The sequence below is a fragment of the Nicotiana tabacum genome, chromosome 1 (assembly GCF_000715075.1).
Source record: "Nicotiana tabacum cultivar K326 chromosome 1, ASM71507v2, whole genome shotgun sequence".
Classification (NCBI taxonomy): domain Eukaryota; kingdom Viridiplantae; phylum Streptophyta; class Magnoliopsida; order Solanales; family Solanaceae; genus Nicotiana; species Nicotiana tabacum.
This window is the reverse complement of record NC_134080.1, coordinates 14,182,652-14,254,556: the sequence shown is the minus strand read 5'-3', so window position 1 is coordinate 14,254,556 and position 71,905 is coordinate 14,182,652. Positions and strand designations below refer to the sequence as shown.

The 71,905-nt window shown below is 38.5% G+C and overlaps 4 protein-coding genes across 4 annotated transcripts; 1 reads left to right on the top strand and 3 right to left on the bottom strand.

The window, feature by feature from the left end:
- Positions 1–27,317: 27,317 nt before the first annotated feature.
- LOC107777353 (uncharacterized) lies at positions 27,318–30,660 on the bottom strand. Its single transcript, XM_016597360.2, has 5 exons — positions 30,550–30,660; positions 29,566–30,041; positions 29,339–29,492; positions 28,290–28,469; positions 27,318–27,725 (listed from the first exon to the last, which is right to left on the bottom strand). The coding sequence occupies exons 1-5, from the start codon at positions 30,658–30,660 to the stop codon at positions 27,318–27,320; spliced, it is 1,329 nt and encodes a 442-aa protein (XP_016452846.2).
- A 319-nt stretch (positions 30,661–30,979) lies between these two features.
- On the bottom strand, positions 30,980–31,459 carry LOC142161950 (uncharacterized). The gene has a single exon (XM_075218203.1). It carries the CDS (start codon positions 31,457–31,459, stop codon positions 30,980–30,982), a length of 480 nt encoding a protein of 159 aa, XP_075074304.1.
- Positions 31,460–35,573: 4,114 nt separating this feature from the next.
- On the top strand, positions 35,574–37,439 carry LOC142161949 (uncharacterized). The gene is made up of 4 exons (XM_075218199.1): positions 35,574–35,610; positions 35,871–36,075; positions 36,299–36,849; positions 37,054–37,439. The coding sequence occupies exons 1-4, from the start codon at positions 35,574–35,576 to the stop codon at positions 37,437–37,439; spliced, it is 1,179 nt and encodes a 392-aa protein (XP_075074300.1).
- Positions 37,440–39,807: 2,368 nt separating this feature from the next.
- LOC107777352 (hydroxymethylglutaryl-CoA synthase) lies at positions 39,808–44,637 on the bottom strand. The gene is made up of 12 exons (XM_016597359.2): positions 44,091–44,637; positions 43,465–43,571; positions 42,859–42,991; positions 42,199–42,342; positions 41,912–42,070; positions 41,470–41,543; positions 41,304–41,379; positions 41,154–41,209; positions 40,978–41,065; positions 40,667–40,807; positions 40,420–40,569; positions 39,808–40,265 (listed from the first exon to the last, which is right to left on the bottom strand). The coding sequence occupies exons 1-12, from the start codon at positions 44,160–44,162 to the stop codon at positions 40,077–40,079; spliced, it is 1,389 nt and encodes a 462-aa protein (XP_016452845.1). The 5' UTR covers positions 44,163–44,637; the 3' UTR covers positions 39,808–40,076.
- Positions 44,638–71,905: the final 27,268 nt, after the last annotated feature.

The window sequence follows — 71,905 nt, the reverse complement described above, 5'->3', positions numbered from 1 at the left end:
CAGGATAGCAGCAGACAAAGCAATACAGCAAGAACAGGCTCGAGTGCAGAAAATGCAACTATGGCCGATAGAAAGCAGTAGCCAAATGACAGTAACACCCAGTGGAGTAGAATCAGAACTCCAGGCAGACCAAACCAGTAGTAAACCAATGAAAACACTCGACTAGTAGATGCAACTGGAACTTCAAAGAATCAGAATTGATTTAACAAGTTGAACAACTGAAAACCCAAATAACAATAGGAAGAAACAATTTCTGATTGTAGATTGTATACTTTCTATCTCTTAACCTCCCTCTATCTGTGTTTTCCTAAAATCAGTTCTATCCTTTTCAATCTTCTTAGTCTAAGTATCCCTCTATGTCTGTATCTCTTTGTATGTATTTCAAACTCTCTCTTTCAAAACTCCTCACAGTGTGTTCTTTTTTTTTCCCCCTCTTTTTCAGATCTCCCCCAGTCCAGTCTGTATGTCCTCCCTTTTATAAGCCTTCATATTACCCCTTTTACAGCCTGATAGATTATCACCAATACCCCTCCCATGTGCCTTCCATTTTCAGTCCCACTTTAGCTAATTAAGTATTAAACCCCATCAACATTCCCTGGCAGATTTAACTTTTAAAAGGTTTAATGTTTCTTTAAACTAAAGCAAAGTATGGGCAGTAGAATGTATCTGACAGCATATGCTGTCAAACCATTTTAAAATTAAAAGCCCTTTTGTGCAGGAAAACAGGCTGTGCACAAGGCACATGAGGTGCACCAATGCACATGCTGTGCACGAGTGCACATGCCCTCCAATTCCGCATTTAAACCAAACATCCTCAACAGCTATAAGTAAACAAAACTGGTTCTTAATTGATTCAACAAATGCTTAGCAGAAGTAAGTCGATTTGTTATTGTTCGGACAGTTGAAACTAATTGACGACACATGTCGACTCGACTATATTAGCATTAACATACACAATCGTAGCCAAAAATCAGACATTTAAACAGTATCGATACATGGTTCGAATTATACTGACTAAGCAGAAATGCACTCGAGGAGTCAACTAGTCAGTACAAATTTGGAATACAACCAATACACATGTCTTATCAGAATAGGAGGGGTTCAAACAAAACAAAGTGGTTCAGGCAAAGTGGACAAACAGAATTTGGTAAAAATTCAAAGACACAAATTGAAACAAAACATGAACAGACATTTAATCACTCACATGGACCAAACAGAAATGAAGAAAGCAAGCAAGACTCACCTCAAATCTTGAAAAATCAAAAACCTTGACTCGGACTTGGACAGACTTTCTTAAGGTTGAACGGACTTTAATCGAAGTGTTTCTCAGATGAGAAACACTTCGATTAAGGTCCCTTAGACCTTAATTTCTTTGGCTCGAACGGGTATGAACCAGTGACGAAGAACTACAACATTTCCAAAACTCAGATCCGGGATTCATGCTTCCCTGGTCAGATTCGGACCAAACCAAGTATGGTTTGGTCACGAGGGGGGTCTGGGGAGTGTCTGGTGTGAAGCTGGGGTTAAACGGTGTAGATCGAGTTTTGACTCGAATCTTCAAATGAAGATTCGAGGACCTAGAGGATGATTCGAACTAAACGGTTAACAGGTCTATGTTCAGGGTAGTGAGGGGGTTCTATGGTGTTCAAGGCGAGGTCACCGGCGTTCATGCCGCCAGTTTTTCATGGTGAAGAGTACAGGGGCGGCTCTAGGGTTTGTGGGTTTGGGTGAAGACGACGAGGCTGGGGTATTGGATAGGGGGGTAGGGTACGATTAGAGACTTATATAGTTAGTGGGTGGGCGGATCTCGACCGTTGGATCAACCGAAATCGATGGCTTGGATCTAAGGGTTTAGGGGAAACGGTGTCGTTTCAACTAATGGGGGTTTGGGTTAGTCCGGGTGGAAACGGGTCGGGTTATGTTCGTGGGTATGGGAAATGTGATCTTGGCCGTTGATCAATTTGAGATCAACGGCCCAGATCAGTTTGGACCAAAACGGTGTCGTTTGGATACCCTGGGTATCAGCTGGTGTTGGACCGGGCAGGCTTGGTTTTGGGCTGTTTGTTTGGGCCAGTTTTAACAAATTGGCCCAAATCCGGAAAGGAAGAAGGGACCTTTTTTTTTTTAATTATTTTTTATTTCTTTTCCTTATTTATTTTTAAAAACAAAACTAAACAAAAAATCAAAAATTAAATACACACTCAATACAATTATTCGCACACACACTAAAATATTTCAAAACAAGTAAAATCAAACAAAACAAAATCACGGATAAAGATACCTGTTTATGCCTTTCTATTTAAACCATGTTACGGTTCAGATTATGCATGACACGTACACATTTTTTGAATTTTTAATAAAGTAAATAAATAAAAATGGGCCAAAGTCACAAATAAATCAACAAAGTGCCGCACGAAAATCCAAAAATTGTACAGCAGGACCAATTTTTATTCTTTTGGAGCGACTGTCGCGCAAAACAAAAATCACGTGCTCACAGCTGCCCCTCTTTGTTCGGAAACACGAAGAGTTTCCGTGCAAAGATAAAGTGAGCGTGTATGAGCGATTTTTGCCTATGGGCCACTCCGTATGAAGCATGTTTTTGAAAGATCTGACCGAATCTTGCTTCAAAGATTTCCTACATATCCTGGGCTAAATAGGAATCAGGTCAATGTAGTTCGAGAAGTTTTGGTAGCTGGGACTACCATGGGATTGCAATGCTTGCTGCTACTGCTGTTGCCGTTGTCACTGCTGTGTCACTGACCGCCTTATTACAACCAAACGAAAATTAGAAACTGAACTAAATACTTATATGCATGTCAACTGCTAGTTACAAGATTCCTATCTATGATTCTTTTACGACTTGATCTTGGGTCTTAGCTGATTCTGCTTGTAGACTCCGATATGAATCTTGATGCTTGCGAGTTGCGGCGACTTGTTTAACCTCCGGGATACTGAGTGAGACGCGGTTGGCAGGGTTCAAGACCTTAATCAAATGTTGGAGTCAATCCGCCTTCCATTTACTTCGATATCTCGGGACAACTCTTTTTTTTCTTTGATTCCGAACTGGGACTCATCTCGTGGGTCATTTCGATCCACGTGGCTCGAGGTCAGACCTGCGGGAGAAAACAAATGAACGAAATTTTCTGCCCCAGTTTCACTAGGAAAATTTCGTTAATTATTTACCAGGAAGTTCATAAAATTGATGAAAAAGGATATTCATGCTCAGTTCAGGGTTGGAGCCCTAATACCGACTAGCTGGGGAAAGGTTCAGTTCAGGGTTTAAAACCCTAATGCCGAACAAAGGAAGAATTCAGTTTAGGGTTTAAAACCCTAATGCTGATTAAAGGAAAAGTTCAGTTTAGGGTTTAAAACCCTAATGCTGACTGAAAGGAAAAAGTTCAGTTTAGGGTTTAAAACCCTAACGCTGACTAAAAGGAAAATTCAGTTTAGGGTTTAAAACCCTAATGGTGATTGCATGGAAAAGCTCAGTTTAGGGTTTAAAACCCTAATGCTGGCTGAAAGGAAAAAGTTCAGTTTAGGGTTTAAAACCCTAACGCTGACTAAAAGGAAAATTCAGTTTAGGGTTTAAAACCCTAATGTTGATTGCATGGAAAAGCTCAGTTTAGGGTTTAAAACCCTAATGCTGGCTGAAAGGAAAAAGTTCAGTTTAGGGTTTAAAACCCTAACGCTGACTAAAAGGAAAATTCAGTTTAGGGTTTAAAACCCTAATGCCGATTGCATGGAAAAGCTCAGTTTAGGGTTTTAAAAACCCTAATGCTGGTCGAATGGAAAAAGTTCAGTTTAGGGTTTAAAACCCTAATGCTGACTAAAAGGAAAATTCAGCTTAGGGTTTAAAACCCTAATGCTGATTGGATGAAAAAGCTCAGTTTAGAGTTTAAAACTCTAATGCTGGCTGAAAGAAAAAAGTTCAGTTTAAGGTTTAAAACCCTAATGCTGACTGAAAGGAAAATTCAGTTTAGGGTTTAAAACCCTAATGCTGATTGCATGGAAAAGCTCAGTTTAGGGTTTAAAACCCCAATGCTGGCGGCATGGAAAAGCTCAGTTTAGGGTTTAAAACCTTAATGCTGGCTGAAAGGAAAAGTTCAGTTTAGGGTTTAAAACCCTAATGCTGACTAAAAGGAAAATTCAGTTTAGGGTTTAAAACCCTAATGCCGATTGCATGGAAAAGCTCAGTTTAGGGTTTTAAAAACCCTAATGCTGGTCGAATGGAAAAAGTTCAGTTTAGGGTTTAAAACCCTAATGCTGACTAAAAGGAAAATTCAGCTTAGGGTTTAAAACCCTAATGCTGATTGGATGAAAAAGCTCAGTTTAGAGTTTAAAACTCTAATGCTGGCTGAAAGAAAAAAGTTCAGTTTAGGGTTTAAAACCCTAATGCTGACTGAAAGGAAAATTCAGTTTAGGGTTTAAAACCCTAATACTGATTGCATGGAAAAGCTCAGTTTAGGGTTTAAAACCCCAATGCTGGCTGCATGAAAAAGCTCAGTTTAGGGTTTAAAACCCTAATGCTGGCTGAAAGGAAAAGTTCAGTTTAGGGTTTAAAACCCTAATGCTGACTAAAAGGAAAATTCAGTTTAGGGTTTAAAACCCTAATGCTGATTGCATGAAAAAGCTCAGTTTAGAGTTTAAAACTCTAATTCTGGCTGAAAGGAAAAAGTTCAGTTTAGGGTTTAAAACCCTAATGCTGACTGAAAGGAAAATTCAGTTTAGGGTTTAAAACCCTAATGCTGATTGCATGAAAAAGCTCAGTTTAGAGTTTAAAACTCTAATGTTGGCTGAAAGGAAAAAGTTCAGTTTAGGGTTTAAAACCCTAATGCTGACTGAAAGGAAAATTCAGTTTAGGGTTTAAAACCCTAATGTTGGCTGCATGGAAAAGCTCAGTTTAGGGTTTTAAAACCTTAATGCTGGCTGAAAGGAAAAGTTCAGTTTAGGGTTTAAAACCCTAATGCTGACTAAAAGGAAAATTCAGTTTAGGGTTTTAAAACCCTAATGCTGATTGCATGAAAAAGCTCAATTTAGAGTTTAAAACTCTAATGCTGGCTAAAAGGAAAATTCAGTTTAGGGTTTTAAAACCCTAATGTTGATTGCATGAAAAAGCTCAGTTTAGAGTTTAAAACTCTAATGCTGGCTGAAAGGAAAAGTTCAGTTTAGGGTTTAAAACCCTAATGCTGACTAAAAGGAAAATTCAGCTTAGGGTTTAAAACCCTAATGCTGATTGCATGAAAAAGCTCAGTTTAGAGTTTAAAACTCTAATGCTGGCTGAAAGGAAAAAGTTCAGTTTAGGGTTTAAAACCCTAATGCTGACTGAAAGGAAAATTCAGTTTAGGGTTTAAAACCCTAATGCTGACTAAAAAGGAAAATTCAGTTTAGGGTTTAAAACCCTAACACTGATTAAAACGGAAAATTTATTTTAGGGTTTAAAACCCTAACGCTGATTGCATGAAAAAGCTCAGTTTAGGGTTTAAAACCCTAATGCTGGCTGAAAGGAAAAAGTTCAGTTTAGGGTTTAAAACCCTAACGCTGACTAAAAGGAAAATTCAGTTTAGGGTTTAAAACCCTAATGTTGATTGCATGGAAAAGCTCAGTTTAGGGTTTAAAACCCTAATGCTGGCTGAAAGGAAAAAGTTCAGTTTAGGGTTTAAAACCCTAACGCTGACTAAAAGGAAAATTCAGTTTAGGGTTTAAAACCCTAATGCCGATTGCATGGAAAAGCTCAGTTTAGGGTTTTAAAAACCCTAATGCTGGTCGAATGGAAAAAGTTCAGTTTAGGGTTTAAAACCCTAATGCTGACTAAAAGGAAAATTCAGCTTAGGGTTTAAAACCCTAATGCTGATTGGATGAAAAAGCTCAGTTTAGAGTTTAAAACTCTAATGCTGGCTGAAAGAAAAAAGTTCAGTTTAAGGTTTAAAACCCTAATGCTGACTGAAAGGAAAATTCAGTTTAGGGTTTAAAACCCTAATGCTGATTGCATGGAAAAGCTCAGTTTAGGGTTTAAAACCCCAATGCTGGCGGCATGGAAAAGCTCAGTTTAGGGTTTAAAACCTTAATGCTGGCTGAAAGGAAAAGTTCAGTTTAGGGTTTAAAACCCTAATGCTGACTAAAAGGAAAATTCAGTTTAGGGTTTAAAACCCTAATGCCGATTGCATGGAAAAGCTCAGTTTAGGGTTTTAAAAACCCTAATGCTGGTCGGAAAAAGTTCAGTTTAGGGTTTAAAACCCTAATGCTGACTAAAAGGAAAATTCAGCTTAGGGTTTAAAACCCTAATGCTGATTGGATGAAAAAGCTCAGTTTAGAGTTTAAAACTCTAATGCTGGCTGAAAGAAAAAAGTTCAGTTTAGGGTTTAAAACCCTAATGCTGACTGAAAGGAAAATTCAGTTTAGGGTTTAAAACCCTAATACTGATTGCATGGAAAAGCTCAGTTTAGGGTTTAAAACCCCAATGCTGGCTGCATGGAAAAGCTCAGTTTAGGGTTTAAAACCCTAATGCTGGCTGAAAGGAAAAGTTCAGTTTAGGGTTTAAAACCCTAATGCTGACTAAAAGGAAAATTCAGTTTAGGGTTTAAAACCCTAATGCTGATTGCATGAAAAAGCTCAGTTTAGAGTTTAAAACTCTAATGCTGGCTGAAAGGAAAAAGTTCAGTTTAGGGTTTAAAACCCTAATGCTGACTAAAAGGAAAATTCAGTTTAGGATTTTAAAACCCTAATGCTGATTGCATGAAAAAGCTCAATTTAGAGTTTAAAACTCTAATGCTGGCTAAAAGGAAAATTCAGTTTAGGGTTTTAAAACCCTAATGCTGATTGCATGAAAAAGCTCAGTTTAGAGTTTAAAACTCTAATGCTGGCTGAAAGGAAAAGTTCAGTTTAGGGTTTAAAACCCTAATGCTGACTAAAAGGAAAATTCAGCTTAGGGTTTAAAACCCTAATGCTGATTGCATGAAAAAGCTCAGTTTAGAGTTTAAAACTCTAATGCTGGCTGAAAGGAAAAAGTTCAGTTTAGGGTTTAAAACCCTAATGCTGACTGAAAGGAAAATTCAGTTTAGGGTTTAAAACCCTAATGCTGACTAAAAAGGAAAATTCAGTTTAGGGTTTAAAACCCTAACACTGATTAAAACGGAAAATTTATTTTATGGTTTAAAACCCTAACGCTGATTGCATGAAAAAGCTCAGTTTAGGGTTTAAAACCCTAATGCTGGCTGAATGAAAAAAGTTCAGTTTAGGGTTAAAACCCTAATGCTGACTGGCTGGGGATAGAGCTCGAGAATACTACAGGATCTATTTTTGAGTTTTCTTGTTTTAATAGAAGATAAACGGGAGTTTCGTGGAAGCTTACCTTTCGAGTGAATTCATCATTGCCGAAGTACTTCCCGTACCCGTGTACCTTCTTCTATGGGCGACACCTGCTTCTTGCACGGTTGTCTTGGATTAGACTTGTTTCAACCTTTCAAACAAAGAACCGTTTGTTAGTTCGGAAATGACGGTCGGTTTGGTGACCTTGATCGTTCCCAGTTGCTTTTTTGCGTCTTTATTTCTGTTGTGAAGTTCCGCCATTGATTTGATTCGAATGGCGAAACCCTTCCAGACTGTTCAGGCTTGTGTTTCCAGATTCTGCGATGATTTGCCTCGTAAGGCCTTTTTCTTTTTGTCCCGTTTTGATTGAAGGTTCTCAACGGGGATTTTATTGGAGGTGTTCTGTGGGAATTTGTACAAAAGGAAGCTCTGTGGGGGGAATATTTACAAAGTGGATTCTTTGTGCGAATTCTGTACAATGGGGTATGCTGGGTTTTTGTTTCAAAACGGGTTTCCCAGGGTTTGTTGGGGTAAGCTTGTTGGGGAATATTTACAAAAGGACTCGCTGGGGATGTGCTGATGAAATTCCAACAGGGATTTTTCTTTTTTTTTTCTTTTTTTTTTTTCATATTGGGAAGACTTTGTGGGAGATTGTACAGAAGGAGAAACTCTGTGGGGTTTTGTACAGGGGGAGACTCTGTGGGGGTTTGTCCGTAGGCTGACTTGCTGGGGAAGATTTCAAGATTTCTCTCTTTCCTCTTTACTCTGAAACGCCATCAAACGTCATGATTCATCATGCTTGGGCAATCATACCAACGAGATGAGGCGCTTTCCTTCATGAGACGGGATTTCGTGCAAACAAACCATGCCACCTGTCCTTTCCGGTGTGTCCTGGACTTGGGATTAAAACACAAAAGGGATTGAAGGAAACAAAGAAAGGAGAAAACAAATCAGAAAACAGAGTGTCCTTTTCAGGACGAGAAAGACTCATCTGAGGAAGATAATGCTGGCTTTAAATGACATGACATGCTCTTTGGACTGGACGTCTGACCTTCTAAGAGCTTGCGTTTTCCTGAACCAGAACGGATCTTTGTGATTCCAAACCGGTGGCACTCTGCCGAAACTTTCTTGGGGTGGCGTCATTCTTTTCGGCCAACAGCGCCCTTTGCGGGTTTTCGCTGGCTGACCTCTCTCATTTCTCTTCCTGTCATCGCTTGATAGCACTCTTTGTGAGTTTTTACTAAACAAGCTCTCTCATTTTGGTTTCTCTACTCCCGTCGCCTCGTGGTGCCCGAAGGTTTTCACCGCCGAGACTCTCTCATTTTATCTCTCTCAATTCAGAGTGTGATGGTCTTCATTTGTGACGCTTATTGATTCCCCACCATATTTGGTAATTGATTTGAAGGCTTGTGCTTGGTAAAGAGAGGTAGTGATACTAACTTCTCAACTACTCGACGTGCCCCGGTTTTCAATTTCAGGGTGAATGGGATTTTATTGTTGGTGTGACTGAACCTCAGGGAGAGGCTGCCTACGTATCCTTCCGGAATCAAGTCAAACGTAGTTCAGGCCTCAATCAATTTTTGTTTTGTTTTTTTTTTCTTTTTTTTTGTTGTTTTTTTTGTTTTGTAAATGGCTCGAAAGTTGGCAGAGAGAATTGGGTAGTGTTTGGGAAGTAGTGGGGAATAAAACCTTCGCCATTTTCAAACGTGTCAGGACCACTGGAGTATGATTTAGACGTAGTACCTCTTGACTGCATCTGCATTTACTGCTGTGTCGGGGTCATTTCCTTCGATATCACCTAGATACAATGCTCCTCTTGGCAATATTTTCCTTACGATGTATGGGCCTTTCCAATTTGGGGCAAACTTTCCTTTTGCTTCTTCATGATGCGGCAGAATACGCCTCAGTACCAATTGTCCTACTTCGAAATTCCGAGGTCGGACTTTCTTGTTGTAAGCACGGGCCATCCTTCGTTGGTATAACTGTCCGTGACAGACCGCGACCATCCGTTTTTCATCAATCAACGTCAATTGCTCTAAAAGGGTCTTGACCCACTCGCTGTCCTCGATTTCTGCTTCGACAATGATTCGAAGCGAAGGAATTTCTACTTCTGCCGGTATTACCGCCTCGGTCCCATAAACCAAAAGATAAGGAGTCGCTCCCACCGAGGTGCGTACCGTAGTGCGGTACCCCAATAATGCAAAAGGTAACTGCTCATGCCACCGTCGGGAACTTTGGATCGTTTTCCTCAAAATCTTCTTGATGTTTTTGTTTGCCGCTTCCACGGCACCATTGGCTTTTGGCCGATAAGGAGTGGAATTCCTGTGCGTTATCTTGAATTGCTCGCACACATCTCCCATCAAGTGACTGTTCAAGTTTGCTGCGTTATCTGTAAGGATAGTCGCAGGAATACCGAAGCGACAGATAAGATTTGAGTGTACAAAATCCACCACAGCTTTCTTAGTGACCGACTTGAGAGTGACAGCCTCTACCCATTTCATAAAGTAGTCTATGGCAACTAGTATAAACCTGTGTCCGTTCGAGGCCTTTGGTTCAATTGGTCCAATGACGTCCATGCCCCAGGCGACAAATGGCCACGGTGCGGACATGGGATGCAGTTCCGTGGGAGGTGCATGAATCAAATCACCGTGCACCTGACACTGATGACACTTCCGAACGAAGCTAAAGCAATCCTTTTCCATGGTCATCCAGTAATAACCTGCTCGAAGGATTTTCTTCGCTAAGACATACCCGTTCATGTGAGGTCCACACACACCTGCGTGTACTTCGTGCATGATCTTTCTTGCCTCCTCGATATCGACGCATCTTAAGAGATTGAGGTCCGGGGTCCTCTTATATAACAATTCACCGCTCAAAAAGAAACCACTTGCATGTCGCCTAATGGTCCTCTTTTGATCTCCAGTAGCGTGCTCGGGGTATTCTTGCGTCTTCAGGAACCTCTTGATGTCGTGGTACCAAGGCTGCGTATTTGACCCCGCCTCGATTACACTGCAGTAACCGTGTCTTTCCTTGATTTGTATTTCCAAAGGATCGACGTGGGCGTTGCCCGGGTAGGGCAGCATTGAAGCCAAAGTAGCAAGTGCATCTGCCAGTTCATTGTGACACCTCGGAATGTACCTGAATTCTATTGATGTAAAGCGCTTACTGGGGTCCTCCACATGTTGTCGGTACGGGATAAGTTTGACATCCCGAGTTTCCCATTCGCCTTGAGCCTGCCGGATGATCAGGTCAGAATCTCCCATAATCAGTAAGTCTTCGACATCCTGATCGATTGCCATATGCATGCCCATAATGCAGGCTTCATAGTCAGCTGTATTGTTTGTGCAAAAGAAATGCAGTCTAGCTGTGGCGGGATAATGCTGACCGGAAGGCGAGATCAAAATTGCCCCAATCCCTACACCCTTGGCGTTCACGGCTCCGTCAAAAAACATCTTCCAAACATGAGCTTCCTCCGAGATCACTTCTACGGTGTTTACCTCTTCATCTGGAAAGTAAGTATCCAATGGCTGGTATTCCTCATCGACCGGATTTTCGGCCAAATGATCAGCTAACGCCTGGGCTTTCATGGCCGTGCGAGTGACATAAACTATGTCAAATTCCGTAAGCAAGATTTGCCATTTAGCCAGTCTCCCAGTAGGCATTGGTTTCTGAAATATATACTTCAAAGGATCCAACCTGCTTATGAGGAATGTAGTGTGGGCTTGGAGATAATGTCTCAGCTTTTGAGCAACCCATGTGAGAGCGCAGCATGTCCTTTCCAGCAGAGTGTATTTGGCCTCGTAGCCGGTGAATTTCTTGCTCAAGTAGTAGATTGCTTGCTCCTTCTTTCCGGTTACGTCGTGTTGCCCGAGGACGCAACCGAAAGAGTTCTCCAAGACTGTCAGATACAAGAAAAGTGGCCTCCCTGGTTCTGGAGGGACCAGGACTGGGGGATTCGAAAGGTATTCTTTGACTTTATCAAAGGCTTCTTGACACTCAGTTGTCCATTTGATCGCCGCATCTTTCCTTAAAAGCTTGAATATGGGCTCACACGTGCTTGTCAGCTGGGCAATGAATCGACTGATGTAATTCAACCTGCCCAACTGACTCATCACGTCTTTCTTTGTTCTCGGGGGAGGTAGATCTCTGATGGATTTTATCTTAGTTGGATCTAGCTCAATTCCTCTCCTACTTACGATGAAGCCCAAAAGTTTGCCCGACGGAACTCCGAAAGCGCATTTGGCTGGGTTTAGCTTCAAGTCATACTTCCTTAATCTCTCGAAGAATTTCCTCAAGTCTTGGATGTGATTATCCTGTGTCCTGGACTTGACTATCACGTCATCCACGTACACCTCTATTTCCTGATGCATCATGTCATGGAAAATGGCAGTCATGGCCCTCATGTAAGTAGCCCCAGCATTCTTCAGACCAAATGGCATGACCCGGTAACAGTAGGTGCCCCAAGGCGTGGTGAAGGCAGTTTTCTCGGCGTCCTCTTCATCCATCAGTACCTGATGATACCCAGCATAACAATCTACAAAAGACTGTATCTCGTGTTTGGCACAATTATCAACGAGGATGTGGATGTTGGGCAGCGGGAAATTATCTTTAGGACTTGCTCTGTTCAGATCTCGGTAATCTACACATACCCGAGTTTTCCCGTCCTTTTTGGGTACTGGAACCACATTCGCCAACCATGTTGTATATTAGACTACCCGGATCACTCCTGTTTTCAGTTGCTTGGTGATCTCCTCCTTAATCTTGTCACTGACCTCAGTTTTGAACTTTCGTTGCTTTTGTTGAACTGGAGGACAATCAGGATGAATCGGCAATTTATGAACCACTAGATCAACACCTAGTCCCGGCATGTCATCATATGACCAAGCAAACACGTCTTTGAATTCAAAAAGAAGTTGAATTATCGCCTCTCGCGTTTTCTTGTCCGTGTGAATGCTTATCTTGGTCTCCCGGATTTCTTCCGGGGTTCCTAAATTTACCGGTTCAGTGTCATTCAGATTTGGCTTAGGTTTTTTCTCGAAATATTCCAACTCTCGGTTTATCTCCCTAAAAGCCTCTTCCGCGTCATATTCTGGTTCTGGGTTCATTAATTCGCAGTTAAATAACTCATTGTGATCTGGGCGTGAAGTCCGCAAGCATGTCATATTTAAAGCCGCATTATTAGGACTGAAAAAGGAAGATAAAAGGAAAAATGATAAAAATCAGAACAAAAGAAAGAATAGGAAAGCAATGATGATTTTTTTTTTATTATTTTCTTTGTAAAGTTGGAAGACAACAATGTTTACAACTAGGAATTCAAAGCAACAATTGAGAAGAAGAAAACGTTCAAGTTATGTCCTGGAGATAACTTGTGACACAGGAAAGGTGGCAGGACAGGTCTACCCGGACTTCCGTCTAGTCGGGAATAGCGTGGCCTCCCAGTTTTGAAGTTGGGCGCCCAGCCCCATGTACAGCATCTCAGCAGTGCTTGTGCCTTCACCTGGTTGAACCATGTGGACCTCATAGAGCATCTCTCTCATTGCCCCACATATCTCCTCGATTTCCTCAGCGGTGAAGACCTCATCACCTTCTTCTTCAATGTACCTCGGCCTGATGAAAGTTGCATATAAATCCGGCAGTGGTTGAGGTAGCTTCCAACCCTCATTTCTCCTTTTCTTTGCCCATTCTTCGTCTGCTGGAGTGGGTTTGAAGCCTAATCCAAAAGGTTTCTTGATGATTGGCAAAGTAATAGGTTCTGTTATTCCCTGAAGGGTTCGTCCAAGCCCCTTCCCTGGCCTAAATCCGTGCCGGATCATCTCTTTGGCCACCATAAACGAGGCGTTAGACAAGAAGGGCTGAGGGCAGGGTATTCCCTCTTCGTGTTGCTCTGCCAGTACAACCTCGAAAGCTTGATAGACCGTATGTTCGCTTCCTTCTCTTGGTTCGAGGTACGGGATGGATGGGTCCCGATAAATGGCATGCTCGTCTTCCCCATGGACTATGATCTCTCGGTCTTCGAACTCGAACTTCACCATCTGTTGAAGAGTGGAAGGAACGGCTCCTGCCGCATGGATCCAAGGTCTGCCAAGGAGAAAATTGTAGGATGTGTCCATGTCGATCACTTGGAAGGTGACTCGAAATTCGACTGGTCCTATGACCAACAACAGGTCTATTTCTCCCATGGTATCTCTCTTGATGCCGTCGAAAGCTCTTACGCAGACATTGTTGGGTCGGATTCTTCCTGTCTCAATTTCCATTCTTTGTAGCGTGGAGAGCGGGCAAATGTCAACACCTGATCCCCCGTCCAACATTACCCGCTTGACATAGTAGTCCTCGCATTTAACTGTTAAATGCAAGGCCTTGTTGTGTGCTGCTCCATCCGGGGGTAAATCATTTTTGCTGAAAGAGATTTGGTTGACGGCGAAGAATCTTTCTGTCATCCGCTCTAGTTGCTCCACCGAGGTTTCAACTGGTACATATGCTTCATTCAGGGTTTTCAGCAGGATCTTTTGATGCTCGGTTGACTTCATCAATAATGACAGCATGGATACTTGCTCAGGGTACTTGCGCAGCTGATCTATCACTTCGTAATCCGGCATTTTCATTTGTTGGAAGAACACTTCCGCTTCCTCAACACTCACGGGCTTCTTTGGCGGGAAGCGCCTTTGTGTGGCGTTATTCAGTTCTTGGGTATTTGAATACCTTCCAATGAAAGTATTTTCTGGAAGTTCTCCCATGACCTCTTTACCTTTGTACATTACCAAAGTCTTTTGATAATTCCACGGCACTGTGGACGGGTTGGTCATTGGCTTTTGTGGCATGCGTCCGATAACCACTGGCTCATTCAGCCGAGGTGGTTGAATCGTCCCCCGGACCACATAGGCCTCTTTTGGCACATACATAGGTTTCGTCTTTTTGATCCCGGAGTTCTGTGCCTTCTCAGCTCGACCTCGTGGTATGTAAAGAACTTCATTTTTTACAGGTACCACTTTCTTCTCCACCTTCTTCTCAAGCACTTTCTTTATAGCTTTGGCCTCTTCCCCCTTTTCTGGTTTCTGGTCTATTTCAGGCCTCTTCCCTGTGTCGACAATGGCAATTATGGCTTTCAGAGCAGGGTCGAACTCTTTGTCTTCACAAATCATTCCGATCAGCGGCCCATTATTGTGAGCGGGCAATGGATTGTTAGTCACATTTGGGATCTCCTCGTCCCTTAGCACTATCTTCCCCTGCTCTATCAAATTTTCTACCACTCTTTTCAATGACTAGCAGTCGTTGGTATCATGTCCCTTAGCCCCTGAATGATAGGCGCATCTGACTCCGGCTTTGTAAGAAGGCGATGTTGGGTTTTGCCTTGTTTGGGGAATTGGTTGCAAGAAACCCAACTGGACTAGCTTAGGGAACAAAGTAGAGTATTGTTCACCGATGGGCGTGAAAGTTCGCCGTCGAGGTGGCTCCTGGGGGTGGTAGTTATTCTGCGGGGGTTGTGGGTTATAGTGGTTGCGGTAAAGAGGCTGATTTCTGGGAGGTGGAGCTGGGCCTCGGTTGGCTTGTTGTGGTGGGTGGTTATAAGGTTGGGCATTCATGACCATATAAGGTTGATGAGCATATGCCAAATTTGAGTGGGGGTAGTAGTGATGTGGGGCTCTTTCCGGAAAATGGGGCCTGGGATGACGATACTCCCTTGCTTCGGAGGCTACCATAGTCGTTTCTTCCTTCTTCTTCCCCCTTGTCGTTCCTCCAGATCCGCTTTGGACGGCCTGGGAAGTTGCCCTTATGGCTGTTTGACTCAGAATCCTACCCGTTTTCAAGCCATTTTCCACCATCTCTCCAATCTTGATCGCTTCCGCGAATGGCTTACCCATGGCTGACATCATGTTTTGGAAATAGTCAGACTCTTGAGCCTGGAGAAAGGTAGTGACCATTTCCACTTCATCCATGTGAGGCTTCACTCTCGACGCCTGCTCACGCCACTTAATAGCATACTCTCTAAAGCTTTCAGAAGGTTTCTTCTTTAAATTCGACAGAGAGTTTCGGTCTGGCGCAATGTCGATGTTATACTGGAATTATTTTACAAAATCTCTGGCGAGATCATCCCATATATGCCATCGGGACATTTCCTGATCCATATACCATTCCGATGCTATCCCTACTAGACTTTCCCCAAAATATGCCATTAGCAGTTCTTCTTTTCCGCCGGCTCCCCGCAATTGGTTGCAGTATTTCTTAAGGTGTGCAATGGGGTCACCGTGCCCATCGTATTTCTCAAACTTGGGGGTCTTGAAACCCGTTGGCAGGTGCACGTGAGGGAACATGCACAGGTCGGCGTAAGAGACGCTCTTTTGTCCGCTCAATCCTTGCATATTCTTCAAACTTTGTTCAAGGCTTCTCATTCTCTTGGCAATCTCATTTTGTTCTGCAATTCTGGGGTTCTGATCCTGCCCGGGTGCAAGCTCGCACTGAGGCGGTAGAGGATTAGTACTGGTAGCGAACCTAGTTGGTTCCATTGAGAACGATGGGGCTTGGAATGTAAAAGAGGACGAGTCAAAGCTTGGCTTGTACGTGGTAGGTTGTGCCGTAACTGGGCAAGGCGATGCAGTAAAGATGTTCATGCTTGCATCAGTGGTCGACATTCGGGGATGAGGTTCAGAAGGCGATCCAGCGGAGAAGGCTGAGGTGGTCGGGTACCCAAATGGGGTAGCAGGATAATTTATGGGGACATTAGACGTTCAACTTGACCTGGAGAATAATTCAGGGAATCCGGGGACGACACTTGGCGGCTCTTTCCCATTATTCCAGTCTTCCAGCATTTCCAACATGCGGAGCCGTAGGATTCTATTTTCCTCCGCAGTTGCGGATTCAGGTGTGAGGACGGCTGAGATCGAGCTTTCCTCGGAAACAGGGATTGTTTGCAATGGAATTTCTGAAGACATTTCCACACTTCCTTTTGACCTGGTGAAGTAAGTGTGAGTACTGCTTCTGGCCCTAACAACAGGTAGTTGAACACTTCTCCTTGACCTCGTGAAATATGAGTGCGAGGCCAGACTTTCACCAAACCAACCGTCTTTTCAAAAACCCTGGAATACTCAATAACAAACGCACGGTTAATTTGTAGCAAATAACATATAGTTAATCTCACGTTGGGCATGATGCACCTATACAGTTAAGTGGATTACTATATGTTTGCTACGAGAGCATGCGTCATTCCGGCATTTTATTAGTTTTCTTTTTTCTTTCTTTTCTTTTTCTTTTTCTCTTTTGTTTTTTCTTTTATTTTTTTATTTTTTTTATTTTGCAGTAAAGGAAATGCGATCGGATCCGATGAGGATTGCCTACGTATCACGATGCCTACGTGAATCAGATCATTACGTAGTTCGAAAAACACAAATGAGCGCAAAAGAAGCAAACTCTTTATTATTGAAGCGGTCTATTACAAACTACATTTTGCAAAAGAAAAAGCAAACTTCGAAAATAAACCTAGACTCGACATAGACTAAAAAAAATCACCCTGATGGGAAAAACAGGCAGAAAGTGCTAAGATACAGATTTGACTTATGAGTGCATTATGGTTTTAAAAATTGGTTTCCGCGGGGCATCGTTCGGCCTCGCCGCGGTCTTAGGCGTGAGATCCCTCTCAAGTTGCTCCAGCTCATGCATAGTCTGCTTAACATAACCCATCACTGCCGAGAGGACGGTAATGCTGGACATGCTCTCACATTGTAGACATCGTCTGGTGATGGCATGGGCAATGGCCTTGATCCTATCTCTGGTTTGCTTCTTCTCTACGAGTAGGCGTTTTATCTGATCGCTGCATATCTTGAATACTTGAGCATCTTGTATATGCTGATGCTTCAGTCGCCGTACTTCCAACTTCATCTGGGCTATTGAGTCGTACCAGTATCCGCTCTCTATTTGGAAATCCTTGGCCTGATTAACTGCTTTGATCTCAAGTGCAGCCATCTCTCTCTTTATTTTAGCAACAGTCTTCTCGTGGTCGCCTTCCAATTGATTCAGGTATCGACGATGCTTATCTGCTCTTGTATCCCACTGTGCCTTGAGCTCTGCTACGACGTTTTCAGATTTCTCCAAACCATCTTGCCATTCTCTGATCTCGCTTTTTAGCCTTTTTATCAGGTGCTCGTCTGATCGACGCCTTGGCTGTTTATCTGCATCCAACCTTATCTGTTTGATCTGGGCTCTGAGCATTTCATTTTCTTGAATTAACCTGTTCCGCTCTCCCAAATCGGTAGCAATTTGCATGTTGTGCTCGTATTTCATGCCTTCTACTTGTTGCCTTAACCTGCTGATTTCGGCACAATAGCCTCTTTCCTTTGCTAACCAATCCCAATGCCTTTGTGATGACTCGGCGAAATTCCTGATGTGGGGTCTCTTAGCTGGCCTTTCATGCTCAAGTTCCCTTCTGTACCATGCAAGGTAACCTGGCGCCGTTTCTTCTTTGGCTCGATCCCGTACGCAAGTATCTGATTTCAAATATTGACCCTCATTCCAGATTTGGCGAATCTTTGCTTCTGGGAACTGTCCGTTAGGACTTATCTCCACTGCTTGAGCGCTAAGATCTTCCTCATGAGGTACTGTCTGACATCTTCCGAACTGTCTCAAGACTTGGCAGGGTGCGTAAGGTTGAATGCTCTTAAGCCCCATCAATAAGAAATGAGTTTTAGCTGCAGACATATATAGGATCTCATCAACAGGCAACCATCCCAACGTCCATTGTATTTGGCTGGTGGTAAGAGCTTGAAAGAACGAGGTCCTTGCCAGGACTTCTTTGGGTAAACTGATCTCTTTGGTTCTCGAGTAAGATTCTTCTATGCGCGTCTTTTCTGGGAAGCCATGGCTCAAGATCTCGGAATGATGGCAGAGGTGCTCGGTCATCCATAGCTGTAGGAGCAAGTTACAACCTTCGAAGAAATTTCCCCCGGCTTTACAAACTGTAAGAGCTCGAAAGATGTCAGATACCACCATTGGCGCGAGAGTACTGTCACTTTACGTGAGTAAAGTGCTGACGACCCCAGATACCTTCAAATCAATGTTTCCATCTTTCCTTGGAAATACCAGAAGGCCCAGGAACATTATCATGAGCGCTACCCGTCTGTGCTCGTCCCACTTCTGACGAACTCCTTTGCTGCATAGTTTGTTGATTGGATTATTGAATCCCCCCTCATGACCGTACCTATCATATATGAAGCATGGAGTACAAAATCCGGCTGCCAGATCCGGGTTGTGGACTGTTCTAGGTTTCTTCAATGAATCTAGGAATCGATGTACCGTGACGACCCTTGGGGCGACCAAGTATTTTTCCCTTAAGGGAAGCTCAGTATTCCCGACGTATCCGGCCATTTCTTCCAAAGTCGGAGTGAGCTCAAAATCAGAGAAATGGAAAACATTGTGCGCCGGGTCCCAATAGGTAACCAAAGCTCTTATGATATCTCCCCGAGGCTGGATTTCCAACAGACCCACAAGACCTTTCAGATATTTCTTAACCTCATTTTGTCCTTCAACACCTAGATCATTCCACCATAGCCGTAACTTGACAGGAATTTTGGTCAATATTAAAAAATGTTCATTTTGCATCGTGCTCATCCTGCACATTTATTAAGGTGATTTTTAATCAAAAATGACTGACTCAAAAATATTTTTACAGAGGGGATCACATTTTGAACACGGCCTTTAAACAACTTCAGGGGCGAAGATTTTAAGGCTGTGTGGGTCTACTGGGTAAAATCCTAAATAAGACCCAAAGGTGGCTATTCATACAAAGTCAGCCTTCCTGCGTCCCTTTCGGGAACATTCGGCTATTTATGACAAAACAACGTCACCTGACTTATTCATGACTCTTTTAAAAAATTTGACACATTTTTTTTTATTTATTGATTTTTGACTATTTTAGCAAAATGGGGTTGAACCCGACGAGGGTTGCCTACGTATCTCACATCCGGTGAGAATCAAACCGGCGTAGTTCGGGCCTATCATGAATAGAGAAAATCAAATAAACCTAGAAATCAAGAATAAGTATTTTTTTTATTATTTTTGAAAAAAAGACTAAAGAAAAATATTTTCTTTTTTAGGCAATATTCGGACTATTAGTCTGAATTTATAAAAGGGGTACTACAAAAGAAACAACACATTTTTGAATTATAAATTTTTCATTTTTTTTTACTTTTAAAATAAATACCTTTCTTTTTTTTGATTTTTTTTATTATTATTTTTTCATTATTATTTTTTTTTAATTTTTTTTTTTTAATAATTCAAACTAAGAAGACAAATTTTGTTTTTATTCTTTTTTTTTAGAAAAAATTCCGGCGAGGTTTTGACACTACTTGGACATTGGTTTTATTTTCCAAAAATAAGTAATTATCTCCCCCACGCGGCTATTTTCCCCTTTTTTTTAGGAACCGGTCGACATGCGGAACCGAAGCAAATAAATGCACAACACAGATAGGAATGCAGCATGATGGTCTTTTTCATTTCAGGTTGCCTGTCCTAGACGGACCCAACCCCTGTGTTGAGTCCCCTAAGTCAAATGCAAGATGATGCAAATAAACGTTCCTACTAGGGATCCGACATGAAGTTTCGTTATACTAGGTTTAAACCTTGGTATTTGTTCTAGACTGTGTACCCGAGCGGACAACTCGAGTCGAGGAGGGGGCTACGTACCGGGGACCCGCGAGATCGTCCGGCTTTGTAACTTGTCCGACCTCTTTCTTATTTCAGGTATTGACACTAACAGAATAGGGAGTCTCGACCAGCGAGCTTCTCCCCGGAGGTAAGAAGAGAAGGGTTTCGGCATAGTTTATATACAGTTCAGATAATATCAAAGCGGTAAAAGACAGCATTTAGCACGTTATACAAAAACATGTAATAAAGATCAGATAATAAAGCCAAATATAACAATTATTCTAAGCTCGAATTCTTGAACCCTGAACCAGTGGTTCTGGGTTGAAAAATCCCCAGCAAAGTCGCCAGAGCTGTCACACCTCCTTTTTGCGCGCCCGGCCCCGAAGGGTTAAATGCGCGGGTGGAGTTTTTCCAATTTAAGTGACAATATTCGAAATGGGATTATTTATTTAATTCAGAGTCGCCACTTGGGAAAGGTTTGATTTTTGGTGTCCCAAGTCACCGGTTTATCTTGAATCCCAAATCGAGGAAATTTTCGACTTTTCCAGATGAAGTCTGCGAACCAGAAATTCTAAGTAAGGAATTCTGTTGACCCGAGGGAAGGTGTTAGGCACCCTCGAATCCCGTGGTTCTAGCACGGTCGCTTAAATTGTTATAATGGCTAAATATCTGATTTAAATACATGTCGTGACTTATGTGCTTTTATTATGTTTAAACCGCTTTTATTATTATCATTTATTTTTATAGAATTGCAACGTCGTGAAAATGCATCTCGAACCACGTCACAATCAATGCACCCGTAGTTGTTAACACACTTCGACTCCGTTGAGACTTGGATTTGGGTCACATCAATGTGCACCCGATTTTAAGAATATAATTTACTTAAAGTCGCGCCTAAAGAATCTAACGCGTTATTATCTTTGGGGAAGGCAGTGGAATTCACTAAACAGTCCGTCCCAAACTCTAAATATTTATCATGGTCAATTATTGAGGGCCCCGCAATTTGTATTTTTATTTGGCGAGGCTCGTCTCATTATTTTAGAAAGGTATCCTAAAGGGACTACATTTCTGTTACGTTTGTCCCTAAAACTAAAAGAAAAGGAACATGCTAATTTAACTATATGCTTTTGCCTAATCCGGATTCTTATCAACTTCTGATTAATTATTTACAGAGTAGAGAAGACACTACACTTCAATAGAAAATTGCTTTAGTTTGACAGAAGAAATCCGCTTATTCTAATGAAATACGACACTTAATCCGAACCAACATCTTTAGGTCAAAATTAGATTAACTTGCTTAAACAGGGTTAATAGAATTCCTTATTGAAGAATACTACCGATAACATTCAAAACTAATCCTATAAAGGCCTAAAGAAATCGAAAACCGGGCAGTTCAAAACCACATTATATTTGACTAGGTTTAATAGCCATTTGCCCTTACTTATTCAATACATGCTGAAAGAGTGAATTTAATTTTAACAATCACATTAAATAATTTCACATTCCAAGAGTTCTATTTACGTTCTGTATGCCACTAAACGAATCGAACACCACAGTTCAAATCAATATAGTACAAGCTTAATAATGTATTCTCTATCAGCTGTAAACTACAATTTACATAAACTTAACAACATTTATGAAAAGGCAGTCAGTAAACGGGTGATTATAACTCCTTCAAATCTTTCTATTCATGCTTTTTCAATGTTACATTCAGCTACACCAATGTGAGACTTGAGATGTGTACCTGGAAACAAACTGAAAATGCCAAAGAGAAGAGGAAGAAGATAGGGAAATCAGCAACAACAGGAAACAGAATAGCAGCAGCAGCAGGGCAGGATAGCAGCAGACAAAGCAATACAGCAAGAACAGGCTCGAGTGCAGAAAATGCAACTATGGCCGATAGAAAGCAGTAGCCAAATGACAGTAACACCCAGTGGAGTAGAATCAGAACTCCAGGCAGACCAAACCAGTAGTAAACCAATGAAAACACTCGACTAGTAGATGCAACTGGAACTTCAAAGAATCAGAATTGATTTAACAAGTTGAACAACTGAAAACCCAAATAACAATAGGAAGAAACAATTTCTGATTGTAGATTGTATACTTTCTATCTCTTAACCTCCCTCTATCTGTGTTTTCCTAAAATCAGTTCTAGCCTTTTCAATCCTCTCAGTCTAAGTATCCCTCTATGTCTGTATCTCTTTGTATGTATTTCAAACTCTCTCTTTCAAAACTCCTCACAGTGTGTTCTTTTTTTTCCCCCCTCTTTTTCAGATCTCCCCCAGTCCAGTCTGTATGTCCTCCCTTTTATAAGCCTTCATATTACCCCTTTTACAGCCTGATAATTATCACCAATACCCCTCCCATGTGCCTTCCATTTTCAGTCCCACTTTAGCTAATTAAGTATTAAACCCCATCAACATTCCCTGGCAGATTTAACTTTTAAAAGGCTTAATGCTTCTTTAAACTAAAGCAAAGTATGGGCAGTAGAATGTATCTGACAGCATATGCTGTCAAACCATTTTAAAATTAAAAGCCCTTTTGTGCAGGAAAACAGGCTGTGCACAAGGCACATGAGGTGCACCAATGCACATGCTGTGCACGAGTGCACATGCCCTCCAATTCCGCATTTAAACCAAACATCCTCAACAGATATAAGTAAACAAAACTGGTTCTTAATTGATTCAACAAATGCTTAGCAGAAGTAAGTCGATTTGTTATTGTTCGGACAGTTGAAACTAATTGACGACACATGTCGACTCGACTATATTAGCATTAACATACACAATCGTAGCCAAAAATCAGACATTTAAACAGTATCGATACATGGTTCGAATTATACTGACTAAGCAGAAATGCACTCGAGGAGTCAACTAGTCAGTACAAATTTGGAATACAACCAATACACATGTCTTATCAGAATAGGAGGGGTTCAAACAAAACAAAGTGGTTCAGGCAAAGTGGACAAACAGAATTTGGTAAAAATTCAAAGACACAAATTGAAACAAAACATGAACAGACATTTAATCACTCACATGGACCAAACAGAAATGAAGAAAGCAAGCAAGACTCACCTCAAATCTTGAAAAATCAAAAACCTTGACTCGGACTTGGACAGACTTTCTTAAGGCTGAACGGACTTTAATCGAAGTGTTTCTCAGATGAGAAACACTTCGATTAAGGTCCCTTAGACCTTAATTTCTTTGGCTCGAACGGGTATGAACCAGTGACGAAGAACTACAACATTTCCAAAACTCAGATCCGGGATTCATGCTTCCCTGGTCAGATTCGGACCAAACCAAGTATGGTTTGGTCACGAGGGGGGTCTGGGGAGTGTCTGGTGTGAAGCTGGGGTTAAACTGTGTAGATCGAGTTTTGACTCGAATCTTCAAATGAAGATTCGAGGACCTAGAGGATGATTCGAACTAAACTGTTAATAGGTCTATGTTCAGGGTGGTGAGGGGGTTCTATGGTGTTCAGGGCGAGGTCCCCGGCGTTCATGCCGCGGGTTTTTCATGGTGAAGAGTACAGGGGCGGCTCTAGGGTTTGTGGGTTTGGGTGAAGACGACGAGGCTGGGGTATTGGATAGGGGGTAGGGTACGATTAGAGACTTATATAGTTAGTGGGTGGGCGGATCTCGACCGTTGGATCAACCGAAATCGATGGTTTGGATCTAAGGGTTTAGGGGAAACGGTGTCTTTTCTACTAATGGGGGTTTGGGTTGGTCCGGGTGGAAACGGGTCGGGTTCTGTTCGTGGGTATGGGAAATGTGATCTTGGCCGTTGATCAATTTGAGATCAACGGCCCAGATCAGTTTGGACCAAAACGGTGTCGTTTGGATACCCTGGGTATCAGCTGGTGTTGGACCGGGCAGGCTTGGTTTTGGGCTGTTTGTTTGGGCCAGTTTTAACAAATTGGCCCAAATCCAGAAAGGAAGAAGGGACCTTTTCTTTTCTTTTTTTTTTATTATTTTTTTATTTCTTTTCCTTATTTATTTTTAAAAACAAAACTAAACAAAAAATCAAAAATTAAATACACACTCAATACAATTATTCGCACACACACTAAAATATTTCAAAACAAGTAAAATCAAACAAAACAAAATCACGAACAAAGATGCCTGTTTATGCCTTTCTATTTAAACCATGTTACGGTTCAGATTATGCATGACACGTACACATTTTTTGAATTTTTAATAAAGTAAATAAATAAAAATGGGCCAAAGTCACAAATAAATCAACAAAGTGCCGCACGAAAATCCAAAAATTGTACAGCAGGACCAATTTTTATTCTTTTGGAGCGACTGTCGCGCAAAACAAAAATCATGTGCTCACAGGTGTAAACACCAGTTGACTTCCCTGTGTTTTACTCCCCCTCAATGTATGCAGTTGACTAGTCCATGGTATTCCCCCTCAGTTCATGCAGTTGACTAGTCCATGGTAGAGTCGACTCCTGCCAATGAACTGTACCTGTACAGATACAACATATACTCTTCTCCCCCTTTTTGGCATCAGCAAATAGGGAGAACTAAATATAATATATAGCATTAAATAGGAGAGTTATAGGAATTATCCAATGCCTGAGAAAACAACCCACAAAAAATAGCACAGCAAAAAATAAATTATCCAGAGGCTGAAAAAAATAGCCCATAACCAGCACAGCAAAAAAAATATTGTCTTAAACAACCACACTAACGGCGCAGAAAATAAGTAAGGGTGTTGCAGATGGCCTCCTTCAATTGTTCAAAGCTAGCATTGGCTGAGATGCTCACTCCATCCAACCTATCATGAATTTCCCTAAAGGCTTTGACAGCATTTTCCCGAACTCTGAGAACAACAACTCTAATTTTGGACACATCAGACCTTGTTTCCTTGGAAATGGCATGAATGTCACCAACAGTAGACTGAGTGGCTGTGAGAAGATTTTTGATTTCAGAGAGTTGAGAGTCAATGGCACGAATCTTGTCACCAAGATCAGGACTACCAGGACTGGGATGAGGAACAGAGGGTGAAGGTTTGGGCTCTATAGGAGCATGCTTTGCTTCACTATCGTGCTTCTTAACTAGGAGGCCTTGACACTCACGTATCCCATACTAGCAAAGGCTATAGAATTGTAAGACTTTGAAACATTGATGAAGGGATAGTTGGACATGGTAATTTGATGAGCTTCCAGAATGTGAGTGATTGACATGCCATAGGGTAGACTTGTGGGATCTTCAGCACTCTCGATCATGAAATTGATAACCCAGGAGGAAAGCTTGATTTTGAGTTTGGTCACAAGAAGGTGTCTCTTTGAGAGAAAGTTGAAAAGGAACCAGTACGGGGAAGCAAAGTAGTTGCTACAATGTGGGCCAGAACCCAAGTTTCGAAACTAACATCACTGGGACCTAACTGGTTTGGAAGGGAGTCAGAGGGACACTCAGCAATACACTGGCTTGGTCAAAAGAAATTTCAAAGTCATCAGTCCAGGTGTTTTTAAAAAGCATAGGAAAACCAGAACAACGACACTGAAAGAGCGAATCAAACATGGCACAATCAAGAACAATGCGCTTATCTAACACTAAAGATTCTAACCTATCAGTCTTACTAGAATGGAGATTGGCATAGAACATTTTTACCAGGGGTCCATATACCTTAGGCGGAGGAATACAGAGGAACTTAACCCATCCTTGATGAATGAAGAGATCTTTCACCTTGCAATTGAGGGCTTCCATGTCATCAAGGTCGACGACCCTTCCATGAGCAATAGGCTTGTCCTTCAGAACAATGAAAAAATCCCTATCTGGAAAATCCTAGATGTTGAGGTCAGATTTGAGAGAGATAGAAATTGATAACCCAGGAGGAAATTGATAATGCCATAGGGTATACTGGTGGAATCTTCAGCACTGTCGATCATGAAATTGATAACCCATGAGGAAAGCTTGATTTTGAGTTTGGTCACAAGAAGGTGTCTCTTTGAGAGAAAGTTGAAAAGGAACCAGTATGGGGAAGTAAAGTAATTGCTACAATGTGGGCCAGAACCCAAGTTTCGAAACTAACATCACTGGACCTAACTGGTTTGGAAGGGAGTCAGAGGGACACTCAACAATACACTGTTTGGCTTGGTCAAAAGAAATTTCAAAGTCGTTAGTCCATGTATTTTTAAAAAGCATAGGAAAACCAGAACGACACTGAAATAGCGAATCAAATATGGCACAATCAAGAACAATGCGCTTATCTAACATTAAAGATTCCAACCTATCAGTCTTACTAGAACGGAGATTGGCATAGAACATTTTTACCAGGGGTCCATATACCTTAGGTGGAGGAATAGAAAGGAACTTAACCCATCCTTGATGAACGAAGAGGTCTTTGACCTTGCAATTGAGGGATTCTATGTCGTCAAGGTCGACGACCCTTCCATGAGCAACAGGCTTGTCCTTTAGAATAATGAAAAAATCCCTATCTGGAGAATACCAGAAGTTGAGGTCAGATTTGAGAGAGACGGAAAAATCAACCTTGGATTTCTTTGGGGTGGAGGAAATAGGGGGTTCTTCCATGGGTTGTTTACCTAGGGCTTTTTCTCGTAGGTGTTGAGAGAGTTCAGAGAAATCTCCCTGAGAAGAGGCGAAACCCTCAGAGTGATAGGACCCAAGGTCTACTTGTTCTGGGGCCATAGATGGGGGTTTTGCTTTGGAACGTGTGCTTTTTCTGGTAGAGGCAGAGGGATTTCTGGGATGTTTAGCCATTGAAGGGTGAGGGTTTGATCGGAGCTTTGGAGAGGGGATAACAATGAAAGTGACTGAAAAGGGTTCTCCGCCTTAAGAAGAAGGTTTCTAACGGTTGAGTACAGAAAAGGAAAAGATGTCAGTTGAAGGGACGCGATGATTGGCTTTCCAACTTTGAACGACAAACTGATGTGAAAGAATAGAAAAAAGAGGGAAAAACAGAGGCGTAATTAATGCATGAGTAAAGGACAATCATTACACTTGTAAGAAATCAACAGTATATATAGGTCCTAAGAGTTATTAGTAAAGCAAGTAATGCAAAGTAACTTTCTTAAATCACAAAATCTCTCCTCTAATAAAGGTTTAGTAAAAATATCAGCTAACTGATCAGTAGTTCCAACAAAAGATATTTCTATGTCTTCCTTAAGAACATGATCTCTAATAAAATGATGCTTGATATCTATATGCTTTGCTCTCAAATGATCCACATGATTTTTGGAAAGACAAATAGCACTTGAATTATCACAAAAAATTTATATTGGTTTAAATGAAAGTTCATAGTCACCTAGTTGATGAGACATCCACAGTAGTTGTGTGCAGCATTGTCCAATGGCAATGTATTCAGCTTCAGTAGTGGATAGTGCAACTGATGCTTGTTTTTTACTGTTCCAGGATATCAATGCCTTTCCCAGTAATTGACATGTACTGCTTGTGCTTTTCTATCGTCCTTATCACCTACAAAGTCAGCATCTGAAAAACCTTCTAATTTAAAAGAGTTAGAGCGAGGGTACCATAGTCCATGAGATACAGTCTCAATGAGATATCGAATGATTCTGTTTACTGCAGTCAAATGTGACCCCTTAGGAGCTGACTGAAACCTGGAACATTTACATACGCTGAACATAATATCCGGTCGACTTGCTGTTAGGTACAACAGTGATCCAATCATTCCACGATATTTAATTTTATCAACAAGAATTCCCTGTTCATCTTTGTCTAGATTTGTGGAAGGGCTCATTGGTGTACCAATGGATTTTGCATTGCTCATACCAAATTTTTGAATCAGTTCTTTTATGTATTTGGTCTGACATATAAAGGTTCCGTCTTCAGATTGTTGAATTTGTAGTCCAAGGAATAACGTTAGCTCTCCCATCATACTCATTTCAAATTCGCTTTGCATAAGATTTGAGAATTCCTTGCACATAAGAGGGTTAGCACTACCAAATATAATATCATCAATATAAATTTGAAAAATGAGGTTACCTTCCTATAATCTTTTAATAAAAAAGGTAGTGTCTATTTTACCTCTTGTGAAGCCATGATCAACAAGAAAGGAACTAAGTCTATCATACCAAGCACGTGGAGCTTGCTTTAGCCTATACAACGCCTTAGTGAGCTTGTATACATGATATGGGAACTTTGAATCTACAAACCCAAGTGGTTGTTTCATATATACTTCTTCCTCAATAAATCCGTTCAAAAAGGCACTTTTAACATCCATTTGAAACAGCCTAAATCCTTTAAATGATGCGTATGCTAGAAGAATTCGTATGGATTCCAAACGAGCTACTAGGACGAAGGTTTCATCATAGTCGACTCCTTCCTATTGTGAGTATCCCTGAACAACTAGTCTGGCTTTATTTCTTACGATATTTCCATCCTCGTTCAATTTATTTCTGAAAACCCACTTTGTTCCGATTACAGAAACATTTTCAGGTATGGGTATCAGATTCCAGACTTGATTCTTACTGAACTGATCTAACTCTTCCTGCATAGCTTGAACCCAACTTGAATCTTTTAGCGCTTCCTCTATCTTCTTTGGCTCAACCTAAGAGATTAATGCAATATTTGTTTTTTTAGAGCTCCCCTGGTTTTCATTCCTTCACTTGGATCCCCTATAATGAATTTTTAAGGATATTCAGGCTCGCTTCTCCATTCATTTGGACTCTCTACATTCGCAGTCGACTCGATTGGTTGATCTGGTACATTGCTGTTGATTTCACCATTTGACTCTGTCGCAACAGATATATCAGTCGACTCTCGAGATTTGCTTGTCTCCTAAATTTCTTGAGCTTGATCTTCATCACATGCAGTAATTCCTTTCTCGGCCAAGGGATTATTTTCATCGAATATAACATGTACTGATTCTTCCACACATAATGTGCGTTTATTATAGACTCTAAAAGATCTACTATTTAATGAGTAGCCCAGAAAAATACCTTCATCACTTCTTGGATCGAAATTTCCAATATTATCCATACCGTTATTGTGGATAAAATATTTACTTCCGAAGGGATGGAAGTAATTGATATTGGGACATTTACCTTTCCATAATTCATATGGAGTCTTCTTTAGAATAGGCCTTATGAGGCATCGGTTGAGAATGTGACATCATGTACTTACACCTTCTGCCTAGAAGTGATTTGGCAGTGAATGATCTAGTAACATGGTTCTTGCCATATCTTGGAGGGTTCTGTTATTTCTTTCTACAACCCCATTCTGTTGTGGTGAGTGTGGTGCAGAGAAATTATGTGTGTATCCCTGATCATTACAGAAATCTTCAAATGCTCTACTTTCAAACTCTCCTCCACGGTCACTCTAAATTGTTGAAATTAGATATCCCTTTTCTTTTTCAACCTTCTTGCAGAAAAATTCAAAATTTCTTAATGCTTCATCCTTATGAGATTAGAAAATTACCCAAGTGAAACGTGAATAATCATCTATAATAACAAAATCATACCTCTTTCCTCCTATACTAGCAGTTCTAGTAGGCCCAAATAAATCCATGTGAAGTAATTGCAAAGATTTTGAAGTAGATACTATATCTTTGTTTTTTGAAAGAGTTTCTGGTCTGCTTATCCATTTGACATGCATCATAGATATGAGTTCTAGAAAAATTCAGTTTGGGTAGACCAACAACTAACTCATGTTTGGACAATTTTTCTATCAAATGCATGCTAGCATGACCAAGTTTCTTATGCCACAACCATGGATCATCAGACATAGAAGTTAAGCAAATATGATCATCTATCTTTTCAAAACTATCAAGGATATAAACATTTCCATACCTTTTTTCAGGAAGGACTATTTTACTTGATTCGTCTTCAATAGCACATCCTGTTTTCTTAAAATTTACCTCATATCCTGAGTCGCAAAGTTGACTTATGATCAAGAGATTGTAGTTGAGGCCATTAACAAGATAAACTTCAGTGATGTCATAGTTGTTATTGAAGGGAAGTGTTCCAGTACCAATTATTTTGCCTTTTGAGTCATCCCCAAATTTAACACTTCCTCCATCAATTTTTGTAACTTCTTTGAACAGGTTTTTTTCACCTGTCATATGACTGGAACACGCACTGTCTAGATACCATTTTCCTTTGTGGCTTATTCTGCGGTGTTCCTGCAAAACAAGGTGATTACTTTCTTTTAGGTACCCAAGCTTGTCTGGGTCTTGGAGGGTTAGTGTTACTAGATTTAGAATTATTTTTTGGTTTTCAAACCCATCCTGAAATGTTTGCTTTACAAAAACGATAAAAGGAATATTTATGCCCACTTTTGTTACAGTAATGACACGTAACTTCTGACCCACTTTTAGGTCTTTCATTAGTGGTAGGACTAGTCAACTTAGTTCTGGCTAGTCCTTTTCCAGTTGACTTGTAAGTCATCTAGTTTGACCTAACAGAACTGTGACTGGTGGTCTTGCACATGCCATTAAGTTGCATTTGCAATTCCTCAAACTCTTCTTGAAGTACTTCTTTTTCGATTTCACATACTTTATGTTTGAGTTTCCAGTCTTTAACTTCTTTAGTGAGTCTCTTAAGCTCATTCATTATTTTTTGAGACTCTTTCAAAGTTAAATCAAGAATATCCTGCAATTCATTGTATCTATCACAGTTATAAGATCTTACCTCACTAGTTTCACCTCGTACCATGAAGCAGTTTTCATTTTTTTCATCTGAAGTGTCCTCATTTGTCCAGCATCCTGAGGATTTGTTCATTTCATTTTCCAGAATCGTCATGAAGCAGAGATTTGTTATCTTTTCGTGGTATGAATTGTCCTTATCACTCCAGCTTCCGAAGGATTTGTTCTTGTTAAAGCCTCTAGAGATCTTCCTTTTTAATTCTAGGCACTCATCTTGAATGTGCCCAAATCTTCCACACTCATAGCACTTTCCATCATTTTTGTCCTGTTCATTGTATTGCCTGGATCGTCTTGGTGGAATTCTTCCTTTCTTTGTATTCTAGAATCTTCTCATTAATCCATCCATGTTTCTTGATAGCATAGCAATCTCTTCTTGTAAAGCTTCAGGATCATCATCAATTTCGTTTTCAGCTATTTCAGTTGAAGTCTTGAATGTGACTATTTTCTTTTTTCTCTTCTTGACTAGTCTTCTTGAGATGCGTCTTTTCAAAAGCTATGACTTCTCGTAGCTCATCATAAGATAATTTGTTTAGATCCTGAGATTCCAGTGTGACTACTTTGGTCTGCCAGGTGGTTGGCAAACTCCTGAGAATTTTGCTAACTTGATCACCACTGGTATAAGGCTTGCCAAATGCCTTTTGATCGCTAATTATTTTGCTAAACCTGGCAAACATCTCTTCAAAAGATTCTCCTTCTTTCATTGAGAAGAGTTCACAATCATGAACCAACATGTTGATATGTGTTTCCTTTACTTTGCTGGTTCCTTCATATGTGACCTCAGGCTTGTCCCACATTTCTTTGGCTGTGTCACAGCTTGAGATGTTCTCATATTCTTCACCACTTATAGCATTATGAAGCAAATTTCTCGCTTTATTGTTAACTTGTACCACTTCCATTTGCTCTTTTGTGTATGAATCTATATATTTAGGATCAACAAGCGGTGGAGTAGCAGCAGGTAAGGGATAGTTTCCCTTTTTGATAACTTTCCAAATTTGACGTCATAGGCCTTGGCAAAGATTTCCATTCGCACTTTCCAATGGGAGAAATGTTGTCCATTGAAGTATGGTGGTCTAACTTGTGAAGTTCCTTCCTGAAAGAGAGCTCCTATGATAACTTGATTTGCTATGATCTATTCTCTCAAGCCATTAAGCAAAAGTAGAATGTGAGCCTTGCTCTGATACCAATTGAAAGTACAAGAGGGGAGGGGGGCTGAATTGTATATTTTTAAACTTAATCTCTTATTAGTTGACTAGTTTATCAAATAGTCGACTAGATGTAATAACTTAACAGTTGTAATGACAGAAAGTAAGATGCAAAAAGTATGTGCAGGAATTAAAGACACCAAAATTTTATACTGGTTCAGATTCAATGTGAATCCTAGTCCATTCCCCTTGGGTTGCAAGGGAGTTCTCTTTAGTAAATGCGTTTCTAATGACTTGATAACACAGTTCCTCTAACACTCGTTTCTTTTTGATACAATGCCTCACCAGTGTAATACTCTCCTATTTCTCTGACTTGTTACACAACAGATCTTAGTGAACTATAATGTTTGTTTGCAGTAGAACAAAGAGAGGGTTTTTTGGTTCGATTAAAGTATATATGTCTAAGGTTTAAGGCTGGGTATAATACTTTGGTGAAGGTCGAGGCTTAACAACCTAAGAGATTTGATCATTGGAAAGAAATTAATTCTTTCCAAGAATAAGATAGCTAGTTGTTGCTCTTCCTTGATATCCTTCCTTTAATAGTTATATATGATGAAGGCTTGCTCCTTGATTGTTGATCCTTCCGAAATTAGCCGCTTAGCAATCTTTACAGGATCTTCGATCTTTCGAATATGCTGGCCTTGATTCATGCCTTAAGTTTAGGCTTGCTTGATTCTTTCCATTGCAGCTGTTCGTTAATCTTTGCTGATTGATTTGCCGATTGATTTCTTTCCTTAGGCATCCAGATTTGCTGATTAGTTTCTTTCCTAAAGTATCAAGATTGACTTCAGCGATCTTGTAGTATCTTCTTGATTCCTTGTTCTTCTGTAATTGTTTTCCTGCATAGGTATATTATTTGCATCATTAAAACTAGATCTAAAAGCTACCGCCAGCCCTTCTAATACGTTAGGTAGGCTCATTCTTACCCTGTTGAATCGGGCTAGGAAATCCCGAAGTCCTTCGCCCGTCGTTTGCCTAACAGCGAAAATGCCATTTACCCTGACTTCTGCCTTTTTCGCCCCCACGTGAGCGGTGATGAATTTATCTGCTATTTCTTCGAACGTTGATATTTACCGTGCCGGTAGTTGGGAATACCATGTCAGTGCTCCCCCTATCAGGGTTTCGCCGAATTTTTTCAGCAGCACCGATGACACTTGTTGTTTTGACAAATCGTTGCCTTTTACTGTCGTGACGTAGTGGATTATGTGATCCTCTGGGTCAGTGGTTCCATCATATATTTTCGAGTATGGTGGCATTTTGAAGGTTTTTGGAATAGAGTGGGGAGTTTCCCCTTCACTGTATGGTTGTTCGACGAATCGGCCTACATCACGTTTTGGTAGCAGCTTTAGAGCACCCGATATTTTATTGACCCTTTCCTGATGCTCCTTCATCTGATCACGCAGCGTTTTGTTCTCATTTCCATTTCTTCCATTTTCTTTAAGATGGCTGCAAGTGCATCATTACCTGCATCAATGACAGTCTGAGTGTTACCTGTGCGCGGAATTTCTGGCTCATCGACGACAGTTGTGGTTTCTGCGTGCATTGTGCCTCCGATATCCTTTTGAACGCGTTTGTTGAGCATGTTGCTCAAGGTGTTTGTCAACCACTCTTCTAATAGCCTTTTCACAGCCGGTAGTGCTTCTCCTGCTGCGGATGTTGAGGTTTCCCTCTCGCGCGAGACAGTCACGCTTTCGTGCGAGGGGGGGGGAGGGTGAGGTATCTCCCTCAAGTGTAGCGCTTGGCGTTGCGTTTTCATTGTCTTCCCTGCCGGCTTCATTGATGGAATCCAGAAGGTTGTTCGTGACACCTACTTTTGCCTTTAATCTTGCTTCCCCCTTTCCTGCCATTTGTTGGTCTTTGCGAGGCTAAGAAGAGGTGATTATCCCTTTCAAGGATCTAGACGAAACTAAAATCTCAGCTATAGAAATCTCATAGACGGCGCAAATTGTTTGACTCAAAAGATATTGGAACCTTTTTGAATAAATCAATCAAAAAAAATGAAGGGGTAAATCTTAGCTAAGTATAATAAACTCTAAAACGAAAGGTATAAAAGATCAACACAATGGACAATATTTCCTGATCTTGCAAGAAGAGTGATCGAACTTTAAGAATGCCAATCTTTCTAGTAGGAAACTATTACAATCGGTGTTCTCTGCTAAAAACAGGCAAAAGGTCCCCCTTACAAGGTTGTTTTCCCGCTATATATAAGGGACAAACTCCTTCTGAATCCTAAAAGATATATATATTCCCCATGCTCCCTGTTGGGCCTGCACTACTGTAAAAGTCACAGTCTCTGTTCGCTTGTCTGTCGTCTTCCATAGGACGTCGAGCTACGAAGATCTCATCGTTTGTCATATTTGTCAATGGTTGAGGTCGTCCAAATTTGAACTCATACAACTGCGAGTCCATATAGCGTCCATCCCATAAAGAGCTCTCCACCCAATTAACGCAGTTGAACAATGCAGCAGTTCCCCCATTGCTGGAATTATTCGAGTCAACTCCTTCAATGTCAGCATTTCCATGCTCCTGCTTGTTTCACATAGTAAAGAACCACGATAAACTTTGATGATGAACATATGCAATAGCTAGAAGGTAAAGCTTATTAGTGGTGAAGAGGAGTTACTCATTTTGGAGGAGTTACTTTTTCACCTAGGTGAAAATTTTAGGCGTAACAAACAGCATTGGCAAAGCAAATTTGAGGCCCAAGATGCAAGGGACGAAAATTCATGCAGAATAAGTGACTTTGCGACATTTCATGTAATTTACAATATTTGGCTGCAACAAATATTCTATTTTGGGCTAATAACAGTATGTCACACAAAGGCTTAGCTGCTAAGTCTCACTTGGCCACATGTTGGAACACACAATAATAGACAATTTATTATTCAGCATTGTCTTGAAGAAACGGGCGTTACCTCAAATATTTTCATTAAGAATGTCTTGATAGATTTGCTCTTATCGATAACAGTTTCACTTCCAACCTCTAACCAGCCAATTTGCTTTGGATCAATAGGAGAAGAAAACTAGGGGTGACAATTTGAGCCCAAACCCATCTAACCCGACCAACCCGTCCAGAAATTAATAGGTTGGATTACAAACATTTTAGCTCATGGGTCAATTTGGGCTGAACTCAAGTTAACCCATTATATTTTAGGGAAATTTTTGTTCCTATACCATATAGGAAACTATATTATCAAATATGTTCATAATTTGCATATTACCCACCATGCTAATAGTATTTCTACAAAATATAGACAATTCATTAAATAAGGAATCATTTTAGTTGTAGGTTTCCTTATTTTGGCGCGCTAAAATTGGGGAATTAAATATTCTTTCAGATCTTCTACAACGCAAATCACGCAGATTCATAATTATCGTCGGTTTCGTTTCAAATTTTGCATACTCTGTTTTTGCGATACACTTTGTTTCAAACTTTTTTCCGATTTCACAAATCAAAAACGACTAAATCTTCTATAATTCATCTGCAACAAACGCAATTATGTTCAAAATCCCAATTATGCTACAACTGAATGAGAATTGGGATATCTATGAGAGATTTAGAGAATTTCAGGTCAATGACATTGTAGTCGATGAGGATGCGAGTTATAGTCTATTGATTTCTACAATAGCACATCAATTAATGATCGATACATCCGAAAAAATTATAGAAATCAAATACATTGTCAACGAGCATTGTCCTCCAATGGAAATTAGGAACGATATGGGTGTTCGCGTATACATGGAGACGAAAAAGGAAAATAAAAACTTAGGATTATATCCGCTATGTATAACTGTTCGCGATTTCAATATGGAATTGAGTATCACCAATGAGAACACAGCTGCAGGTGTATGATGTTAATTTTTCTATCAAATTCTGGTTGTATGTCAATGTACTACACTTTATCTACGTTTATCTACAAATAAACTACATGTCAGAGTAAATATACATCAGTATGGATTTTCATAATATCTACAAAATTTCTACATTTTTTATACAATAAAACTACATATCATTTGAAAAATTAATATGAAATACAGATTTTCAACCTTTATACAAATTATCTACAAACTGTTCATAACAACATTTATATTTATTTTCATGCAGATTCGTTTGGAATACTAAAGTTACTTGATGTGCCAACATCTCCCGTTATAGAGGAATATGAAATTATAATAATAACAGATAATATACCAAGTTCTATTGAAGTAGGACAAGTATACCAAGACAACGAAACAATTGTAACTACAATGAAGCACTATTCTGTCATGCACAAGTTCCAATTCATGGTTAAAAGATCTAGTGCTAGAAGGTATGAACATATGAATGATCAAAGATCATTATTTTTTTAATTTTGTAGTTTATTTGCAATTTTTTACTTCTTCAATTTTTTCTTGGGATAATGTTTATCAGAAGATGAATTGTAGTTATGTTGTATATAGATTGTATAATGTGATTGTTTAAGCTAAAACAGTTTTTCTTCTTCTTTTAAATCTACATTTTAAACCAGTGTTTAAATTGTATTTATTTTGTAGCTACTGGCTGATATGTGTTGGTGAAAACTGTACATGGCACTTTAAGGCAACTAGCATAAATGATTCTGCAATGTTCAAGGTTAGAAATTTCAACAACCAGCACACATGCTCTTTAATGGACAATACATTCATACAACGCAAACCTACAGCCATGGTAGTTGGTAGCATGGTTATTCCAAAATATTCTGATCCTAAGACAATCTATACATCAAAAGACATACAATTTGACATGTTGTCTGAACAAGGCGTGAATCTAACCTACATGCAAGCTTGGAGAGCAAAGGAAAAGGCTTTACAGTTTTTGAGAGGTCATCCTGCTGACTCCTACAACAAATTTCCTAGTTATTTGTATATTCTAGAGAAGACTTATCCGAGGTCTGTAGTTAAATTGAAGAAGACAGAAAATGACTGCTTCTTGTATGTATTTGTTGCGATTTGTACGTCAATCAGTGGTTGGGAATATTGTAGGCCAGTTGTAGTAGTTGATGTGACCTTCTTAAAGTCAGTATACAGGAGAATAATGCTAACAACTAGTACAATGGATGCAACAGGTATTGAAGTTTTATTGTAGAAATATTGTAGCTTGTATGTTTTTGTAGTACTTGCAGATTTATTGTAGATATAGATATATTGTAGAAAAGTTGTAGTTTGTATATATATATATATATATTGTTGAAAAGTTGTAGTTTGTATGTATATGTATTACTCTACATTTTTCCTGCAGCCAATTAATTGCTTTTTGCCACATAATGTAGGTACCATATTACCATTGGCATATGCTGTTGTTGATTCAGAAAATGACGCATCATGGAAGTGGTTTTTTGAGCAATTCAAACATGCATATGGTGAAAGACCAAATATGTGTGTTGTTTCGAATCGGAATGAGAGTATCTTGAAGGCAACATCTATTGTTTATCCTGGCATGCCACATTATTCTTGCATGTGGAATATTTGGAAAAATATACGGGCAAAGTTCAAGAAGGGACATCTAAAGTTAGGTGAATTATATTTTGCCACGGCACGCTCGTACACTCTTGATGAATTTAATGAAAGGATGTCAAAGATTGAAGAGATTGACCCCTGTCTTAAAGCATATACGATATTGGCTATCATAGATGGTCTCGAGTACATGCTACGGTGAATAGAACTTGGACTATGACATCAAATATTGCAGAGTCGTTGAATGTTGTAACAAAATATGCAAGAGAGCTGCCGATAGTAGAACTATTAGAGTATATGAGGACTCTTCTTGAACGTTGGACGAAGGAAAAGTTATTGAAAGCAAAGGGTACATTCACATACCTTGGGTTCAAATTTAACAAAGAGTTGGATGACAACAGAACATTGTCGCACAAGCTTAGAGTAAGATCTGATCATTTATTGAATCAAAAATCAACAGTAATTTGAGAAAGAGAAGGAACGAGTGTATCGGGGATTCCGGATGCCGCACTAATTTTGATATCAAAAATCAAACTTCAATTGATAGACCGAAACTTGATAGTTGATACTTGATAGTACTTGATACCACACTTCACTTGAATACTTGATATTTGATAATAATAATTTTGTAATGGCTAAACTAAATAATTGATGAAACTTGAAATAATAAGTAATTGAGAATTTGAGATTTGAGAATTTAAGAACAGTAATATCAAGAGAGAATTAGAGTAGTAAGAGAGTGAATTGTGAGAAAAATGAAGAAGAAGGGGGGCTATTTATAGTTTTTGAAAGGTTAAAAATGTAATTTTTCAATTATTAGGGGTGGGAGGGCTATATTTTTAATTGGGGGGGGGGGGGGTTTAGAGGAATATTCTACAGGATATTCCAAGAACTTAAGTACTCTGGTTAAGGACCATTGGGTAAAGAAATACTTTTGTATAAATATCATAGGAGGTAGTAACTAAGGGGGGCACGAACAAAAAACTCACACAGAGATATAGACACATCTTTAAAGATGAAGAGGGGGATCTTCATCTCAAGCTCCTCGCCAAGAAGAAAGGAGAAAAGAAGCTTAGATCCTCAGTACTCATCAGTAATTGAATTATATCAAATGTGTGGAGGTCAGTCTTATTCAAAAAGGGTGACCCTTTTTATCTATGTATTCATCGCTATCGTTTAATATTATTGAAATCATCATCCTTTTCTTACATTATGAGATTCAACCATTATTATAATCAAATTTTATGTTCAGTTATGCTTGTTTATTTTATCTTCTATCTCAGATCTAGGATAAATTATATTTGGTTAGGATTTGCTCAAATCTTCCTATTTAATTAGTTTAATAAAAAGGTTTAACACTTTTTAGTCAAACAATTTGGTCCGTAGTTTTAATAGTACATGCACTAAGTTATTGGGAACTTGAGTACTCCATTATCGTTATGTGGAAACTTATGTATAATAAGAATATAGATATTACCAATGCATGGATTAAACTACTTTAAAACAAAAATGTCATTTCACAATAAGTATTCATGTAGAACAATCACTTCATTATTAATCACAACATAAAGGCAAAATACATAATTTACCAATCAACCTTGCAGCGAAATCTCTGTTACACACCTCTCTTTCACGGAAAACCTTTTACACACTCAACCTTTTAAAAAGTGTGTCTAAGACACACTACTTTTGACCAGATAGCTCTTGTGTGTTTAAACACACAAAAAAAAAACGTGTGAAACCCATAAAAAAATCTATTTTTTGTCTCCCCTCCCCACAGGAGCCCCTCCCTCTCCCTCTGGTCTTCTTCCTCACCACCCCCTCATTTTCTTCCCCAAATAGAATTTTTGAAAGAACATATCAATTTTAGATTTAAAATTGAGCAATTTTGTTGGTTTATTGTCCAAATATTGTGAAAACTATTTATTTGTAATAGATTTAAAAGCAGTATTGAAGGTTTGGTGAAAAAATTTAGAATCCACCATTATTGGGGTATCGAAAAAAGCTTGAAAATTCTATTGGGTCTTGTTGATTATTGGGTTATTGAACTCAATTTATTGCTCGATTATTTTCGGCTAGTTATTTAGATAGTGTGATTGAATTTTGGTGTTGTTGGAAACTTTCTCACAAACAACCATGGTGGTAGAAATAATGGTACTTAAGATAGAAAATGGAAAGATGAAGAAGATGGATTTTAATTTTAATTTCTAATATTTTTTTCCCTTCTTAAAGTCAATGACACGTGTCACGATCCTATTAGGGGGTGACTTTCACGTTATCTCAAAAATTGGTCAAGCACAAATGTGGTGTGTCTTAAACACACTTTTGAAAGGTTGAATATGTAAAAAAATTCCCATGAAAGAAAAGTGTGTAACAAGGATTTCGCTGCAAGGTTGATGGGTAAACTATGTATTTTGCCCAGCATAAACCATTCTTACATTATAATCCCTGCATAAATAACATGTGAACCAAATGATCCCTTACTAAAATAGGTTGCCCTTGTGCAACCGCAATACTCCATTAAATTATATGATCTTTCTCATAAGCACATCAGTTTATCAAGGCACAGGTGAGAAAATTAATGAATTTCAATCAAGACTAGGTTTGATGACTTCTACAATCATCTAGAATAATTTTACAAACAGGTAGAGACAGGTTACACTGAACATTAGAATTCGTTGGGAACTGAAAAAGACAAAGGCATAGGATCTACTCCGGAAAAGAAACTATATTTAATAACAATCAACTCTGCGGACGCACTAGTTATTCTTCTATGCGCTGACAAGAACTAAAAGAGCACGAACCAACTACATGGCCTTACACCGTGCAAGAACGTTGTTCAGTGTCCATTGACCAGTCCATGTTCGGGAGCCTTCTGTGCATAAAATCTTCTGTACTTGGAATCAACCTCTGTTAGGTAGTAGGTTCCTGGTGCGAGAAGGCTGCAATCCTTGCTGGTCACAAAGTCCTTGGCACCATATCTGTGCTCCATTAGTTTCATTATTTCGACGAATTTTTCAGGAGTGAACTGCACAAGATGTTATTGTCAGTCATGGTTATGATGAAAAAAGAGATATAATACAACAAAAAATCACCAACAGCTGCTCGGGTATCTAAGCTTAAATAAAGTCAATGATGGAGCCCAAATCCACGATTGAGTTGTATATCAAAATTTAGCATACCTCGTGTCTCGATTTCAACTTCTCTGCAACATTCATCACACTTGCAATGTTTGACAAACTAAAAGGATGTTGGCCTTCGTTAAACTTTAGTGAAAACATTGTTGCAGTCAATCCACTCCCATAGGAGAACATGATTACCCTCTGACCAGCCTGAGGTAACAAAATGATTCAGAAACTGGAAGAAAAATGTAGATAATGGACATGAACAAGCAAATGGAACAAAAGAAGAAAAGCAACTTGTATTTACCAATGTGTTGTGCTTATTGTGAATGAGGGATGCAAAAGCAGCATAGAGAGACGCGGTGTACATGTTGCCAACTTGTTTTGGTATCAATGTGGTAGGTTGCACCTTCTCGTCATAAAATGGTTTAGCAACTTGCTGGGATGCCTGTAATATGCATAATAGAATTCCATTTTCAGTTCAGTCTTCAAGCTATTTATCCTACTTTAAGACTTCATTTCATCATTTTGAGTGAAGTACTGGATGACAATCGCAGGAGATCACTTGTAAAATAAAGACATATTTAAGGAAGAAAGAGTAGGAAATTGTTAGTGAACCTTCTCAAGATCACGGCTTTGGTAGCTTTCATCGCCGGTTAAGGATTCAAAGGGAGCCAGGATTTGTTTGGCAGACTCATCAACAGAGCTGCAAATGCAGAAATGGGAATGATTAGTCCAACGAATTCCTTTAAACAATAAGAAAATTCCTTTCTAACAGAAGATTTCTAACACACCTAGCATTCCTTAGAAAGTCGTTGAACAGCAATCGACCAAAGCTCTTCTGCACGAGCTGCAAGATTAAGAAAAGATTCAGATAACTGTTAAATCAATTTATTTAGAGAAGTAGGAAAAAATTATGAATCTGTATGGGGCTCATAAGCTACCTTGTTGTATGGTGAATGGAAGACAAAGTAGGCTGCATCAGCCATTGAGAATTGCTTGCCTTCCAATTTCTCATATCTAAAACATGGAAGGAAAAGGTCACTAAAAGATGATACTAGTTAAGAAGCCTCAACTCCAAATATATAGACACATCAATCGGCGGCTTACTTGTTGCATAAACTCTTGTAGCAAGAATCAAGTGCCATGAGATAACAGGTTTGTGAAAGCTTACCATCAACCACCTGCAACACAATTAACATCATACAGAGCAGATGAGAAATTCTGAAGCTTCAACAGTGATGATGCAGCGTGCACAACTTTGGTACAATAAGGAATTGATAAGAGATACTGAAAGTGTACAGATTGTCATGCAACACATTTTTTCCTGATAAAATATTCATCCAATTTCCGTAACAACCAAAAAATATTGTTTAAGGTACCAGCGAGTGGTACCTTTCAAAAAAATTCTATCAAGTTATATCACTTTCAACACACACTACCTCAAAAAATCAACAACAAATTTAACCCAACACTTAGAGCAAAATAGAACTTTGAAACATTCATGTGAAACTGATGATCAACAAGACAAACAGGGATAAAGGGGAATTACTGGATATTCACTGTCAAGGATCGGCTTGTAAAAATCATAGGCATGGGACATATGGCTAGCCCTGATCTTGCTTTCAAACACTAGAGGAGCATCAGGCCCCACAAGCATAGCAATGGCTGCAGCTCCTCCAGTGGGCCGAGCAGGTCCCTCTGCATAGACCTGTGAACAGAAGCTCTTGAACAAGTTAATAATGCTCATGCAAAGGCACAATATAATTCACACTATGAATTTAATAAGGAAAGCATTAGACAAAAAGCAAGTAGAATGCATTAAGATGATGATCATACCGCACTGTCTGTGCATACTACAAGTCCATAGCGTCCATCCCATGAGGAGCTTTCCACCCAATTTACGCAGTTGAACAATGCAGCAGTTCCCCCATAGCAGGCATTAGTTGAGTCAACTCCTTCAATGTCAGTATTCCCATGTTTCTGTTTGTTTGAAATGGTGCAGAACCAGGATAAGTTTTATGATCACCATATGTTATACGCATAAGGTAAAGCTTTAGCAGTGAAGAGGAAAGTCAATAAAGACAAACAAGCAACAATGGTGCAATGAACATTTTATTATCCAAGGATAAATGTGACAGCAAATAGTAATCTCATTTTGGAGGAGTTACTTATTTTTTCACTTAGGTGACAATATAGAAGGGTAACAAAGGATCAGCTAAATTTGAGGCCCAAGATGAAACTAGGACATACTTAATGCACAATAAGTGACCTAAAGTCTTAAACATTTCACATCTTTTATAATACTTGGCTGCAACAATTTTTTTTTAATTGGAAAAAAACTTCGGCTGCAACAAATATTATATTTTGAGCTAATCAGCAGTGATCAACAGTACGTGACTCACAGGCTTAGCAGCTAAGTCTCACTTGGCCACACATTTGAACAAACCATAATAGACTATTTTCTATTCAACATTGCCTAGAAGCAATAGCCAGTACCTCAAATATTTGCATTAAAAATGTCTTGATGGATTTGCTCTTGTCAATAACAGTTTCACTTCCAACCTCTAGCCGGCCAATTTGCTTTGGATCAATAGCATACTTCTCCAGAAGGGAAGTAACAGCTGTCAAGCTAAAGATGAAAAATTTAATGAGAACAGAAGCAAACATAGTATCACTTTTGCATGATTAACTAATAAAGTTAGTCCCAATTCCTAACATGTCCTAAAACACAAATATTTAAGTAATGAAATTAAATCGGACCAAATGAAGCAGAACAATTATATAGGATTCACTTATCTGATCCCCACTAGTTTGGAATTGGTAGGTATAGTAGTACTCCCTCTGTCCCAATTTATGTGATACTTTTTCCTTTTTAGTTTGTCTCCAAAAGAATGAAACTTTTTATATTTAAATATAATTTAACGTTAAATTTCCTATTTTACCTTTAATGAGATATTTCACACAAATGTTTATGACTTGTTTTAGACTAATAGTTTCAAAAGTCTTCCTCTTTTCTTGAACTCCACACTTGATCAAACAACATCACATAATTTGTGACGGAGGGAGTAGTCGTTTTTGCAGCTACTAAAGTTAGCTGTGTACCTCATCGATATAACATCTTCAACCTCAGTGCAAAAGCCCATGCAATCTTGTCCAAGACCAATTGTATACTTGCCTTTGCTTGCTCCATCATGAGCCTCCAATACTTCCTATACATCGCAATTTTACAGAAATTAAAATTTCAAAACAATCACAATCCAAATGTCGAGAAGTTCTATTAGCAGATCTATTTCTTCAAAACTAAAAGGTCAACATGAATGTCACATTATGTCACAATACATGTGACATGCAAGTACAATAAATTAAAATCTATGATCTTAGATTTATTAATCATTAGATCTAAAACAAAGTGGTTCCTAACGTCCGGAACAATTATTGACTTTCTCTTTATAACAACACTAAGGTAACAATACTCAATTTGAGGTAAAATAACAATTTCTTCAGAAAATTAAAATCGCAATAACAGAGGCATTTCGAGATTTTAAATGGTGATTATTACATAGCGAAAAGCTCTATCCAAAAAAATTCGAGTTTCGTCACTCTTTCTTCATTTTCTTCCCTCGTCCAAATTACAGCACCAAAATACAATCGTAGATATACATCTGAAAGTATTTATAATTATACGCATGTAGATGTACGTATTTACAATTTGATGTACAAACTTTTACCTGCTGAAGGCAAGTAGGAGGAAAGTAAATCTCCATGGCAAGAATTCCGACATTCTTCGGTTGAGAAGCCATTTCGATTGTTTCAACTGTAAATTTTGAGCACAAAAATTAACAAGATCAAAAAAATAAACCTTCAATCACCGGACGCCGGTGTTTCTTTCTCCGGCGAGGAGAATGTTCAAGACGAAATCCTAGAAGGTCGGAAAGAGAGAGAGAGACGTCCGAGTGATTCTCTAAGGAAGAAAGAAGATGAGTGGGGGTTGTTGTGTGTTGAGAAGCCTTCGCATGTTTCCGTTCAATTTATATACTACTATCGCACCCCTCAAATGCAGATTTCGCGACGACCCGTCATTTTCCAAAATAGGATAAATACTGGTGCACAAAGCTCGCTGAGTCTATTGAATGCAATATATGTCGGAATGGAAACACTCGAACCCGTAAGTTTCTCGTCACACAGCAACAATTTATTAATTACGCCAAAGCTACCCTCTAAATAATTGCTCCATAATTATATCAATTTTTTCCCGGATGATTAACTGGGATCTACAAAGAGGTCTCGGTCAAAATCTCGTCCTATTATCTGTTTTTGTGTCTTTTGTTCTTTCACATTTATGTAACATTATATTTTTTATTAATTTATTCAAAAAATAAATATTTTTTATATTGGAAAATAGAAATACTAATACTTTATTATTACTGAAAATTTTTTATAGTCATATAAATATTATAATATATTTAAGGCTATAAATTTTAGAATTTTTATCATCGCATAAATGTTGAGTATGACATATTTATGACCACAAATTTTAAAATTCTTTTGTTTTTTTAAACGTTATATCAAGTCAAAATTCGTCACATAAATGTAATGGATGAAATAATATTTTAAGCACCTACTGGTAAAAATGACACCGGATAGCCATTTTAAATAGTTGTTATTTGGGAATTAGTCAATATTTCTTAAATTTCAATTTTCATATTCGATTTTTTAGGACACAAACGTCCTGAACTATCCTGAATATAAGATTTTTAGTTCAAATATTTAGAATAAAATAACTGTTGGCTAATTCCTAAATAGCAGTCTAAGAATGACTGTTTGTGCACTATCCCCACGAATGTGTCAAACAAATGGTGTCAATTTGCACTAATTAGTCTATAATAAAAAATGTAAATCCATCTTTGGTCCATAAATAAAGAACTAAAAAACCAAATAAAATACAATTATTTTGCAAACATTAATTATGAATAAATACGTTTTTGAAAAATATCAGGTGGGCCGACAAATCTGCTTTTCCATAAAAGATGAGAACCCAGGATCTTTAATTTGCAACTGACAGCCAAGCCCTTATGCCCCAACTTCCCTCTGCCTATGTGTTTCACGTGTCTATGGCCGGGTCTGGAATTAGAATCTAATGGATTATCTGTTTTTAATTAGTTGAACCATTCATTTTACAAAATTATTTGAAGTTTCTGGTTAATCGGGAAATTTCAATGCTTACCTTATATTCACTGATCAAAATTTGACTCACACCGAAAGATAAATGAAAAATCATGTTTTGACATTGGTTCTTATAGTATGCTCTAGTGGTCATTAAAATGCGTGCAAAATATAAAAACTTAAAATAGAAAATATTACTCATTTTTAGTAGAATAATTAAAGTGCGTGCAAGCTTACAAGACACCTTATAAAGGGAAAAAATAGCAAAAAGCTTACCCAATTTTTGGTACTCTTAGGGTCGTTTGGTTGGGAAACAAGTTATTTCATGATTAATTATCCCGAAATTAATTATCTAAGGATTAGTTATCTCACCCGCCCATAGGGATAAAAAATACTACAATTCCGGGATAACTAATTTCGGGATCATTTATACCACGATTTATCACAACCAAACGTGAAATAAACTCATCTCAAATTTAATCTCGAAATTAATTATCTCTTACCTCTCGTATCAAACGAGCCCTCGTACACAAAATTCTAACACCAATAAATTATTGCATTTTCCTGCACCCCACTCATTTAATGTACAATTATCATAACAAGACGAAATAAACCTAATTCAAATAGTCATAATTAAAGGTCAACTAACAGTATTAGCTCTGTTTACTCTGTTTCAACATTCTTCTATCGTCTTTCTCATTATTTGCACTCATATGCTCTAATGTGTTTGAATTTGAAAACAGTTTTTTTTCCCTGAAATATTCGCGTTTAGAATAAGTAATTTGAAAGGTCGACAAAATATATGAGAGGAAGAATACCCAAAAAAAAATGTCTGTTTCGTACATGTTATCCTAACCTTCTTTTTACGACAAAATTATAAGAAAAAAAAGACAAAATTATCTTTCTTTTTAACTTTCTTTTTATTTCTATTTTCGCAACCCTTTTTTTAATGGAATTTCTCTAGTTTGGATGCCAATAGTGCTGACAGCCAAAACTGACCCCATTAAATACATACAGATACAGCTTCTAAATAAGGACCTGTTGGAGTATAAAATATCAGATTGGCGCCAAAACCAATACAAAATTGCAGATTAATTGAGTATGGACAACTAACTATGGCCAAAGCACATTCAAAGCTGACGAGGACAGAACAGGGGATTGTCGCTATTATATTTTGAATTTAGAGTTAATGAATTTTACCTGAAAAAGATTTATTGGACATTTATATTTTTAAATATTTTTCTGTATGTATATGTTGGCCGAGCAATAGTAAATGGATCAATTGAATCTGATATGAAATATTAGATCCGCCTTTGTGTCCGATTCTCCTTAAATATATTGACATGTTGGAGTATAATATAGTGTCTAGGGGCGTCTCCTTCCTAGATCATGTATTATAATGTAATATTTTTAAATATATATATATATGATGCCTTGATTATTAGATGCAGCTCTTTAAGTGAGGTTCAAATTTCAAATCCTATGTTTATCTTGCTGTTTTTTTATTTCTTTATCTAGAACTGCACGATCCACAGAAGATTGGCATGTTTAATTTGGTGTAACTTCTTGTGTATTAATTAATTTTTTTTTCTTTTTCTTTTGTTGTTCTTTCAAAATTTTCAATCCTAATATAATTAAGTAAAATTATTACTATAAAATTTTATATATATTAAAACTAGCAACGGTAGATGATGTAGCATAAAGTTAACATGTTCAATTAATTCTAATATTTTCAATTTGGAGTATAGATATACATGTAGCGAAATTACTATTTTTAAAAAAATTGAACATAAAAGGCGTAATGGGTACATTTGTAAGAATTAAAGGTTTAACTCATAAAATTTAATCAAATGATCCAATTTTTCAACTATAACTTTTTCAAATGTATAAATTTTATTTTAATAAAATCAATGAATTGATGTCTAACTAAATAAGATAACAGAGTGCATAGTTAAGTATACTATTTTGTGTTTGTTTCTATGGTAGGGGCTAAGTTTATTCACACAATGGTGTAAAGGTCACAAGTCGTTGTCTGGTAACCTAGAAAACAGGAGTACTCTGAAGCGTTTAATTAAATGATATTGGTAGTGTAAAAAAAAAAAAATTAAAATGTTGTTGCTATTGCATATATTTTTCATGACTTTTAGGTATTTATGGTCATAATTGGGTGTATTAAAGGGAATATTTAATTCCTTTCAAATTGGGCGGACACATGGAATATTTTGAAGGTCCAACTTGTGATAAATGAAGTTCTTTTATTTAGAACAAAAAAAGAGAAAAAAAATTCTTCAATTTGTTTTTTCCTTTCACCAACTTAGTGAACTTAAACGTTACGACGATGAAAATGAGAAGGAAAAAGTGCAAGCCAGAATTGGATAATGGAGGCAACTTCAAGTAATTTACAAACTGAAAATCACGTTTCTGATACTTTTAAGTTAGCCATGGCGGCTGACGCTTAAGTAATGTCGTGGATAAACAGGAGCATTACTAAATGTTATAATAAATATTCATAAAATATAATTAAGAGAAATTTTCATAAAGCACTATCTTTTGGTAGTAATTAGCTATTTATAGATACCATTTGCTATATTACGGATTATAGATATCTTTTGTGTGGTTATAAGATGTATTTGATGTATTTAAGCTATTGTATTCATGAATATAGTAGCAAAAATAGGCGTGAATCAGGGAAGTCTAGCTAATCAGTTGTTGTATTCGAGTGTATTCGACTGTATTTATGGAGTGAAACATGAGATTACAGCAGGACATATTATTGTATTCAACTGTATTCGACTGTATTCACGGCTTGAAATAGGGGATTACACTGTTTTTAAAATGGAAAGTGAATCAATTAACATAATAGACTCCTAATATAACTCAACAAACTCAATTATAACACACAAATTTTGTATTTTCAGTTATAAAAAAGATTCTCAACAGAAAAATACCCCAAAAATATAGCAATCTTCAAAAAAATTATATAATACATCTGAATACATAAATTATATTAATCAAAAAAATATATGAATACATTCATGGCATATAGCGAGACAGTAAATATAATGAAATACATATAATACAGTGGGATACATTGAAAATCCGAAACGCGAAGGGGAAGAAAATTGAGAAGTAGACGGAGAAGTACTATCAGTTGTTGAATGTTCAGGAGAAAACCAATTAAGAGTTCTCATTCCTTTTCTCGGCATCGTCTTCAGTTTAGATAAATTATTCAAAAATTTCAGTATTTTGATATTGTTTTTGGATGAAGAAGGAAGAGTACAGTGTCTATGATTGAAGTTTTGATATGGATTTCCATGGCAGTTGAGGGAGAGATACTGGCGTTGATAGAGAGAGGGTGGAGAAAAATATGAAAGAATAAGAGAGAAAAATAATACAAAGAGTATTTTATGGCTTAAGAGTAAGAGGTAACCATAAATAGATATTTGGCTATAAAAATCAAAAGGTATCTATATATTATAATTTTTTAAAAGGGTGTTTATTTAAAATAAATAAGGTATCAACCTTTGCTATAGGAGGTAAAAATTCCTATAATTAATCCAAAAATTTAACGTTGTGGCAACCCACTATCATATCGAAATTCTATAGAGAAGTCCGTATTTTTATTGGAGTTGGGGTTGTTCAGCCCAACACATTGCAAAGGCCCAATGAGCAGTCCACTAAGACATTAGTCGAGGACCAGCTTCCTCCTTAGTAGAATGGTCGCGTAAAAATTGCACGGGGCGCCCTATTTGGTCACCCCCATTTAACCTATACCCATTTTTAAATTTTTTTTTAACTTGTACCCACTTTTTAAATAACTTCAACCCCCTTTCTCCTCCTCCTTCTCCTCCTTCGTTTTCTTCTTCTTCTTCTTCTTCTTCTTCTTCTGCTGCTGCTGCTGCTGTTGTTGTTGCTGCTATGAAACTTCAGTTATTAAAATTTTGTGTAGACATATCTGGTTCAATGATAAGACGAAAATTTCTTACACGCAGGTGGTCATTGTTTGGCACCATGTCCCTTTTCTCCCTTAACTTTAGGCTGAAGTGAAAGCAATTCACCACAAATTTAGCATCTTGCCCATGACAAGGAAACACCAAGTTACTTGTATAGTTGTATGCAATAAGAAATAAAATGTCCATTGCTTATATAGTGCTGAAGTTTTTACAAATGAACTAAATAACTTCAGCTCTAGAGCTGAAGTTCGACAGTTACAAAACAAAAACTTCAGCTCTAGAGCTGAAGTTCGCCAGTTACAAAAACAAAAACTTCAGCTCTAGAGCTGAAGTTCGCCAGTTACAAAACAAAAACTTCAGCTCTAAAGCTGAAGTTCGCCAGTTACAAAACAAAAACTTCAGCAATGCAAATAGAGAACAAAACTTCAGCTACTATGCTTAAGTTCAGCAATTACAAACAAAAACTTCGGCACACTTTGGTTCAACACACTTGCTACTTCAAGACCGCCTACTAGAATGCTGAAATTTTGCGTTATTGCCTTTGCTACTTCAGCCCCCTATGCTGAAGTTATGCGAAAAAGCGGGTACGCTTGTAATTTTTTTGCAAAGCGGGCACAAGTTAAAACGAGACACAGAAAGCAGGTATTGATGCAAATTCTCCAATGGTCGCGGGTCCTTCTTTATTTAAGTGACCCGACCCAATTATTTTGTATATATATAATTAGATGATTCTTTTGTAAGAGACGAATTCACTTTTGATATTTTACACTATTAATAAAATTTCTCTCTCTACTCGTTCATATCGTACTAGACATTTCTAGGGGTTGCTATTTGAAAATTTTCACTATTAATTCGAATTTAACATGTTATCATGGTATCAGAGTCACGATTTTGGTGACTTGCTCTGAGTGCTTTCTTCCGATGGTACCCTCAACATGTGAATTGTATTTTCCCTTTCCTCCGATGACGATTGAATCGGTGATCAAGTTTCCATTTTTGGTGACTTTCTCTGATGTTTGAGACCATTTTTTAGAATTTGTGAAGAAGTCTGATATTGTTTTCTCATCTCATATTTTGTTTTGATTCCTTGATTGTTTTATTGAATTTTTTCCCAAAGTTAAAACCCTAATTTTGCTGAGAGTAAGGGTTCTACTGGTGTACCTTCGATTGTGACTCCGACTTCTGAGTCCTCGAGTGCTAGTGCATCTTCAAGTGTCGAACCATCTCATCTACGCTATTTGTACCCGTCTGATTCTCTTGGGACTGTCATTGTAGTTACTACTTTTAATGGATCGCGGTGTGGGAGTTGGAAACGAGGAATGCTTATAGGTCTGTCATGTAAGAACAAATTAGGTCTGATCAATGAAACTGTTAGGAAGCCGAGTGAAAATTTCCCTTTATATGAGGCTTGGAGTCAGTGCAATGACATGGTCACCGCATGAATCTTAAAAGCTTAGATATGGAGATTCGGAGAGCGACTGAGTCAGCTAAAAAATTATGGAAAGAAATTGAAAGGAGATATGGTATGCCAAATAGCACTAAAGTGTTTCAAATCAGGAAAGAAATATCCTCCATCTCCCAGGGATCTTCTAGTATAGCTTCCTATTTCAATAGGATTAAGAAACTCTGGGATGAATTATCTTTCTCCATTTCCTATCCTTCATGTGTGTATGGGTGTAAGGAGGCTTTTCAAAAGATGGAGGAGGAACAAAAGGTCCATTAGTTTCTAATGGGATTGAATGAGAACTATGCAGGTGCTCGAAGGAATATTTTGTTAATGAAACCTTTTCCTGATATTGATAGTGTCTACTCAATGCTTAATGCTTATTGAGGATGAAAGCCAAGTTGAGGTTACATCCTCCATACCTTCCTTCAATTCAGAGTCAACCTCTTTCTCCACTGCTGTTGCTTGGAAAACTTACACTCAGAAAGTCAGTTTTTAGCCTAAACCTTACTCTTAGAAAACTAATTTTGAGTCTGCTAAGAAATTTTCTTCCACAATTGTATGCAAGTATTGCAAGAAGTCTGGTCACTCTGTTGAAAGGTGCTACAAGTTGCATGGATATCTTCTTTGGGTCTAAGTTCAAGAAGACAATAGCATATGCTCAAGTTTCTGATTCTCAATTGATGAGCCATTCTGATAATTTTGGGGGTGAATCTTCTAAAATTATATACACTGATCTTGGGGGTCATACTTTTACTAAGGAACAGTGTGATCATCTTTTCTCTTTGTTTCAACAATCAAATCCTTTGCTTCTACTGAGATGGGTTCAGGATCTGCCAACTTTGCAGGTTTGTTAGGTACAACTGATTTAGACCTTGTGGTGTCTTTTCTAGCAATGTCTCTAGGATAGAGAGTAATATTTGGATCATAGACTCAGGTACCATAAATCACATGACTCATCTTAAATCCTTTCTTAGAGATAATAAGCCCTTATGTATACCTTATCTTATAACAGTTCCTAATGATTACAAAGTTAAGGTGACTTGTAATGAAACTCTTTCCCTTTCTTCTGATATTTCACTTTCTAATATGTGCCCTCTTTTTATTATAACTTGATTCCTTTGTCTGAATTGTTAACACATATGCAAAGTTATGGCGTATTCATTCTCTCTGCTTGTATTCTGTTACATGGCCTTTTTCTGAAAAAGTCTCTGGTTCTTGGTAAAATTCAGAAGGGGCTCTACCTCTTACAGTCAGATAATCTTTCTTCCATTGATTCTTGCACTTCTTCATTTGTAAATACCACAACTACCATGCTAAAAGATGTTAATAAGAGCAGTTTCAATTCTTGCAATTTTGTACCTTCCATTACTGTTAATTCTATATTTAGTTCCTCCTTGTCTTTTGATCATATATGACATTTGAGGTTAAGCCATGTACCTTTTGCTAAAATGAAGTCTTATCCCTTTTTTTTTATAAATTGCCTAAGAAACAAATTTTCTTGTGCTCTATTTGTTCTATGGCTAGGCAACAAAGACTACTTTTCCCTGAGAGTACCATACATTCTTTTGCTCTTTTTCAATTGGTTCATGTAGACTTGTGGGATCCATATCATACACAAACCTATAATGGTTTTAGATATTTCATCACTATGGTGGATGATTATACTAGGGCCACATGGACCCATCTTCTTTCTTTAAAGGCAAATACTTTTACTATCTTGAAGTCCTTTGTTATTATGGTTCAAACTCAATTCAATTGTTCTGTTAAGTTCATACGATCTGACAATGCCTTTGAATTAGGTAGTAGTATTGAGGCTACAACTTTCTTCTCAGCTTAGGGCATTTTGCATCAAATTTTATGTCCACATACACCTCAACAAAATGTTTAGTGGAAAGAAAAGACATGAATTTAATAGAGACTGCTAGAGCCTTTCTTTTCTAATCCAAATTACCAATTAAATATTGAGATAATTATGTGTTAACTGCCACAGTCTTGATAAACATATTTTCTTCTTCTTTACTTCATAACAAGTCACCATTTGAGCTTTTACATGGTAGTTCTCTACCCTTCAATCATGTGAAGACTTTTGGTTGCCTGTGCTTTGCTGCTGTGCCTAAACCCTATAGGGACACGTTTAAGTCTAGAACTATACCCTCTATTTTTATTAGCTATAGTCCTGGAAAGAAAGCTTACAAACTTTTGAACCTTTCTCCCTTGAATATATTTCACTCTAGGGATGTAGTATTTCATGAACATATGTTTCCTTATTATGATCACTATCCTGCACACATGTTTCCTCTTTTCCTCTATTCCCCTGATATTCCATCATCACTAGTAGTGTTCCTGTTAATGCTATTCATCCTTCCTCACCTGCGCATGGTTCTATTCAAGGTTCTCCTTTAAGAAGTCATATTGGACATCATCAAACTCCCACCAACCTAAATAATTATGTATGTTCAACTACACATTCTTCTAACTAGAATCCTCCCCTAAGAAAATCTACTAGACACCACCAAACTCCCATCTATCTAAATAATTATGTGTGCATCTCTGTTTCTGGTCCTACCTCCTCTCCTATATCTGATGACATTTGTTTGCTAGAACCTCAGTTCTATCATCAGGCTGTCTCCAATCCTGTCTGGAAGAAGCCATGATGAAGGAGTTTCAAGCTCTAGAGGTAAATAACACCTGGGATATTATTCCTTTTCCTACAAGGAAGAGAGCTATCCCCTGTAAGTAGGTCTATAAGGTTAAACAAAAGGTTGATGGTCTATTGTAAGCTATAAAACTAGGTTAGTTATTTGGGGGAATAGCCAACAAGAATGTGTTGATTTTACAGAAACTTTTTTTCCTGTGGTAAAACTTACAACTATTAGATGTCTATTGTCTGTAGCAATCAAAAGAAATTGGAATGTATTTTAGTTATATGTCAACAATGCATTCTTGCATGAAGACTTAGATGAATGAGTCTTTATGAAAATTCCTTCTGGACTCTTTATTCAAGCTTCTTCTTCTTCTTCTTCTTCTTCTTCTTCTTCTTCTTCTTCTTCTTCTTCTTCTTCTTCTTCTTCTTCTTCTTCTTCTTCTTCTTCTTTTTCTATTTCCCCTTTCCCCTCTCTTGCTTGCAAGCTTAATAAGTCACTTTATGGGCTTAGACAAGCCTCCAGGCAATAGTATGCTAAATTATCTTCATCTCTTCCATCCAAGGGTTTTAATCCTAGTTTGAATGATTATTCTTTGTTTACCAAGCTAGCTAATGGAAATTAATCGTGATTGTTGTATATGTTGATGACATTTTAGTGGCTGGGGATGTTTTATCTGAAATTCACACTCTGAATATCTTTCTAGATAGTGAATTCAAAATCAAGGATCTTGGGGAGATCCATTATTTTCTTGGTTTGGAGATTGTCCGGGATTCTTCTGGATTTTTGATTAGTCAACAGAAATTTATTTTGGATTTGCTCTCTGAATTCCATTGTTCTGTTGTTTCATCTGTGGTTACTCATCTTGATCCTCATGTAAAGTTGTCTGCTAATATTGGTGAGTTGCTGCCTTGTGGGTAAATTGAACTATCACCAGCACACTCGACCTGATTTGTCCTACACAGTTCAACACATGAGCTAGTTTATGTCCAAACCCAGGGTTCCTCATTTAGCAGTTGCTCTACATGTGTTAAGATACTTGTCTGACACCAATTCTTTAGGCTAACTTCTCCGTAGTACTTCAGATTTCTCTCTTAAAGGCTATATTGATTCTGACTGGGCCTCTTGTGCTGACTCAAGGAAGTCTGTTAGTGGATTTGTCTTATTTCTTGGTGGCTACCCGGTGTCTTGGAAATCCAAGAAGCATCCTATTGTTGCCTTGTCTTCTACCGAGGCCGAATATAGAGCTTTGAGGCTTTTGGTTATTGAAATCACTTGGATTCTCCGACTACTTGGTGAACTTGGTGTGTATGATCTTGCTCATGTTAATGTATATTGTGACAACCAAGCAGCAGTTCATATTGCCAAGAACCTCTGTAACGACTCGACTGGTCGTTTTGAGCAATTGCGCCTGTTTCGGTAGTTTGAGGTCTCGAGCAGCTTCACATTAGGTATATCAACTTGTGTGCATGGTTGAATTTAGTTTCCGGATGAATCAGAATTGAATTGGAAGAAGGAACCCAGTTTTTGAAGTTTAAATAGTGAAAATTTAACCGGAATTGGAATTTTGAGTAAACGGCCTCGGAATAGGTCGTGGGTGAACCCAATAGCTTCATATGGTGATTTTAGACTTAGGCACGCGTCCAGATTCGGATTTGGAGGCCCGTAGGGTAATTTGAGGTGTTTCAGCAAAAGTTGGAAAAGTTGAAGTTTGGAAAATGCAAAAGTTTGACCCATAGTTGACTTTTGTGACATCGGGGTCAGAATGTGATTTCAAGATTTGGAACAACTCTGTCATGTCATTTTGGACTTGTCTGCAAAATTTGGCGTCATTCCGGGTTGAATTGATAGGTTTCAGCACGAGTTTTGGAAGTTAGAAGGTTTGAAAGTTCCTAAGAATGATTCTTGGTGTGATCCGATGTTTCAACATTGTTTGATGTGATTTGAGACCTCGAGCGAGTCTGTGTTAGGTTGTATGACTTGTTTGTGTGTTTGGATGAGGTCCCCGAGGCCTCGGGTGTGTTCTGGGTGGGCTACGGGTGATTTTCCCTTGTTTTTGAATTGCTGTTTTCTGCTTTTGGTATCCTCTTTCGCGTTCGTGAATACCCTTTCGCGTTCGCGAAGCTTTGTTGCTGACCACCTGGAAATTCTTCTTCGCGTTCGCGTAACACACTTCGCATTCGCGAGGCTCTACCTTATCCTTCTTCGCGTTCGCGTTCGCGTCACCTTCTCCGCGTTCGCATAAGCATTTGTTCTTTACTCTCCGCGTTCGCGTCCCGTAGCTCGCGGTCGCGATGGCTATTCTTGGCAACTTCGGTTTTCCTTCTTCGCGAATGCGATTGTCCTTCCGCGTTCGCGATGCTCAAAATCTGGGCGGACAGAATATAATTTTCAGATCGAGGGTTACACAATTTTCACCATTTTTGGAGTTCTAGAGCTCAGTTTTGGGCGATTCTTTGTGGGATTTTCAAGCAAAACGATTGGGGTGAGTGTCCTTAACCTAGAATAGATTATATTTCATGAATTTGTCTTCATTTATATCATTTAATTTGTGATTTGGGTTGAGTAAAATGTTGGTTTTTGAAGAAATTCCTAAAATGAAAAATCGTGATTTGAGGGGCAAATGGTATCAGAATTTAATAAATTTTGTATGGTCGAACTCATATTGGCATGGGTATTCGTATTTTGTAAAATTTGTCAGGTTCCGAGGCGCGAGCCCGGGGGTCAACATTTTGGACCAATTTTTGGATTTTGTTAAAGATTGAGACTTTATGATCCGGAATAGTTTCTTATGTGTTTTATTTGTGCTTTGAAGTTAATTTGGTTAGATTTGAGCCGTCCGGAGGTCTTTTCACCCGAGAAGTGCATTTTAGAGTATCAGTTTGTCGTCCTTGAGGTAAGTATCTTGCCTAACCTTGTGTGGGGGACTTCCCTTTAGGATGGAGTCTTCTTTGCTAATTGTAGTCCGTGCATGCGAGGTAACGAGTGTGTGCTCGAACTTATTTGTGGAAAATATGCTCTACGGTTCTTAGGTCCTTATGTTCAATATGTGGAGAGTATTCCGTTATGATTGAGTTTAATAATTTCTTAAATTGTCTCTGTATGCTCCATATGATGTTGTTAGCTTTCCTCTAATTCCTACGTGTTGTATTGACCCTTTATTGCCTTAATTGAAATGATCGCCTTCCTTATTATTTTGATATTCTTGATTGTGAGTTCCTCTATGACTTCGTACAAATAGGTTACATGTCCAATTATTGTGATTACCAGTGTAGTTATCATGTGCTTGTTATGTCTTGTTGTTTAGTTGAGGTTTCATTGTGAAGTTAATTATCGGTACAAGTTTGGTTATAGTTGATTCCCTTGACAAGACATATTTAATCCTTACTGTTGGTTCCCTTGTCGGGATATGGTTGTTTCCTTATTGTTCCCTTGCCGGGATTCTTTTGTGATTAGGGTTGGTTTGAATATTAAATGGATCAGGTTGAACGCCGCAACATCATTATATGATTTGATCGGGTTACACGCCGCAATAATATTATATGATTTGGATCGGGTTGCACGCGGCAACAGTACTATATGATTGGGATCGGGTTGCACGCCGCAACAAGAAAGAATAAAAGTGAATATTGACTCTTATGAAGAGAACGAGAGTAAAAGCACGAAGGGTGGTGCCGTGCATTTCCTGCTGCGGTATTTATTTGTTGTTATCAATTCAAGTGTTTAAACTGTTTAAATTCCTTTATTACTGTGATCCTTTGTGTTAGAACCTACAATGTTTTCAATACCTCACCGTATTTATGTGTGTGTATATATATATATATATACCCTCCAATACTTTAAACTTCAATAATTGTTACAGCCGTAATTCAATTAGTTTCTCCATTATACCCCCCCCATTAAACCGTCTAAGGTCGTATTTTACTTAAAAAGGAATTTCTACTAAGTTTGAAGTTATTAAATCTCATGTAAAAGGTAATAATTCATTCAATGTTATATTGTTTTAAAATTAAAAAGAGGTATTTTCTTTACTCAAATGATTTCAAAAGAAACAAATTTCATCTTTTCTCGCTGGCTTTCTCAATTACTTTAGAAATTCTAATTGTACTTATATTAGGTAAATGTGACTTCTTGGACATATCGAGTGCATTGTACGGACATTATATATTGTATGGCATGTGGATTCTGTTGTTAAAAGTGAGATGGAAAATATTGGGGCACAAGGTGCCACGTGTGCGCAAGATTCGGAAGTTAAGATCATGATATGAGAAACCGAGGATTGAGAGGGTCGGAATTGTGTATTAGACATGTGTGATTGATTGAGTGGGCATTTCCTTCTTTAATTGAATTCATTCTTACTTGTTTCTGTTCCTGTCATGTCAGTGCTGATTTACTTGGTTGTCGTCTGTTACTACCCGTGTTCTCCTTTATTGTTCTTACTATTTGTATTTTGATTTCTTTCCACTGTTGATATTACCTTATTATCTTTATCGCGATATTTTATTATCATATCTTGCTCATTTTATTTGACCAGCAGGTGTCTTGATTGTTCCTCGTCACTACCCCACCGAGGTTAGTCTTGATACTTACTGGGCACCGCCGTGGTATGCTCATACTACACTTCTGCATATTTTTTTTTGTACAGATCCAGGTATTGATCGATAGTAGCTGTGCGGGTGGTCGCGGTGGTGATGTTTTAAGCTTCAATACTACACAAGAAGGGGGGTGGGGTGATTTGTGTAGTACCCAATTTTCGCTTAACTGAACTATAGAAGAACCGGTTCTTCTAGGTGTTCCAACTACTACTGTTTGCGGAATAATAAATACATAAAATAAAGAATACAGAGATTTTTACGTGGAAAACACCTGGCTCAAAAGGTGAAAAAACCACGACCTACTACTTAGTAGGATTTTCTCAAACTTCCAAAAAATCACTGAGCCTAAATAGCATTTACAAAAACACTTTGTAAACCTAAGGATTAACTCTAATCCCATTGTGGCACACAGCCTCAACTGTTGCGACAACTTCAAGTTAACTCTAACTTGAACACTCTAGGTACCTAATACAATTGCTTCTATGAAAGCTGAAAGGTACAATGTAAAATTACCTACTACAATTGAACTAGAATAAAAGATAGATACAATGGAACTGGTTCTTCTATCTCGTTCAAGTAGCTTCAGGTTTGCACACTTGAATCACACACGAACTGCTTGCAAAAAACCTTGTTATTTTGCTCTCAATTCACGTTTAACTTCTGCGTTTTTGTGCAACACTTGTAATGTGAGAACATCTTGCAATTTATAGAGTTAGTAGATGAAGAAATAACTAGAGTTCTGATGCAACTCTTCATTGGTGGAAGAGTTCTAGTTGATTTCAACTTCTAACTCCTTCCCTATCTTGGATAGTGTTCTCTTTGATTAAGGAGTCCTTCTCCTTATCAATTATTCAACCTTTTCGATCAGGAGATATTAAATACACCAAGTTAATTTTATCTCCTTCACGTGCAATCCACATGCTCGAATCTGCCCATTTTTGTGCACATGAGGGATGGACCTGGTTCATCTTGAGTTTCTTTGTCAGTCTTCAAAACTAACCGTTACTTGGGCCAATAAATTCTCCCTTTTTTATGATGACAAACTCTGTGCTTTTCATAAGCTTTGACCATGTTTCAACTCAGCTCAACATCAACACGATGTTAGAAATATTTTTTCTTTTTATCACTTATCATCAAGGACCAGGTACATTAGGTTATAAACATCACTTGTTTAAAGCATAACCTTTTTCCCCCTTTCGGCATCATCGAAAAGTTGCATAAAAAATATGAGATAACCAGATTTTAAAGCTTATTCATGACCACTGAGGCTACTTCAAATGCAATCATGGATTAATCATCATAGATCAAGCTAATAATTTTAACCATCAAAGAAATATAAACAAACAGTTAGAGCAAAATACAGTGAATTTCATTGATGATTGATAATATTCTACCACAAAGCATAAGAAGAAATAAAAATACTAAGAACATGATTAAAAGAAACAAAAAATCCCGAACTGGGTCACTGGTTAATCTACACTAGGCTAGGAGGCTTAAGGCTGGGAAGAACTAGGTGATTGGTTTTTAACTTGGAGGCGTTTCAGCACACCTTGAAGAATGTCATCGTTCTTCTCTTTTTCTCTTGCCAGCTCAGTTCTGATAGCATCTCTCTTAGTATCCATTTCAACCAACCTCTTCTTCAGCCTTTCAATCTCAGCATCTTTAGCCTCACTTTCTTACACCAAGGCTCTGACCTTGCTATTCACTGATACCTTTTTGGATGAACTAGGTTCTTTAGGAGAGACATTGACTTCATATCGCAAGCAAGCAAAATATTAACCCAAAAATGATCCATGCTTGTACTAACCTCCCACCTATTCATAGGTACATTGAAATGTGCAAGTACAATTGTGAGAATGAAGCCATAGGGAATGGTATGAGTTTTTGGTACCATTAATAACTCTATTAAGAAGCTGGATTATAGCTTTCAGTCACTTTCTTCTGCAGGTCTTGCGAGGGTTTCCTCTACAGATGAACCAGGTTCATCTCCCCAAACAACCATTGCACATGCGTCTTTGGTTAAACTCACGAGAGTGGGTGAAGAATCTGCCACTCTTGTCCCCTTTCCCCTCACAGTACTCCTAGAACCCTTGCTCTCTTTTTTTTTCTTTTTCTTTTTTACCACCAACTTCTCCAGATTCTGTAGTCTCAACACCTGCTATAGATCCTACAAATCTATTTTCCAAATCTGCAGCAACTTTATAAATTATCTCAGGAGAAACTTTAGAATCAGAATATACCTATTCAATTTCGAAAGAACCACTTTCTTCCCCCTGAGTAGCAGACTTAAAAGAATCTAGGTAGTTTAATACGGTCAGGAGTCTTGAACGTAACCGGTTCACTTGTAACGGATAAGTTCACAAGAACTTTGGTATTTGGTAGGACTCTGCTCATGATCCAAATATTGTTATTTCAAATTATGCAGAGTGTAGAAAATATACCGTGTTATCTTGATGAACCAGGTTCTTCACTGATAACTCTCTTATGTAAGTCTAAATTTGACAAAATAGAGAAAATATCATTAGAGATTAATGAGTCATTTTAACATATGGCACAAGAGTATACTATGGAAAGTATGAGACTGAGCAAGATTTAATCTAATTATACACAATTTACAGACTTTCTAACCAAATTTGTTTTCCAATTTTTTTATTTTTTTTGTTTAACCTTGAACTGGTCCTTTTAGGTGATCTTAATCATCCCTAATTTCAACTTATTCCTCTCAAAGTGATCTCTACTTAAGGATTTTGTGAATATGTTAGCAATTTGCTTGTCAGTAGCACAAAACTCCACAGTGATCAAGCCTTTCTCATAGTTGTTCCAAAAAAAATTGTGTCTAACATCTATGTACTTAGTTCTCTTATGATGAACCGGATTCTTAGTCATACTAATAGCACTAGTGTTATCACAGAAAATAGGGATGAAACCAACTTCAATACCAAAATCCATCAACTGCTGCTTGATCCACAATAATTGAGCACAATCATGAAGCAGCAACAACATACTCAGCTTCAGCAGTAGATAAGGCCACTGAATTTTGCTTTTTAGTAACCCATGACATAAGACATGAACCAAGGAAGTGTGCTATACCTGAGGTGCTCTTCCTATCCACTAGGAAACCTACATAATCAACGTCAGCATATCCCACTAGGTTAAAATTCCTACCTTTTGGATACCAAAGGCAAATGTCAGTGGTGCCTTTCAAGTATCTCAATATTCTCTTTACATTAGTCAAGTGGGACTCCTTTGGATTTGCCTGAAATCGAGCAAAAAGACCTACACTGCACACAATGTCAGTTCTGCTAGTAGTGAGATATAAAAGAGAACCAATCATTCCATATACAACTTCTAATCAACAGATGAACCAGGTTCATCTATATCCAATTTCGTGGATGTTGCAATAGGAGTGTCAATTTCTTTGGATGTTCCTTCTTGGTTTTGTTACTTAGGAATAGGTTCACCTGAGGTTTGAGGATCAATTCCTCTCTAGTCAGTTCCCCCTATCATGTTGCCCTGGGTGGAAGGACCTGTTCCATCACTTGCTCCTTCCTGTGATGCATATTCAGGATGGACTATGGTTTCACCATTTGAATTTCTTATCAGCCCAATCTCTTCATTATCTTGTTCCTGCCTCTTAAAAAGAATGTTAGTTTTTCAATAAAATAACATATACACTTTTTTCTACACACATAGTTCTTTTACTGTATATCTTATAAGCTTTACTATGTGAAAAGTATCCCAAGAATACTCCCTCATTACTTTTGGGAGCACACTTACCTAGAGAGTCTTTGCCATTGTTGTGCACAAAGCACTTGCATCTAAATGCCCTTAGATGGGATATATTTAGCTTTCTCCCTTTAAGTGACTCATAGGGAATCTTCTTAACAAGAGGTCTAGTCATGCAACTATTTCTGATGTAGCATGCAAAAATTCAGCAAACTTAGCATTTTCAAATTCAGTTCCATGATTAGACCTAATTGATGCAAGTTGATTACCTAGTTGTTTCTGAGTTTTTCTAACAAAAGAAGTAAACATGTCAAATGCTTCATCTTTAAATGTTAAAAACAATGTTCAAGAAAACCTAGAGTAATCATCAACAAGCACCATCACATATCTTTTACCACCTCTACTTAATGTTCTCATGGGACCACAGAGATTCATATGAACCAGTTCCATCATTCTGGTGGTGCTTACCACTTTCTTGCATTTAAAAAAGGATCTTACCTGCTTCCCCCTTGCACAAGTCTCACAAACTTTGTCTTCTTTGAACTTGATGTTAGGCAGCCCTATCACCAGATCCTTGGAGACTAATTTGTTGAGTTGACTCAGACTTGTATGTCCAAGTCTCTTGTGCCAAAGGAGGGGATCATTGTCCAACACACTTAAGCAAGTGAGTTCATTTTCTGAAAGTGTGGACAAATCTACAATGTATGTATTGTTTACTCTTTTTCCCTGCAAAACAATCTTATTAGTGGTAAGATTAATCATAAAACATTTGGTAGAGGTGAATGCTACCAAGTTACCTCTATCACACAATAGTAATTGTCTTATTAGGCTGTATTTTATGTCATCTATCAAGTAGATATTCTCAATAGAGTGAGAATCAGTATTACTTACCTTTCCAACCCCAATGATCTCACCTTTCTTCCCATTTCCAAAGGAGACATTACCTCCTTTGAGGTCCTAAAGTGAAAGGAACTTGTTCTTACTTCCTGTCATATGCTTTGAGCAACCACTATCCATGTACCATATTTGGCTGCTCCCCTTCACTTGGACCTGCAAAAGGAAATCAGGGGTTAGTCTTAGGAACCCAAACTAGTTTGGATCCCTTTTTATAGGCAAAATGATGAATCAGATTCTTTTTAGCCCAACCTGGCAGCCTATTTTTCCCTTGAACAAATTCTTTATTCTTTTGACTAGCCTTTTCTTTTGCAATACATTCAGATTTATAGTGACCAGTTTTACCACAGTGTGCAAATTATGTTCTCAGGAAGTGTGAGGTACTTGCTTTTGGGATCCCACTTAGGTGCAGGGGTCCCGTAGCCAAGTCCTCTCTTATTGCTACTATGGTGTTCATGTAGCCATGAAAGTGCATCGAAGGACCTTTCCATTTACAAGTTCTGTCTAGCTCATGCTTAACCTTATTTAGATCCTCCTTAAGGACTCTTATCTACTCATCTCTTTTATACAACGCATCTTTCATTTTTCCTACATTTTCTTCTAAAGTGAGTTGTGTGTGATCAACTTTCTTTTTATCAGTTCCTAATTTCAATTTTAGATTTTCAGATCTAAGCTCTAGGATAGTGGTGTCAAGTTTATGAAATTGGTTCTTTAACTCAGCATTTTTACTTTCACTTTCACTAGCCCTAAGTTCTAGATTTTTGCACTTAGCTTTCAAAATTACACACTCCTTAGACAGTTGTTCCTTTTCATTCTTTAGATCCTCAAATTCATCAATGAAATCCAGGAGTAACTCAGATAGCATTTCTTCAGACAAAAATTTAATCTTGTCTTTGAGATGAATTATACTTACCTCAGATTCTTCATCGAATTCTCCAATTGCCATAAGTACTTGTTCATCTCCATCTTCACCCTCTGAGTCCTCATCTAAGCTTTCTTCCCAAGCAGCAACTATAGCCTTTGTTGATCATTTGTTCTTCTTGGGTTGAACCTGTTCCTTCTTCCTGTTCCTTCGTTCAACTCTTTCCTTCTTCCATTCAATTTCCTATTGAGGGCAGTTTTTGATGTGGTGATCAGTCTTCCCACACTTGTAACACCCCCCATTGGTCTGTTTTTTAGGAACCCTTGGTTTGTTGTAGCTTCCACTTCTTGAAGGCCCATTTCCTTTCATTAGGTACTTCTTGAAGTCTTTTGTGATCATGGTCATTTCATCCTCCTCCAGATCAGCACCTTCACTGATTCTGAATGTCAGGCTCCTTTCCTTCTTGGGTGCATCCATCTTCATGGTTTGCCTTCTAAGTTCATAGGCGGTGAGATTTTCAATTAGCTCATCCAACTTAAGAGTGACAATATTCTTTGATTCCTGAATAGCAATGATTTTGCTTTCCCAAGTAATAGGCAAAACCCTTGTTAGAATTTTCTCAACCTTGTCTTCTTCAATAATAACCCTTCCAAGAGACTTAAGTTCATTTGTTAGTGTGGTGAACCTTGTATACATCTCCTGGATGGTTTCCCCTTCCTTCATGGTGAAATACTCATATTGAGAATACAACAGTGTTCCTCTAGACCTCTTCACTTGAGGTGTTCCTTCATGAGCCAGTTGCAATGTGTCCTAAATTTCCTTAGCAGTGGTACAACTTTGAATTCTACTATACTCGTCTGGACCAAGTCCACACACAAGCCATTTCTTCGCTTTAGCATTCTTTTCCCATTTCTCAAGTCCTCAGCATTATAGTCAGCTCTTGTTTTTGGCATATCTACTCCTTCAGCATTCTTCTTCATGGTAGCCAGGGGACCATCAGTGACAATGTCCCATAGTTGATAGTCTTCTCCGATGATGTGATCTCTCATCCTAATTTTCCACTAAGAGTAGTAGTGGCCATTAAAGAGTGGAGGCCTATCAGTGGATTGCCCTTCCCAGTTTCCAGGTGGTGCGCTCATCTTGATCTATTCCTAAGGTGTTAGCCTTTTCAAGGATAACCTGCTCTGATACCAATTGATGTTTTAAGCTTCAATACTACACAAGAGGGGCCAATTTTCGCTTAACTGAACTATACAAGAACCTGGTTATTCTAGGTGTTCCAACTACTACTGTTTTCAGAATAATAAATACAGAAAATAAAGAACACAGAGATTTTTACGTGGAAAACACCTGGCTCAAAAGATGAAAAAACCACAACCTACTACTCAGTAGGATTTTCCCAAACTTCCACTAAAATCACTGAGCCTAAATAGCATTTACAAAAACACTTTGTAAACCTAAGGATTAACTCTAATCCCGTTGTGGCACACAGCCTCAACTGTTGCGACAACTTCAAGTTAACTCTAACTTGAACACTCTAGGTACCTAATACAATTGCTTCTATGAAAGCTGAAAGGTACAATGTAAAATTACCTACTACAATTGAACTAGAATAAAAGATAGAAACAATGGAACTGGTTCTTCTATCACGTTCAAGTAGCTTCAGGTTTGCACACTTGAATCACACACGCTGCTTGCAAAAAGCCTTGCTATTTTTCTCTCAATTCACGTTTAACTTCTGCATTTTTGTGCAACACTTGTAATGTGAGAATATCCTGCAATTTATAGAGTTAGTAGATGAAGAAATAACTAGAGTTCTGATGGTGGAAGAGTTCTAGTTGATTTCAACTTCTAACTCCTTCCCTATCTTGGATAGTGTTTTTGATTAAGGAGTCCTTCTCCTTATCAATTATGCAACCTTTTTGATTAGGAGATATTAAATACACCAAGTTAAGCTTATCTCTTTCACGTACAACCCACATGCTCGAATCTGCCCATTTTTGTGCACTTGAGGGATGGACCTGGTTCATCCTGAGTTCCTTTGTCAGTCTTCAAAACTAACCTTTACTTGGGCCAACAGGTGGAGACTCATGGTAACCTGTTGCTGCGTTCGTAGTCCTTGGAGTCACCTTCATTTGTATTTACGTTTCATTGATTCCTTCTCGTTCTGGAACAACGTTGTATCTATTTTGTATAATTACTCTTAGAAAGGCTTATGACTTGTACCACCGATTTTGGGAATTGTGATTTATTTAATTTGAAGTTAGTAAATATTAATGTTATTTCTGTAAATGTTAGGCTTACCTACTTTAGAGACTAGGTGCCATCACGACTCCTTCGGAGGGATTTTGGATCGTGACAAGTTGGTATCAGAGCTCTAGGTTCATGGGTGCTACGAGTCATAAGTAGTTTTAGTAGAGTCTTGCGGATCGGTACGGAGATGTCTGTACTTATCTTCGAGAGGCTACAGAACTATTAGGAAGTTCCACTTCTTTCATTTTCTATCGTGCAATATTGATTCAGCTCGAAGTATATGACTTATGTCCCTCTACATCCACATATGTATAATATTATGCTCTCAGCATTCTCTATGCGCCAGCGGTTCATGATGCTACAGACCGGCTATAAGGGAGTCAGGGATGCTCAGGCATTGCCTCAGCGTGTTGTCCAGACTGAAGATATAGAGGCATTGAGAGACTATTCAGTTGTTCGTATGGAGGCGCAGCAGTTTCCGGCACCTAATTGATGAGTACGAGCTTGGGAAGGTTTAATTGGTCGACTAGTTGTCGCGATTGTGGCAAGGCCACGAAGTGGGTGTTGATTAGGAATAGTTGGTGGTATTGGAATACCTTGTGATTTGTGTTGTACGTGCTTTCAAGGTTAGTGTTGCGGATCATCAAACGTTGTTTTCTATGGCTTTACGCCAAATGGAGGAGTCTAATAGCGGCATTCAGATTGCAGAGTCAAATTTGTATCAGTTTTAGCCTGAGGTACGTGTATATGTAGTATTAGTAGGTTCCCGGATTTAGGTTATGACCAAGGTCTGAGATCTCGAATGGGATGATGTTGGGGATTACAATATTTCTACGTCAATAATGGATCTACATATCAACATCAAGGGGAGTCGAAGGAATGACTTCAAATTCATTGGAGGTCTATTCAGCGTGGGTATCGTGGTTGCGGCAGAACAAGGTGCTTCAGAGGTAATGTGGTGGTGTATGAGTTTCTTGCTACATGGTTCATGCTAGAGTCATCTGCATGTGGGGCTTTTATGGGAGTTATTGTATATCGACTATCCGAAGAAACGAGTTAGTTTAGTAGTGTTAGGTCAGAATAGCCATGGAAGTAAATGGTCCTTTGAAATGGGAATTTTCTACTGGCATTTGTGGCAGCACTCTTGGATTGGGCGGTTTGTGTGACTCGATTGAGTTGGGGAGGTGGAGTCCTGATGGTTTGGTTGCGTGCGGGGAGATCTCGGAGGGTTCTCAATAGTTTGACTATGGCTTGAGTTGGGTGTCTACTATGGGCATAAGGAATATGTGGTACATTGCGATTTCTCCCGAATCGGTATCTGAAATTAATAGAGCGTTGGCATTGTTGGCTATCATATGTGAAGAGTGTGCATTTTTGGAAAGGACCTTGAGTTTTGGTCTGCAGTGCGTGGCTGGTAGCAGGGTGATTACTGAGTATTGAGGCTTTCGAGGTTCATATTTCGTTACGCGGTCAGAAACTCTATATGAGTGCTTTGGCAGAATGATAGGGCGTAAGTGATATAGCCATTTGATTGCGTAGTGGAGTTAGAGTATGAAAAATTTGGTATTCCTGAGCTTTTGGGGCTAGATGCCCTCATATGCGAATTATTTCCTGTTGCGGATTGTGGAGAAATGTTGAGGATGAGATAGTTAATAGCATGCATGATTGATATGTCACTGTGGATTTTTGGAAAGGATATTTACCTATTTGAAAATAATCAGGATTTAGTTGGGAGCTATTTGAAAGCTCAATGAGAATATGTATCCTGTATCAAATCAAGTTTGAGTGCTCCCGAGAGGTCGTCATTTTTGGTTATGTTATCATGCAGAATGGATATTATTTGTGCCCTAGCCTATGATATGTGCTATTCTTTTATGATGTGTTAGGCGGCGAGGTTGTATGATTATTTCCCCCGCAAGTAGTAATCTTGTTCAAGCCTTATGGCGATGCGGGCGAGATAGCCCTCGCGATGTTGATTTGCTTATTGCACCTTAGTCGTGCTTGCTTCTTTCATGTGTTAACACTTTCATTTATTTTCCCACGGTTTTATTTGTGCACCTTGTTGTACTTGATATCAGTATTCATATGTTCAATGAGCTCGAGCATTTTGGCTTGATGAGTATTTGGGAGAGGGTTGCACGCCGCAACAGATGTTATGTGAGATACCCTTTCATTGTGTTTATTTGGTGTTGTGTTTTCCCTCCGTGGGATGATTTGATGAAGAATTACACTTTTGTTGTTATACGTGTTGTACTTGTTAGATAATTCTTATACCTTATTTTTCTTTACTTGTGCTACATAATTGAGTTATTATTGGTTTGGTGTACGAACTGTGAAATTTGAGAATCCGTGTGGTTTCGTGATGAGATGTCAGTTGTGCTGCTGGTATTGGCTGAGATTAGGTTCTTAGACCTGGGATTAGTATTATGGCATCTGGGGTGAAGAGTTTTTGGAAGTATGAGGGTATTTCTGCTAAGATTTGGGTGATGGCCCTTGGTGGGCGAGAGAGCTTCTTGACTTGTTGTCTTCATGGGCGACTATGAGTTCTGCATATTTCTTTATCATGAACAGTGATGTTGAGGTCAGAAATAAGGTTATATTCAATGTGAGGTGTGTTGCCGGCATCCAAGATGTTATTTGAGCAGCTATGGTGGTAAGATGTTAATGCTTCGGGCATTTGAGTTGTGTGGAGCAGCGTGTTATTGTATTCTAGATTGGAAGTTGGCTTGATTTAGATCTGATGATGAATTTCAGATGTTGAGGTTAGGGTTTTGTTCTAAGGTTATGGGTTAAGGAGGAGATAAGATCTTCAGTTAAGTTGCATTGTCAGTTCTGCTTAGGTTGGGTGATGGGGAATCACCCCCAGGTGTATGTATGGTGAGTTCATGCAGTGGTTTGATGGCTTTAGAACGACCCCGGGCACGTTCGAGGACGAACTTATGTTTAAGTGGAGGAGGATGTAACAACCCGACTGGTCATTTTGAGCAATTGCGCCCGTTCGGTAGTTTGAGGTCTCGAGCAACTTCACATTAGGTATATCGACTTGTGTGCATGGTTGGATTCAGTTTTCGGATGAATCAGAATTGAATTGGAAGAAGGAACCTAGTTTTGGAAGTTTAAATAGTGAAAATTTAACCGGAATTGGACTTTTGAGTAAACGGCCCCAGAATGGGTCGTGGGTGAACCCAACTGCTTCGTATGGTGATTTTGGACTTAGGCGCGCGTCCGGATTCGGATTTGGAGGTCCGTAGGGTAATTTGAGGTGTTTCAGTGAAAGTTGGAAAAGTTGAAGTTTGGAAAACAGAGAATTTTGACCCATAGTTGACTTTTGTGAAATCGGGGTCGGAATGTGATTTCGAGAGTTGGAACAACTCCGTCATGTCATTTTGGACTTGTCTGCAAAATTTAGCGTCATTCCGGGTTGAATTGATAGGTTTCGGCACGAGTTTTAGGAGTTAGAAGGTTTGAAAGTTCCTAAGATTGATTCTTGGTGTGATCCGATGTTTCAGTGTTGTTTGATGTGATTTGAGACCTCGAGCGAGTCTGTGTTAGGTTATATGACTTGTTTATGTGTTTGGACGGGGTCCCGGGGGCCTCGGGTGTGTTTCGGGTGGGCTACGGGTCATTTTTCCTTATTTTTGAACTGCTGTTTTCTGCTTCTAGTATCCTCTTTCGCGTTCGCAAACATCCTTTCGCGTTCGCAAAGCTTTGTTGCTGACCACCTGGAAATTCTTCTTCGCGTTCGCGAAGCTCTGCCTTATCCTTCTTCGTGTTCGTGTCACCTTCTCCACGTTCACGTCCCGTAGCTCGCATTCGCGATGGCTATTCTTGGCAGCTTCAGTTTCCCTTCTTCGCGAACGCAATTGTCCTTCATCGTTCGCGATGCTCAAAATCTGGGCGGACAGAATATAATTTCTAGATCGAGGGTTACACCATTTTCACCATTTTTGGAGTTCTAGAGCTCGGTTTTGGGTGATTCTTTGTGGTTTTTTCAAGCAAAACGATTGAGTGAGTATCCTTCACCTTGAATAGATTATATTCCATGAATTTGTCTTCATTTTATCATTTAATTTGTGATTTGGGTTGAGTAAAATGTTGATTTTTGAAGAAAATTCCTAAAATGAAAAATTGTGATTTGAGCGGCCAAATGGTATCGGAATTTAATAAATTTTGTATGGTTGAACTCATATTAGAATGAGTATTCGGATTTTGTAAAATTTATCCGGTTCCGAGGCACGGGCCCGGGGTCAACTTTTGGACCAATTTTTGGATTTTGTTATAAATTGAGACTTTATGATCCGGAATAATTTCTTATGTGTTTTATTTGTGCCTTGAAGTTAATTTGGTTAGATTTGAGCCGTACGGAGGTCTTTTCACCCGAGAAGTTCATTTTAGAGTATCGGTTTGTCATCCTTGAGGCAAGTATCTTGCCTAACCTTGTGTGGGGGACATCCCCTTAGGATGGAGTCTTCTTTGCTAATTGTAGTCCGTGCATGCGATGTGACGAGTGTGTGCTCGGACTTATTTGTGGAAAATATGCTCTAGGGTTCTTAGGTCCTTATGTTCAATATGTGGAGAGTATTTTGTTATGATTGGGTTTAATAATTGCTTAAATTGTTTCTATATGCTCCATATGATGTTATTAGCGTTCCTCTAATTCCTATGTGTTGCATTGACCCTTAATTGCCTTAATTGAAGTGATCGCCTTCCTTATTGTTTTGATATTCTTGATTATGAGTTCCTCTATGACTTCGTACAAATAGGTTACATGTCCAATTTGTGATTACTGGTGTAGGTATCACGTGCTTGTTATGTCTTGTTGTTTAGTTGAGGTTTCATTGTGAAGTTAATTATCGATACAAGTTTGATTATAGCTGATTCCCTTGCCGGAACATTTTTAATCCTTACTGTTGGTTCCCTTGCGGGGATATGGTTGTTTCCTTATTGTTCCCTTGCTGGGATTCTTTTGTGATTAATGTTGGTTTGAATATTAAATGGATCGTGTTGCACGATGCAACATCATTATATGATTTGGATCGGGTTGCACGCCGCACTAATATTATATGATTTGGATCGGGTTGCACGCTGCAATAGTACTATATGATTCGGATCGGGTTGCACGCCGCAACAAGAAAGAATAAAAGTGAATATTGACTCTTATGATGAGAACGAGAGTAAAAGCACGAAGGGTGGTGCCATGCATTTCCTGCTGCAGTGTTTATTTATTGTTATCAATTCAAGTGTTTAAATTGTTTAAATTCCTTTATTACTGTGATCCTTTGTGTTAGAATCTACAATATTTTCAATAGGCAGAATGGCCTAAATGGCACCTATACTTGTGCCACTTTGTTATGCCAGTCCTCCTACTTCACTTTTTTTCATCTAGACACTTTAACTTGTTCAAAATCTATATTTTAAACCCTTCTGACTGTTGACCAAGCACATGTGGCAACAAAATGGTTGAGCTGGATAAAGTGTGTGTAATTCACACCCCCACACCCCCACCATCCCGTGTTTATAAACAAAAGCAAGGCCGTTAATTATATCCAAACATATTGGCAAAGACCTTACCATATGTTGCAAAATTAACCTTCCACTGCTTTTGTATTTATAGACAAAAGCAGAGCTCTTCTTACATTTTGGATAGGATGTGTTGCAGTTTTTTTCCGCCCAGATATTTTGGGCCAACAATCATCAACTATATCATATGCAATCATTCAGTTTATCTCTGGCAAGTTTCAACTTCTCCAATTAAATCATTGGCTCAGTAGCCGAAAATCAATATAAATTGCTTCATCAGCTAATAAACGGATAAAAAGCTTTGAGGAAGAAGGGATATGAGTCGGATAAGGAAGAAAAATTCCGTGCACTACTAAGCACAAGGTAGCCTTAATTTGAGAGAAGGGGATGAGATGGATGCATTAATTTTCTTTTTCTTTTTCTTTATGAAAATAGTATATAATAAGTATTTTTAGTAGATACAATATAAAAAATGACGTGGAATATGA

Excerpts from the sequence above, each read along its gene's own strand:
- LOC107777353 (XM_016597360.2), bottom strand. The coding sequence starts at position 30,660 with ATGACGATTCTGGAAAATGAAATGAACAAATCCTCAGGATGCTGGACA. Across the intron at positions 30,042-30,549 it reads TACGAGGTGAAACTAGTGAG|GAACACCGCAGAATAAGCCA; the intron begins GTAAGATCTTAT and ends CTTGTTTTGCAG. Across the intron at positions 29,493-29,565 it reads GAAAAATTGTCCAAACATGA|ACCAGAAACTCTTTCAAAAA; the intron begins GTTAGTTGTTGG and ends ATGGATAAGCAG.
- LOC142161950 (XM_075218203.1), bottom strand. The coding sequence starts at position 31,459 with ATGGAAGTGGTACAAGTTAACAATAAAGCGAGAAATTTGCTTCATAAT.
- LOC142161949 (XM_075218199.1), top strand. The coding sequence starts at position 35,574 with ATGGAATTGAGTATCACCAATGAGAACACAGCTGCAG. Across the intron at positions 35,611-35,870 it reads CAATGAGAACACAGCTGCAG|ATTCGTTTGGAATACTAAAG; the intron begins GTGTATGATGTT and ends ATTTTCATGCAG. Across the intron at positions 36,076-36,298 it reads AAAAGATCTAGTGCTAGAAG|CTACTGGCTGATATGTGTTG; the intron begins GTATGAACATAT and ends TTTATTTTGTAG.
- LOC107777352 (XM_016597359.2), bottom strand. The coding sequence starts at position 44,162 with ATGGCTTCTCAACCGAAGAATGTCGGAATTCTTGCCATGGAGATTTAC. Across the intron at positions 43,572-44,090 it reads CTCCTACTTGCCTTCAGCAG|GAAGTATTGGAGGCTCATGA; the intron begins GTAAAAGTTTGT and ends TGCGATGTATAG. Across the intron at positions 42,992-43,464 it reads GAAGATGTTATATCGATGAG|CTTGACAGCTGTTACTTCCC; the intron begins GTACACAGCTAA and ends TTTCATCTTTAG.